Below are 72,089 nucleotides of genomic sequence, written 5' to 3'. Positions count from 1 at the left end.
AAATCTTAAAAAAAAAAAAAAGAAGTGAGATCTTCATTTTCACACAAATTTGCAGTTTGGTAGCTTTTACCTGTGAAGCTCTCTGGTCCTGGACTTTTCTTTGTTGGGAGTTTTTTAACTACTAACTCAGTTTCATTGCTAGTAATTTTTCTGTTCAAGTTTTCTGTTTCTTCCAGATTCAGTTTTGGGAGGTTATATATTTCTAGATATTTATTCATTTCTCCTAGGTTGTCCATTTTTTTGGCATATAATTTTGCATAACTTAATGACTTAATCCTTTGTATTTCTTTGTGCTGTTATTTCTCCTCCTCCATTTCTGATTTTATTTGGTAAATTCTACCAAACATTTAAATAAGTTAAAGCCTATTCTTCTCAAACTATTCCAAAAAATAAAAGAGGAAGGAAAGCTTCCAAATTCATTCTATGAGGCCAGCATTACCCTGATACCAGAACCAGATAATGACACTACAAGAAAAGAAAACTACAAGCCAATATCTCTGAGAAACATAGATGTAAATATCCTCAACAAAATATTAGCAAACTGTTTTCACCAATACTTTCAAAAAATCATTCACCACAATCAAGTAGGATTTATTCAAGGAATACAAGTATGGTTGAATATTTGCAAATCAACCAACATGACATATCACATTAATAAGAGAAAGGATAAAAACCATATGATTATTTTAACAGATGCAGAAAAAGCATTTGACAAAGTACAACAACCATACATGATAAAAACCCTCAACAAATAAATCTAGAGGGAACATACCTCAACATAATAAAGTCTATATATGAAAAACCAACAGCAAATATCATACTCAATGGCCAAAAAATGAGACCTTTTCCTGTAAGATCAGTAGCAACGTAAGGATGTCCACTCTCACTATTTTCATTCAATATAGTGCTGAAAGTCCTAGCCACCACAACCAGACAAGAGAAAGAAAAGCCTTCCACATTGATAAGGAAGAAGTAAAAATTTCACTATTTGCAGATGATATGATATTATATATAGAAAACCCCAAAGACTCCACCAAAAAACTACTAGAATAAATAAATGAATTCAGCAAAGTCACAGGATACAAAGTCAATATACAGAAATCTGTGCATTTCTATATACTAATAATGAAGGAGCAGAAAAAGAAATTAAGAAAACAATCCCATTTACAATTGCACCAAAAGGAATAAAATACCTAGAAATAAACTTAACAAAGGAAGTAAAAGACCCGTAGAACTAAAACTATAAAACACTGATGAAAGAAACGGAAGATGATCAAACAAGTGGAAGATATTTCATGCTCATGGGTTGGAAGAATTCATATTTAAATGTCCATAGTACTCAAAGCAATCATACAGATTCAATGCAATCTCTATCAAAATATGAATAGCATTTTTCAAGAACTAGAATAATCCTAAAATTTGTATGAAGCCACAAAGAATTCATATAGCCAAAGCAGTCTTGAAAAAGAAGAACAAAACTGGAGGTATCATAATTCCAGATTTCAAGATATACTACAAAGCTATAGTAAGCAAAACAGTATGGTCCTGGCACAAAAACAGACACATAGATTAATAGAACAGAATAAACCCATGCTTATTGGGTAAATTAGACTATGACAAAGGAGACGAGAATATACAATGGAAAAAAGCAGTCCCTTCAACAAATGGTGCTGGGAAAACTGGACAGCTACATGCAAAAGAATGAAACTAACCAGACCACATTCTTACACCACGCACAAAAATAAACTGAAAATAGGTTAAAGACCTAAATGTGAGACCTGAAACCATAAAAATCCTAGGGAAAAAAAAAAAAAACATAGGCAGTAATCTCTCAGACATCAGCCACAGAAACAGTTTTCTAGATATATCTCTTTTGGCAAGGGAAACAAAAGTAAAATGAAACTGCTGGGACAACACCAAAATAAAAAGCTTTTGCACAGAGAAGGAAACCATTAGCAAAATTAAAAGACAACCTACTGAATGGGAGATATTTGTAAATGGTTAACATCCAAAATACATAAAGAATTTACATAACTCAACACCAAAAAACCAAATAATCCAAATTAAAAATGGGGAGAGAATCTCAAAAGACATTTTTCCAAAGAAAACCTACAGAGGGCCAAAAGACACATGAAAAGATGCTCAACATCACTCATCATCAGGGAAATACAAATTAAAACCACAATAAGATACCACCTTACACCTGTCAGAATGGCCAAAATAAAAAACAAAAGAAGTAACAAGTATTAGAGAGGATATGGAGAAAAAGGACCCTGTGTGCACTGTTGGGGAAATGCAAGATGGCGCAGCCAGTGTGGAAAACAATATGAAGGTTCTTCAAAAAATTAAGAATGGAGGACACATGTCGTGATGAGCACTGGGTGTTATACACAACTAATGAATTGTTGAACACTACATCAAAAACTTACGATGTACTATACGCTGGCTAACTAAACATAATAAAAAAAATAAAGAGACATGAGAAATAAGGCATAATAAAATTATCATACAATTCAATAATTCCATTATTGGTTATTTACCCAAAGAAAACAAAAATACTAATTTGAAAAGATAAATGCACCCCTGTGTTCATTTCAGCATTATTTACAATAGCCAAGATATGGAAGCACCCCAAGTGTCCATCAACAGATGAATAAAGATGTGATATATATGTATGCAATGGAATACTGCCCAGCCATAAAAAAGAATGAAATCTTGCCTCTATAACAACAGGAATGGATCTAGAGGGTATAATGCTAAGTGAAATAAGTCAGTCAGAGAAAGACAATACCACATGATTTAAGAAACAAAAGAAAGAGAAAAAGAGACAAAAGATAAAACCCCAGACTCTTAAAACAGAGAATAAACTGGTAGTTGCAGGTATGGGTGATATTGGTGAAGGGGATTAAGAGTACACTTATCATGATGTCTGCTCAATAATGTATAGAATTGTTGAATCACTGTATTGTACACCTGAAACTAATCTAACACTGTATGTTAATTATACTTGAATTAAAAAATAAATTAATTTTTAATACATTGCAATCATATCAAATATCTTTTCTGACTGCAACTAGATATGAAAACAGAAGTCAATTCCAAGAAAAAAAATTTAGAAAAAACAAATACATGGAATCTAAACAACATGCTCCTAAATAACCAGTCAACAAAGAAATCAAAGAGGAAATAAAAAATACATAAAAATAAAAAATAAATAAAAATATTTTTATAAATAAAAAATAAATAGGGGCGCCTGGGTGGCACAGCGGTTAAGCGTCTGCCTTCGGCTCAGGGCGTGATCCCAGCGTTATGGGATCGAGCCCCACATCAGGCTCCTCTACTATGAGCCTGCTTCTTCCTCTCCCACTCCCCCTGCTTGTGTTCCCTCTCTCGCTGGCTATCTCTATCTCTGTCAAATAAATAAATAAAATCTTTAAAAAAAAAAAAAATAAATAAATAAATAAATAAATAAGCTAACCTTATAACTAAAAGAAGTAGAAGAACAAATGAAGCCCAAAGTTAGTAAGAGAAAGGAAATTATAAAGATGAAAGCACAAATAAATTTAAAAAGATTTAAAAAATAAAAAATAAATTAAGATCTGGTTCTTTGAAAAGACAAAATTGATAAGACTAGTCATGAAAAAAAGAGAGAGGACTCAAATAAATAGAACAGAAAGAGTAGTTACAAGCAACACCACAACAATACAGAAGATTTTAAGAGACTACTACAAAAAATTATATAGCAACGAACTGGACAACCTAGAAAAAAATGACAAATTCCTAAAACATAAACCTTTCCAAGACTGAATCAAGAAGAAATGAAAAATCCGAACAGACTAATTACTCTAGTAGTGAAATTGAATCAATAATCAAAAACTTCAAAAAAAACGCCTAAGACCAGACAAGTTCACAGGTGAATTCTACTAACATTTAAAGAAAAGTTAATACCTATCCTCCTCAAACTATTCCGAAAAACTGAAGAGGAAAATTACCCTGATACCAGAACCAGACAAAGACGCTACAAAAAAAAGAAAATTACTATTCAATATCCCTCATGAACACAGATGCAAAAATCTTCAAGAAAATATTAGCAAACTGAATTCAATAATACATTAAAAGGATCATTCACCATGAAAAGTGGGATTTATTCCAGATATGCAAGAATGGTTTAATAACCACAAATCAATCATCATGCTAAAACACATTAACAAAATGAAGGATAAAAATCATACAACCATCTCAATAGATGCAGAAGAGCATTAGACAGAATTCAACATGCATTCATGATAAAAACTCTCAACAAAGTGGGTATAGAGGAAACATACCTCAACATAATAAAGACTATATATGACAAAACCACAGCTACATCATACTTAATGGTAAAGAGTTGAAAGCTCTTCCTCTAAGGTCAAGACAAAGATGTCCACTCTTGCCACTTATACTGTAAGTCCTGAACACAATAATCAGACAAGAAAACAAAAGAAAATGCATCCAAATCGGTTAAGAAGTAAAACTGCATTATTTGCAGATGACATAAAACTATAGAAAGAAAACCTTGAAGACTTCACCAAAAAACTATAAGAACAAATAATAAACTCAGTAAATCTGCAGGAAACAAAACTAATATACAGAAATATGTTCTGTCTCTCTACACTAATAATGAACTAGCAGAAAGAGAAATTAAGAAAGCAATCCCATTTACAATTATACCAAAAAAAAAAAAATACCTAAGAATAAATTTAATCATGGACATAAAAGACCTGTACTCTTAAGACTAGAAGACACTGATAAAAGAAATTGAAGATAACACAAATAAATGGAAAGATATTCCAGACTCATGGACTGGAAAAATGTATATTGTTATTTTAATAAATAACTCCTAGTACTCAAAGCAATCTACAGATTCAGTGCAATCCCTATCAAAATACCAACAGCATTTTTCACAGAATGAGAACAAATTATCCTAAAATTTGTATGGAACCATGAAAGACCCCAAATAGCCAAAGCAATCTTGAGAAAGAAGAATAAAGCTGGAGGTATCATACTCCCAGATTTCAAACTATTCTACTATTCTATAGTAGTCAAAATGGAATGGTACTACCACAAAAATAGGTATACAGAACAATATGTAACACCCAGATAAACCCACACTTCTATGGCCAATTAATCTATGACAAAGGAGGCAAGAATATACAATGGGGAGGGGCGCCTGGGTGGCTCAGTCATTAGGCGCCTGCCTTCGGCTCAGGGCGTGATCCCGGCGTTGTGGGATTGAGCCCCACATCAGGCTCCTCCACTATGAGCCTGCTTCTTCCTCTCCCACTCCCCCTGCTTGTGTTCCCTCTCCCACTGGCTGTCTCTATCTCTGTCAAATAAATAAATAAAATCTTTAAAAAATTAAAAAAAGAATATACAATGGGAAAAGACAGTTTCTTTAATAAACGCTGCTGGGAAAAGTTGAGATATGCAAAAGAATGAAACTGGATCACTTTCTTACACCATACAAAAATGAACTCAAAATGGATTATAAACCTAAATGTAAGACCTGAAACCATAAAACTCCTAAAAGAAACATAGGCAGTAGACTCTTGGAGATCAGTCTTGGCAATATTTTTTTAAATTTGTCTCCTCAGGCAAGAACAACAAAAGCAAAAACAAACAATTTGGACTACAACAAACTAAAAGGCTTTTGCAAAGAGAAGGAAACCATTAACAAAATGAAAAGGCAACCTACTGAATGAGAGGACAAATTTGCAAATAATGTATCCAATGAGGGGTTAATATACAAACTATACAATGAACTTACACAATTTAACAGCAGAAACAAACAAACCAATCTGATTAAAAAATGGGCAGAGTATCCAAATGCACACTTTTCCAAAGAAGATATACAGATGGGCAATAGACACATGAAAAGATGCTTAAAATCACTAACCTTCAGGGAAACAGAAATCAAAACCATAATGAAAATATCACTGCTACTGGTGGGAGAGTCTGCATTGTGTGAATGGAGGTTTCAGTTCTTGGATTCCCCATAAAAGATTTATGTGAGGATCCATGCTCAAAAAAAGCCAGCCAGAGGAAGTTAGCAAGCACAAAGCAGTTTACTAAGGACACTACTCTCAAGGAGGGAGAATGGACAGGCCCAGAGATGGCAACTGCACTGGGGTAGGGCTGTTTTTTCTTTTAATGTTTGCACAGGTTATGGGTCATGGCCATCTTCCCCCACAGGGTGGGTGGAAGGGTTGAAATATAAATATATTATAATGAAGCTATAGGTTACCCTGGGGCAGAGACTGAAGAGGAAAGCTCATGTTCTGTACCTGTGGCTCTTGGTCTGTCAGCCCTGGGGTGTTGGAAGCCCTAAGGCCAGGATGTTAAAAGCCACAAAATCAGAGTGTTGTGGCCTCAGCCTTCTAATGTGTCACCTATTTATCACTGCCTTTGCCTCCAGCTGAAGTCTAACTAACTGCCTACTATACGATCACCTCACAGAAGTTAGAATGGCTAGTATCAAAAGAAACAACAAGTTGGTGTGCATGTGGAGAAAAGGGAACCCTCATGCACTGTTGGTGGAAATGTAAATTGGTATAGCCACTTTGGAAGTTTGTACCTGTTAATCCCATTCACCTATTTTGCTCACAGGTGGGAGGCCACATTTACCCCCACCCCTTTGGCAATCACCAGTTTGTACTCTGTATTAAAGAGTGGAAATGATATACATCGCTTCTAGTTCTGTTCTCCAAAATAAAATCTCCCACAGCATGATCTGCTTTCTTTCTCCCATCTGCTAGTTGGTTCCTTATAGCCAGCACGACTTGGAAGCTCATATATTATAGACGCCAGAGCCTCCATCTGCCTGGGCCTAAAGGATGTATGAAGTAGAGGCCCCAATTCCACCACCAGACAGAAAAACCCGGACTGGGATTTTATTTATTAAACCAAAAACCATCAGAGTATGTTTAATTTATTGCATCAATTTGCCTTATGTAAGTTCAACCACAGAATCATCTACATAAAACAATCCCAAAATTTTTTTAATTTAAATCATGTCACTATCTACAGGATATGAGTCAGTACTCAAATTATAGCTTCAATATATTTTTTCTAATTTTGATATATAAATTATGCTACCTCTGAATATATTTTATACAAATTTTCTATGACCTTAACTAGAATATCTAACTAGAAAATTTAATTCTTTTACTTATCAAGGTGGGAATTACTTTATAGATGAAAAGACTGAGGCTCAGGGTGGTCAATTAATTTCTCTTAAGTCAGTGAGCCGAACTTTTTTTTTTTTTTAAGATTTTATTTATTTATTTGAGAGAGAGAGAGAGAGTGAGCACAAGAGCGGGGTGGGGGGCAGAGAGAGAAGCAGCCTCCCCGCTGAGCAGGGACCCTGATGTGGGACTCGATCCCAAGACTACAAGATCATGACCTTAGCCAAAGTCAGACACTTAACTGACTAAGCCACCCAGCGCCCACTGAGCCAGAACTTAACCTAAGTATATCTGGCTCTAAGTATGTCTTTCCACACTACCATTCTAACTGATGTCTACTTACTCCCATGACAGTTCCCAACACAGTTGGGATGAAGTGCTCAGAGCTGATTTGACAGCACTGCACTATGGAGCTCTTGGTGTGTTTTACTGTTTTAGACCCTATTAATTATAGACCTATTAATACATTGCATTGGCCCTTGTCCATCTCTTGTATACTCTGATTCTACTCAAGATAGCCACTTACTTAAGTATTAATGCTCTAACTTCATTACAACTTAAATTTAAAATTAAACATGTCATATGCCCATTCAAAGTGGAGTACACCAGAGTCCAGAGTCTCTCATGGTTTGTCTCCCTCTCTGATTTCTTCCCATTCAGCTTTCCCTCCCTTCACCTATGGTCCTCTGTGCTATTCCTCAAAAACTAATGATGTACTATATGTTGGCCAAAAGAACATAATAAAAAAAAATGAAATAAGAGGAGTAACCAATGTCACTATAGCTTTTTTCAGGACAGAAAAAAATTGGAAATAAACCAAATGTCCATCAACAGCGGTATGAAAAAACAAACTGTGGTATATTTATATAATAGACTACAACTCATCAATAAAAACAGTGAACTGCTGATACATGCATCAAAATTGATGGGTATAAAAAGCATTATGCTCAGCAAAAGAAGTCAGATACAAAAGGAGATTTACTATATAATTCCATCTCTATAAAGTTCAACAGAAGGCAAAACTAATCTATGGGATGAAAATCAGAGGAGTGGAAGAAAAGACACTTCAAAGTAATACAGAATAGAGCGTTAGCCAGAAAATGTAACTCACTGTTCTGCCTTGATCAAAGAACACTATCAACTCATCAACTCATTCTGCTCCAGGAAACAGTTTCTCTCACTTTTCTCAGATGTGTTATTAAAAACGATATTGCTGTGAAATCCTAGATATACAATTTACAACAATTTCAATTTCCTTCATTATTCTGTTGAGTGATTAATAGTCTTAAGAGTTAGTAGTTCACTATTTTATCAAGTTGGGGTTGATTCCTTCACCATCTGAGTGGCTCAGTAGGAAGAAGATGGTCTTTACATCATGATCAAAGGCATTTATTAAAACATACCATTTGTGACATGGTCTCTATAAAGAATAGAGTTATTGACATATAGAGATTTCTTCAGGAGTGTTTAAAATGTCTTTTACATTTACTGTAAAGTAAATGACAAATTAGCCATATAAAACTGAATCTAGTTATAAATTAAATAGTTACATTAAAGTTAAGTAAAAGGGTACAGAGAATAATGAAGAGGCAGTAAAGGAATATTATTACTATGCAAAAATGTGTTTTAGAAAATTATAATCTTCAATTCTTCATATTTCAGTATAAATGTCTAGATTGTGTTAACCAAAGTCTAACTTGAAATACAAATTTTACTTTAGAAAACAAATGAGGCAAAAAAAATTTCTCCCACTAGTATCATATAAGAACTTTGTTAAGCTCTGAATTTTCTGTACCTTTCTTATGATTAGGCACAGTAAGATGTTTAGTTTCTCCAGTAGATCCATCTTTTAAACTGTCATCATCTTTGTTTCTACCCTCCACTCCCACCCTTGCTACCCCAGCTATTACTGGTATTATGCTTGTAACATCCCCACGGGGCCCCTGTACTGGACAGTCATCCTTTTGCAATCCAGTGCCTCATTTGACACACTCCAATGCCTTCTTTACAGTCTTTTATATTTGATTGTTCCAAAATAATCTGCTCTTAAGTGAAGTTCCCCTCTAGTACTAAATAAAATCTACTACCAATTGTTTTAAGTTTTTATTTAAATTCCGTTAACATATACTGTAATATGAGTTTCAGGTGTACAATTTAGTGATTCAGTACTTCCATGTAACACCTGGTACTCATCACAACAAGTGCCCTCCTTAATCTCCATCACCTATTTAACCCATCCCCCACCAACCTCCCCTCTGGTAACCATCAGTTTGTTCTCTATAGTTAAGAGTCTGTTTCTTGGTTTTCCTCTTTTTCCCCCTATGTTCATTTGTTTTGTTTCTTAAATTCCACATATGAATGAAATCATATGGCATTTGTCTTTCTCTGACCTGTTTCACTTAACATAATACTCTCTAGCTTCATCCATTTTGTAATTATGTTTTCCTGTAATAGTTCAAAAGCTCCTGCTCCACATTCAAGTTCATACTTAATTAAGGTAAACGGGCAGAGTCTCTGCCTCTTGGTGCTACTGTGTCAAACAGTGAAAAGCCACCACCCGTGGAGACCAGACATGGTCTTTGTGGTGGAAGGAGTGTTGGCCACCGTGAGAGACAGAAGTTCCTAAAACATCCCGATCCATAGGGAACTTCTGTCTCTCACGGTGGCCAACACTCCTTCCACCACAAAGACCATGTCTGGTCTCCACGGGTGGTGGCTTTTCACTGTTTGACACAGTAGCACCCAACAGAGGCAGAGACTCTGCCCGTTTACCTTAATTAAGTATGAACTTGAATGTGGAGCAGGAGCTTTTGAACTATTACAGGAAAACATAATTACAAGGAGGACTTGGCTCTGGTTTGAAACAGCCTGAAATTGTAGGCAAATCCTTTGACCCCCACCCTAGATGTAAAGCCACACCACCACGGGAAGACATCGTCTCCTGATGCCAACTCATCAGATTTAAAGAAAAATAAGGAATTCCATGTGTTTTAACAGATTTTTCTAACACTGTAGAATTAGATTACAAAACCTGACTTTTAATGGGCTCTCCAGTCCACCATCCCATAATTATATTTACTATTTTTCTTTTTCAATGGAAATACTGAATCTGGCCTATTTGGGCTGTTCCTTAATTTTATATTTCTATCAAGGAATGACTATTTCTAGGTTTTTAGATATTTCTATCTAAAAATGAAAAAGAATCTCAGACCTTTTTTACATATAGAGGTTGTTCTTCCAAGAGGAAGACAGGTGAAAATAGGCATTTCAACATTTTTGATAGTGATAATGATGATAGTAAAAAGATCACGTTTTCCAGAGTTGTTACAGTTCTTGCTTAATCTGATTTATTTTATTTCTGAATTGGTCTATCATTTAACTCACCATCACTTTATTCCATCTAATTTTATTATAAGTTGTTTTTTTTTAAAAAGATTTAATTTATTTATTTGACAGAGATAGAGACAGCCAGCAAGAGAGGGAACACAAGCAGGGTGAGTGGGAGAGGAAGAAGCAGGCTCATAGTGGAGGAGCCTGATGTGGGGCTCGATCCCATAACTCCGGGATCATCCCTGAGCCGAAGGCAGACGCTTAACCGCTGTGCCACCCAGGCGCCCCTATTATAAGTTGTTTTAAATTTTTTTAGATTTTAAAAATTGAGGAGACATGGCTCTGCAGGGAGAATATAAAAACATATGCATAACCATCTTGAGTTTAAAAATCCCTCTAAGATCGGTAGGAGAAGAAAGGGATAAAGAAAGGCGGTAATCAGAAGGGGGAATGAAGCATGAGAGACTATGGACTATGAGAAACAAACTGAGGACTTCAGAGGGTAGGGGAGTGGGGGAATGGGATAGACTGGTGATGGGTGGTAAGGAGGGCACGTATTGCATGGTACACTGGGTGTTATACGCAACTAATGGAGCATCGAACTTTACATCAAAAACCAGGGATGTACTGTATGGTGACTAACACAATATAATAAAAAAAATATTATTATAAAAAAAAATCCCTCTAAGATGGGTGCCTGGGTGGCTCAGTTGGTTAAGTGTCTGACTCTTGATTTTGGCTCAGGTCACAATCACAGGGTTGTGAGATCAAGCTATGCCTAGAGCTCTGCTCTGGGCGTGGAGCCTGCTTAAGATTCTCTCTCTCCCTCTCCCCCGCCTTCTCTCTCTCTCTCTCTCAAAAAAAAAAATCCCTCTAAGAGATGCATTTCTTAGGCATTTACAATTTTGAATCTAAATAACTGACATTTTATTCTTTAGGGTAAAAGTAGGTAGGAGTAGGAGGAGGAAGGAACTCAAATCTGCAGCTCAAATTCTGGAATAGTAGGAAGACTTCATCCTCAGTAATAAGGTTTGTATACAAGAAAATCAGTTATTCATTCAGTCACCCAACATTTAATAAGTTCTTTCTATATGTACAGTACCATGACAACAATATAGGAATTTATTTGGGGATACAGAAAAATCAATGAATTAACTAGAAAATCTCAAAAGAAAAAGAAAAAAACCCTAAAATCAGAAATTTTTAGGACAGAAAATCTAGATGTAAACCCTGGTAGGAGAGATAAATTAGCTTCAAGAAAATGAGAGATACATAAATTATTCTTCCAAAAAGGGAGACATTTGCTTGGAATGTGCTAGGCCAGAGGTATCTCTAAGAATCCACACTGGACACATTCAAGCAAAAAATATCAAAGTAAATCCCAATAAAAGTCCACCAAATGGCCAGCTGGCCTCAGATTTCCAAGGAGTTTTGTAACCTTTACAGTTGATGCAATGCACTGAGCCATATCATACAAAATTACAGCAAGACCACAACTAAAGACTGGCAGTGATTTTTTTTCTGTGGAATCACAAACTGTTATTATTGCAGAGCATTGCAGAAGGCCCGAGGCAATGAAAAACCTAAGAAATACCAAAAATATAACCCCAGCTAGTAACTAAAAGACTATGTTTTTCAATTGTGAAATCTCTGAAATGATTTCTGAGAAAACATTTTTCAGTTTTTCACTAAAACAACGTGCTGATTTGATAAAATACACACACACACACATATATAATATTCATATTAGGCATTTTAACACCATGAAGTGAACATTCAGGAAACAATCAGGTTATTTACAAAGTAACTGAATAATTAGGTAATAGCATGAAACCGAAAGTTCTGTTACTGTACTCTGGTAAGTAGAAATTAGCTTCTAGCTAAAAAAAACAAAGAAGGGTAAGGAAAATTATTAAATAAAGAGCAATATCAAAAGTACCCCTCAATCTGTCTGTATGTAGGAAAGAGTTTTTGATTGTTTCTTCTTTCCTTAACTGTGGCTGGTATATAGACATGACTGCCTTCTAGAAATCATTATAGATTCCCTTCCCCATTCTTAGATATTACAAGGTATGTGACCTTTCAAAGCCCAACTCTTTCCAACAAAATCTTATTCCTTAGTATGCAATTCTTCTCCTTCGGGAGACATTAATTTAAATTAAATTTTTCTCCTTAGTGGACAATAATGAAAAAAAAAAAACATGAAATACTGTGTTAGTCTTTCAGGCACTCATTCTTAGTCAATCAGCCATGATTTCAAGAACATTTATTGAATAAATGCCCTACACCAGGCACTGTGATGAGTGGTTGAAGATACACTGGCAAATACTCCCTGTCCTCAACAACTCCTAATCTATCCAAACAGCAAGAGAGATAAGCAACCAGCCACAATAGAGAAGAAGTACTTGGAAACACAGAAGAGGTATCCAACTCAGTCAAGGCAGGGATAGGAATCACGACAGAATTCCCAAACGATGTGACTTCAGAACTGTATTCTGAATAACAAGTCAAAGTTAGACAGACAAAGATAGCAATGTATAAAGGCTCCCAGAAAAAGACAAAGGGCACAGGGAAGGAAATGCCATACTTAAGTATGACTTAAGCTTAGTGTGAGGCAAGAAAGTGTAAGGCGTAGGGCTGAAGTCTTATGTAAAAGCAAGAAACTAAAGGGCTTTCTATATAACATTGAGAGTTTGAATTTTATACTGAAGGTATTAGAGCCATAGAAGATTTTAAGCAGAGATTGAAAATACATTATTGGTGTTTTAGAAAATTTATTTCAGCCATGGTATGGAAAATGTAAAAAGAAAGTAAAGTAAAGATGTTCTTACATTAACCCAGATGAGACAATACTGGCCTCAAATAAGGTAACAGTGGTGGTGGGGGGGTGTGGATGAAAGTAAGATTTGAGGCCTGTGGAACTGACAGGAATTGACAAGACTACAGTGAGGTGGGAGAGGTAAAGGACAGAAAGGTGATAAGAATGACATCCAGACTTCTAGCTTGAGCAACTGGAACAGAAACAGAAGGAAGAGCAGTTGGGAATTTGAGGTAATTCTGGAACTTCCAGGTAGAGATTTCCATTATAAGTAAGATATTTACCCTGAAGCGCAGGAGGAAAATCCATATTAAAAACCAAATGAGTAAATGAAGCCATGGGAATGAAAGAGTTCAAGAGAGGCACTGGAGAATAAGAAAAAGGAGATGGACAAGGACAAAACCTTGAAAACAAAAACACCTAAAATATGTTAGAGAAAGAGTACCACATAAGAGCAATTGAGGAGAAAACCAGACAATACAGTACCACGCATGTGGCAGGTAGGTAGAGCTTTTGAAAAAGGAGAAAACAGTCAGTGGCATCAACTGCTATCAATGCTAGCAGAGAAAGTGACTGACAGTGTTCATTCCAGTTAACAAGCAAGCACTCACTGATTAACCAGAATGAAGTCATTGGTAACCTTTATGAGATAAGTTTCCACAAAGTTGAAGGAGCAAAAAGTCATACTATGGCAGGTTGAGAAATGAACAGAAGGTAAAGAAATTGGTCATTAAAAGTTGACAACTCTCAAGAAACTTAGTTGTGAAGAGGAAAAGAGAAGTATATGAGTAGCTGGAAGGGAATGTGTATGGACAAAGCAGGATTTTTGTTTCTCTGTTTTTTGAAAGAGATCTGAAAGGTAAGTACCAATGAAAAAGAGCCAGCGGAGAAAGAGAGTAGATGATAAAGTAAAGAGAGAAAGACACCTCGGAAAGCTATAGAAAGAGCCAACAAGACTTAACTGTTATTCATTCCTCCCAAATCTTGAACAGAGAAGATCTGGAGAGAGAGAAACAAATTCAGGAGCTTTCCCTTGGAGACAGGAACCACATTAAGAGAACAGTGTATTACTAATCTGTCCTTAGATCTACCATCTGCTCACAGCATTGTGTGTTAACCTTTGCCGTGTCTTTTAGAAAGGGCAAGGAATCAACTGATGGACCTCACTAATGTTCACCTGATGTCAGTTTCTATGAGAATGTCCCGTCTTATGTAAATAACCATAGATGTGGTTTCCCTGATTCCATATACAGTAATTTAAACAGATACAGTCCTTGCCCTCAAGAAGCTCACAATAAAAAACAGATGACAGGGACACACGTCTACCACCACCACCACCACATGAGGTCACAATATTACAGTAAAAGAACATGACACTTCTTAAACAGGAATTTATATTAGGTATGAGTTTGGTATTTGTTATTTCTGGCTATGAATTACATGAAAGTTTTATTAGAATATTGGGTGGGGTTAGGAAAAGTATTATTGGACTTCCGCAAAAACAGAGGCGGCCTGGGAAATAAGTGGGGTGGGAGAACTTGACTGGATTATAAATCCTGAGGAAAAAAAACCTGTTGTATCCCCTACCACCGGGCTTCCAAGGGCTCAGTAAATGACAACAACTGACTGATTATATAAAGTCCTAGATCCAGAGACTCATTAATGGAAAAACTAGGTTTTTCAACTAGATTCGACTAAGGTTGAACAGGTAAGCTTGGATAGAAGACAGAATGCATTCTGGAAATTAAAGGACTAAAGGGGTATGAAACCTTAGACTGGGAGAAAAGATTTCCAGGGATGGAATATCAAAGAGCAATCAGGCTGATGGTGAGACAGTTCAGGAGAACACTGTAGAGATGACTGCTGGTACCCAAACTAGATACTACTACCTTTTGGTTTCAGAGAGAAAGCGTGGATGTGGAAGAAATAATAAAAGTATTCACTAATAAACAGAATATTGGCCTAGCCAAGATTTTAGTGTTTTTCTGACAGAGGGGAAGAAATTTTATCATTCATTCTAGAAAATTCTGGGTTATTAAGATTTCAATTAAGAGCTAGCAGAGACCTCACATGAAAGTATGTTTTAAAAGTATTTATCTACTTTTTGGCTTGGCTATTCATAAGTCTTATATAGAACATCTTGCAATGTATTCTAGCAAGCAAGAAGTATAAATGATATTGGAAAAGAAATCTGGGGTCAGACTTTTTATGTTGAGAGAATTGTATCCAAGTCAAAAGCTAGCAAGAGACAGCATCAGGACTCCACTTCAATCTTTGATTCTAAATCTTGTGGTCACAGACTATTTTGGAAGGGGGAAATAAGCAACATGCCCACAATTAGAATATTACTACTATAACCTGGCAAGAAGTAATGAGGATTTGAACAAACAGGGACAAGAAAGGAGAGAGAAGTCTGGATCCAAAGAACTGTGGAGGTGGTGTTAACAGGATTTGACAACTGACTACATGGGGTAGGTAAGAAAGAGGGATACATCATAATGAGTATGGGGTTTCCCCAGAAATGACTCACCACACAGTGCAACTTGTGGCATGCCAATGAGATGAATGCATGTCCATATGTCATCTAAGAGTATCAATTCATAACTACCTGCTTAAATAGAGATCATGACAATGAGACTGCAACAAAAAGTATTGTTCAGACATCCCTGATTATAGAAAAAGCAGAATTAATAAGGATCTGTGATTTTTTTCTCCAATACCACTCCTTAGAAAAAATGCTCCAGTGAGCATGTATGAATGTATCTAGTCAATTGAAGGTAGAGTTTGACTGGACTAGAGGGTTGTTGGAAAGGATATATCAGGCTTAAATAACTTATTGAAACTAAGAGATTACAGAATATTAGAAATGGAAAAGTGTTAGAGATCACTTAGTTCAATTATTTCCATTAAAAAAAAACTGTTTATAGACCATTGCAAACATACATATAGTGAAAAGAACAGTGTAATGAATCCCTAGGGTAACATATCACCAATTTAATAATTACCAATTTATAGAAACTCTTGTTTCAGCTTTATCCACACCCCCAGATAACTGTAAAATTATATAAATATTTTATTATGAAATCTCTAAAATATAAGATTTTTTAACACATAATAATGTCAGAAGATATTAGCAAATGCTATATCCAATAAAGTGTTAATCACTAAAATATATAAAGAACTTCTACAACTCAACACCCAAAAAACCAAATAATCCAATTAAAAATGGGGAGAGGAACTGAACATTTTCCTAAAGACATATAAATAGTCAACAGACACATAAGAAGATCTCAATATCACTAATTATCAGGGAAATACAAATCAAAACCACAATGAGATCTCACTCTACACCTGTCAGAATGGCTAGTATCAGAAAGACAAGAAATAGTAAGTGTTGGCAAGGATGTGGATAAAATGGAACCCTACTGCACTGTTGGTAGGAATGTAATGGTACAGCCACTATAGAAAAGAGTACAGACATTCCTAAAAATATTAAAAACAGAAACGCCATTTAATCCAATAATTCCACTACTAGCTCTTTACCCACAGAAAACAAAAACACTAATCCGAAAAGACATATGCACACTTACGTTCATTGCAGCATTATTTACAAAAGCCAGGATATAGGAACAACTTGTGTCCATTGATAAATGAATGGATAAAGAAGATGTGATATATACACACAATGGAATATTATTCAGCCATAAGACAGAATGAGATCCTGCCATTTGTGACAACATGAATGGACCTAGAGGACACTACACTAAGTGAAATACGTCCAACAGAGAAAGACATATGTCATATGATCTTATGTATATGTAAAAACTAAATTACAAAACAACTAACAAACAACACAAAAAGCAGAAACAGACCCATAAATAGAACTAACTGATGGTTGTCAGAGGGGAGAAGAGTAGAAGGATTAATAAAAGGGTGAAGGGCAATGGGAGATACAGGCTTCCAGTTATGGAATGATCAAGTCACAGGGATGAAAAGTACAGCATAGAAAATAGTCAATGGTTCTATAATAGAATTGTACGCTGACAGGTGGTAGCTACACTTGTGGGGAGCATAGCATAAGGTAGACTTGTTGAATCACTACGCTGTACACCTGAAACTAACGTAACCCTGTGTGTCAACTATACTTCAATTAAAAAAGAATATGAATTCAATAGAAATGAACAGATTTTTTTCTAAAAAAATACCATCATACCCCCCAAAATTAACAATAATTTCTTAATACCATAAAATATTTGGTCAGCATTCAACATTTCTCCAATTGTTTCATAATTTCTCTATATATGTCTCTGAAGTCTTTTTCATCTATAGTTTCCCCTTCCTTCTTTTTAAATTTTTCTTGCTAAGAAAACAGAAGCCAGGTAATACGTCCTATAAAGTTTCCCACATTCTAGATTTTGCTAAATGCATCCCAATGGTGTCATTTTACGTATTCTTCTGTACCTTGTATTTTCTCTAACCTGGTATATATAGGCTTCATCAGATTCAAGTCCAATTATCTGGCAAGAATGCTTCACAGGCAATAGAGGCACACGATGGCTGGTCCAAAACCCCCCTTATTTTTATTTTTATTTTCAAGATTTTATTTATTTGAGAGAGAGAGAAACAGAGAGCGCACACAAGTGAGTATGAGCAGGGGGAGGAGCAGAGGGAGAAGCAGACTCCTTGCTGAGCAGGGAGCCTGACCCAGGACTTGAACCCAGGACCTGAGCTGAACACAGACACTTAACCGACTAAGCCACCAAGGTACCCCAAAACCTTTTTTTTAAAATACAGATTAAAGTGAAGCCTCAGCATTGTCAAGTAGTTCACATAGTGATAAAATCAAGAACAAAACCCCAGCCTTTTCATTCTCTGTTTTCTTCTCCTTTCATTGTATTATATATTGTTAACATCTTGCTGAGTGATTATAATACACCAATTACTCTGCTATGCATTATATGAGATATGGTCCCACCACGCACCACTTATTACCCATGCCATAAATCCAGAAGACATTCTAGGTTTCTTCACTTCTCTTACTTTCACCAAGTCCATTAATTTTATCTGTTTAACATCTCTCTCATTTGTTCCATCCTTTCCACCCCCACAGCTACTCCTTCAGTTCAGACCTTTCTCATTGCTTTCCTGAATCACTAAAATAGCTTCCTGGAGCCCCCCTCCTCCATAACTATCTTGCCTTTTTCAACAAAAGATTTTTCTAAGTTACAAGTCTAAAATATATGATTTTTCTGCTTTAACCCTTCGATATTCTCTCATTTCCATGGTGGAGTCCATATTCGTTAATGCAACCTATAGTCCCCTCCATCATCTGGCCTTTGTCTATCCAACCACCCTCATCTTCATTACTTCCACTCACTATATTCCAGTTTATTGACTCTTTGAGGCTTTCTCAATGTGCCAGCAAGGATATACAGTGATTAAAAGTAGACTCTAGAATTAGACTTGACTTTGATACGTATATTCCCCCATTTACCATCCATGCAACCCAGAACATACTTACCATCTCTGTGAACCACTTACCTCACCTATAGAATGGGAAAATCTCACTGAATTATTTTCTGTGTGTGTGAAGGATGACTGAAATAGCACAAGTAAAAAACTAGCATGAGAGCACTCAGCAAATATTGGATAGTATCGGTGTCATTATGTTGTTCATTCATTTCTGTATCCTTTAAATCTATTCCCAAGAACGTTGTCCTCTTCTTTCTTGATAACCTCTCCCTTATTAATAACCTAGAAAATTCTGATTTGATCTCTAAACCTTACAGATATTTGCATTGCTGTGCCCTATGGCTGTAAGTCTGTCTCTCTACACAACTGTGAAAATTTTAGACAGGGACCAGATCTTTCTTACATTTTGCTCTTCATGTCCTGGAACACAGGCAATTCACTGTCCTGTTTCAGTGGAAAGCTCAATAATTCAAGTTTGGTAAATAACAAAATTGATGGTGTTGACTTTAATTATATCAATTTTAATTTATGAGTCACTGAACCATATTTTAGGAAAAATATAAAATAGTTGATATTGAAATATTAACTGTTCATCAGCTCCTTTCATTATTTCTTTTTTTTTACTAAATTAATAATGTAGGATTGTATCTGAAGACAATAAGTTTCCTTTCCTTTCAACAGTGACAACTGTATAATTATAAAATTTTTAAATGGTTAAATCTTTTGCTACTTATTTTAATTCAAATCCAGTATATTATTATATATATTCAGAACTCAAACTATTCATCTTCATCTAAACCTTCAATTAAATTCCACAATGCAAACCTCTTGGCACTAGAACTACATTTCATGTTTATTCAACTGAGACTGTGTCTTGAAAAAGTGTTGAAGTTTGGGGGTTTTCTGGTGAGAATCCACGTTCTGACATCACCTTGCCCATGACAGCGATTGGCTGTTGGAAGGCAAAGAAGAGTTTATAGCCAGTCACAGCAAGCAAATGAGTGAGTGAGAGAGCAGAGGAAATATTCAATCTGTGTCGCTCACTCCTGTGAGACTGTCTCCTCACTCCAGAACTGCAAAAGGGTAAGATTTACTATGATGACTTCATTTTCTTAAAATTGAACACTCCACATTTTACATCTCCGGACCTGGCTTTGAATTTTTTATTTTAATGTTGATGTTATTGAATTGTATGAATGGCTATGTAATTTAACACTTGTTTATCATTAAACTAGTACTTCAGAGTTTAGATTCTTTCCAAAAGGTTAAGCTTATTAACCTACACACGTAAGTAAGTTCTTAATATTGTGCACATAAACTAGAAAATTTTGTGTCCTACTTTCTGTCTCTCCACCTCACAAATAATTATTTGTTTCCTCATTCTGATGTATTCAAGATAACCTGACTGAAAACTATTTTTCACTTGTAAATCTGCCTCAATGAATGCAGATTTCACCATATATTATGCCTAATCTATACTTCAATTATATACAATGTCTTTTCAATATGTTCGGTTTCAAAGTGTTCATATCCTGTATCTCTAAAATCAGTATGGAAAAATATATAGTACTAAAGAAATAAATAATGTCGGTAGTTTATCATACTTTTCCCGATGAAAACTTGTAATTAGATTTTCAAAACTATCTTTAAGAATGTTTGAATTGTTGTCTGGGTTAGTAGTAGTCAATATAGACGTCTGTTTTTTATGAATCACAAAGTAAATAAAATGAGATTTATGTAGGCAGCCAATTGCTGCCTACATGAATCACTTGGTTCTTTTTATATTATTCCTGGTATGTTTTCATCTAGTTGTTTTTAGGGTTTGCTATGAGAAATTTATGTAATCAAAACCCTTTCTACAGTTCCATGTATTTAAGTTTTTAGCTCTTTAAGACATTATAAATATTCCTTAAGAAATTATAAATATTCCAACTCTTTTCATAAAGCTGCAGAGCAATAATCTTCCTGTTTACTGGCAAGCTTGACCATGGGTAACAAAGTTTAAAGTATTACTTTAAGCACCCCAATAGCAATAAAAACTTCTTAGAGAGATGGGCCCCCTTTAGTGGCAAAGCCTCTTTATCGTCGTGCGGTCATTAAGAACTTTTACTGAAGTAGACAGAACTGTTAGCAAGTATGTAGGCATCAAAATCAAAAGACCCAGTCTGCCACAAACAGAGTGTGACTTAGGACCCAAGACACCTTCTCCAAGCCTTAAATTTTACTCTGTGTAGTGTTTCAGTGTTAGATACTCAATAAGGATGCAATAAATTATGGTTAATGACAAAATGCAAAATCAAACTTCAGAATATAGTATGTGACATGGGTTTCATACATACATTTTAAATACTACTTTTCCAAGTGTGTTTACGGGGAAATTGCCATCATCATTACATATTGCTTCTAAAATGTTGCCAAAGCTGTCACTCTCAGTTAAACACTTTCAGTTAAACATATATGTCAGTGCAAATGAGTGGGTGTTAGTAGGCTTGTAGCTAAGTTTATTCAACTTTTATTAAAACAGGATTTTATCAAATAGAATGAAATTAAAGCAGGATAGGATTTTACTATCTCTCTCTTTATATTTATGAGGAATCTTTGTGGAAGTGAGATCTTTGCATGGCCACAAACCCCAGGACTGTTTGGGAACTACTCCCATTCTGAGAGCTGCATCTTCAATTCTTCCATAGAATTGAAGTCTCCATGATGATTATTGACCTGACCCTGAAAAGCCCTTGATCCGTCCTATGACAGTCTCCCCACTAGTGATGGAAAGCTAAAATGGAGCTGGAGAATAACCTAATTTGAGGAAATCTTCCCCTGATATCCCAAGGTGAAACTCTGATGAACTCTTCTTATAGAGTTATCCTTAAACATGGCTATTTGGTGCTATATGCTATGAAAATAGTATTTCACATATTATGGATCATTTCATATACAGAAAAAAAATACAAAGTATTCTAAGGTATTCATAGGAAAAATGGCTCCCATTTCCCATCTTACAAATAAACTTTCAGTTCGAAACCCATACAGAACCAATATATAGAATAAATATCTATAAAATCACTGGTATAAAAGCAATCATTTAAATGTATTCAATTTTTGCTTAGTTTTTAATTATAACAAAAACAGGCCACATAACTACACTAACAATTCAATTTTCTTAGTTGATATTCCCATGTCAATGATATTAGGAAGCCTGCTTGCCCCAGTGTGAAGTACACTAAGCATTCAAGCCCCTTACAGTAATGAAATGGTCTGCCACTGACAAATCGCAGCAGATAGGGTAAAACCAAATATGGAACTCAAAATTACTTAAACAGACAGGTAAAGTTAGTTTTCTACCACTTAAAAAAAAAGGAACAATTTTAAAATAAAAGCCAGAAAATCGGTCTTAATTAGTCAAAACTATAACTGGACAGAAACAAAAACAAATACTTCATTTTCTAGTATGAGTAAAAAAGTTACACTCCTAGTTTTAATATTTATTAACTTTACCACTTCATTAATTCCAGAAGCAATCACCAAAATGAAGACTGCTTTAATTTTGCTCAGCATTTTGGGAATGGCCTGTGCTTTCTCAGTAAGTTCTATATTAAAAACCTATAGTTATTTCCTTTTTTGGTCTTTTTATGTAAAAGAGAGAGTATGTAATAATTAAATGTTCTTTTAAACAGATGAAAAACTTGCATCGAAGAGCCAAATTAGAGGATTCTGAAGAAAATGGGGTAATTATGTTTAGAATACATTCTTGTCCTGACTATACTTCTAGATTTATTACGCATTAAACATGAATATATCATTTATTTTGCTTATGCAGGTCTTTAAGTACCGGCCACGATATTCTCTTTACAAGCATGCCTACTTTTATCCTCCTCTAAAACGATTTCCAGTTCAGGTAAGTATAAAAATTAATTTTCTTTCCCACCCATTATAATTTAAAGGGAATCAAATTTAACTACAAAACACCGAAATTCAATTCTCACTGAAAGTCAGCCAGAAAGACTTACTTACTCCAAAGTTTTGCTTTTAATACAATACAATAAAATTTACTCCTAAGTTCTCTTTTAAAGCAGAGATATCTACATCATTTGGGCCCAGCCTAGAATGATATAATAAAAGCAAACACCTTGGCACAGAGTTCAGGTATTTTGGCTAACGCATTGACAAAATGGACCACTTTATCTGTTGTTGACAGTTAAGTCAGTGATAAGGCCACTGTCGTGTTATAGTTGAGTCACTACTGTCATACAGCTGTTAACATCCAATCATTTAGAGTCCTGTAATTGGTAAGGGGAAAGCTGACTTCATAAGCAGCAGAGACCTTTTTTTTTTATAGATTTTATTTATTTATTCAACAGAGATAGAGACAGCCAGTGAGAGAGGGAACACAAGCAGGGGGAGTGGGAGAGGAAGAAGCAGGCTCACAGCAGAGGAGCCTGATGCGGGGCTTGATCCCATAACGCCGGGATCACACCCTGAGCCCAAGGCAGACGCTTAACCGCTGTGCCACCCAGGAGCCCCAGCAGAGACCATTTTAAAAAACACTCCTGATAATCAATGGTGACTGCTGATGATTTTCTGAACCTCTGACCTGTGTGAAGTGTGGCTCAAGAATGGTAGAGGAACAAGAGAAATTCATGAAGTGAACTAAAAGCTTGTGAGAAAAACAAAACATCCTTAAAATTTGTAAACAAAAAGGAAAATAACAAACACTAAAAATAAGAATTTCTATTTTTACTGGGTTACCAGTGAAGAAAGCCTTTGAAAACCTGAGGGTGTGGTGTTGATTTAAAATATTCAACGAACCAGAATTGTGCTATTTTTATTACTATACAGTTTGGGTTCAAGGCACCAATTATGCACCACTTGACCCAGGACTCCTGAGACACTAAAAGCAGTCAAGATGCTGAAAACGATGCCTCAGCACAGTGGCTTGGCAGAGCATCCTACCATGTGTTGAGCCAACCCATTTCTAACTCATACAATGATAGGAAATGATCATCTTAAAGTATTTATAGCACCATAATAATTATGAGGAATGTGTGTGGCCACAGAAATATGAGCACAGATAATACAAGAGTTGTGGGTTTTCAGAATTGTCTTCCATTCTTTGGTACACCTCAGACCCACGAATAAACAGTGCTCATTTGAATGTTTGCTTCATTCTCTTTCTTAAACTAAATGGAAATGATAATAAATTTAAATTTCTGACTAGCTCCTCAATTTTTCTAAAATATCACATAGAGATATTCCCATCTATAAATTTTTACAGACATATAAATGTGATCCAATTAAAATATCCATAGTGAAAAGATACTAGGAGAGGTTATATTTTTTCATTACTGATAAATTCAAAGTTCAAAAATCTTCAAGTAGATTTTTAATATACAAAATTTAGAGAAATTATATGCAGACAAATTCATTTCAACTAATATAGAATTTGTTAGTAAGACAGTTGTATTTAAAAAAATATCCAATGAAATGTATGCCCCAATCCAACCATCTGATCTAGTACTGATGATCTATTCTTCTACTTTAAAAATTTTCATTTCTCGAATTTTTTCCATTACATGTCTACTTGTATATTTTCCATAGTTCTGTATTATTCTCTTAAGTCTACCAAGTATTTGGTGCCCAGATTGTCAACCCAAAATGCATTAAGCTGTATTGGCTTTGAAATTTATGTTTTATTCAAACAAATCTGTGTTTACATATAGTCATTTCTTTTTTTTAAGATTATCTATTTATTTTAGAGAGAGTGTGCACAAGTGAGGGGGGGTAGAGGGAGAGGGAGAAAGAATCCTCAAGCAGATTCCCACTGAACAATGAGCCTGATGTGGGGCTTGATTCCCTGACCCTGAGATCATGATCCAAGGAGAAATCAAGAGTCGGCCACCTAACCAACAGAGCCACCCAGGCACCCCTACATATAATCATTTCTAAAATACCAACTTCCATGAAATAGGTCATATTAATTATAAAGCTATCAACAGTCTACCTATAGCTTATCTATCTGCTTGGCTATAGAAATGTAAGCATAGATAAGCTTAACAACCTAAGCATTTTTAATTGAGGAAATTGTTTCTATTAGGAATCATGTTATTTGAATTATATGTGAAGTCTTTGAGGGCAGAAACTTTATATTTCTTTTATTGGACTGATCTCAGCTATCACAGTGCTTGACACAGAGAAACTGTCCATGTTTCCAACTTCATCTCTTGCTACCACCTTCATTCTAACAAAGCCTAAAACATATATTTTGGGATTGAAAAAATGGGAATGATAGAAGTTGAAAGGAGTAATGGTAAAATATATATACATACATATATGTGTGTGTATATGGGTGTATTTGACTTCCAGAAGAACAATATATCTTAGCTACAAGTTGGTATAAATGAAAGAAAGGAAGAAAGAAAATATCAAGGCTTCAGGGTATTTCATGAAGTTTAAAATTGTTCTCACCGTAGATACTAATTGAAGAGTGAAGTGGTTGGGACAGCAAGAAGGCTACGGGTGAGGAAGCTTGTAAAAAGATTCAAACAGGCCCACTGAGACAAAATATGTTGCATAAATATGCGGTCCCCTATTAACTAACAGATAGAAATAGTTTACATGTAATACTATGCTTTATCCACCCTCTGGGCTAGGGAAAGCACAACCATTAAGGTCATGGCCGTGGAAGAACAGGTCTAATTATTCTGTTTTCCACCCAAGGTTATTCTTGGCTCAAAGGGACAAGCGTTCCCTTTTCTTGGGTGGATGGCATGGCCACTGAAGAATGAGCTCTACAGGGACAGCCCTGAGCAGGACTGGAACATGAGTATTTCCTCATATCTGATCTCTAACCCTGAGGTTCTTCTGCAGCTATATTTTCTAAGACCCACAGTACTTAACTAGGTCATCAGAATCAAAGCTAAGATTTGTAGGGCAGAAAATAACAGTATCTTGAGTTGGGTATCCATTTATCCATCTGGTGCCATTAGGGGTGGTTGCAGAAGAGAAGGAAAATTCAATTTATCACTGGGAGAAAGATGAAAAACATCTCCTCTACTGTCTTAAAGTCTCTGATAACAAGTGTTTAGAATATTTCCTTTTAAAAAGTAGCAAAGCTTGTTAACTTATAATTATATTTTTATATACAGACTCCTTGATTTAAAATATTCTCATTCAATATTGAGCTCTTTAGAGGGATGGTACTCTATAACTCTCCTAAATGAGTAAGTGAATTAATTTTGCTCTTAATTTTTATCTCATATGTATAAAATTTCATTTATATACACAGAAAGGCTTATTTTATGAAGTAGCTTTAATTAGACTGAAAGATAGCAAAACTTATATGTATATCTAATTTCAAGTCAAATTCTAATTTAAATTCACCAGGGGCTCATTATTTAAAAGAATCATTCCCCAGTAACAACTTTTATTTTACAATAAGCCGAATCATCATTTCATTTATATTTTATGATGAAAATAAAATAACATGATGCATGTGTTAGTTCATTTGCCTTCAACTGGCTGGAGAAGGCACAACTGCTCTGGGCTTGATTCTTTCTCTGTAAAATAGATTTTTTTGTGTGTTTTTTTAATTTTATATTTGTCATGTTTTTTTTAAAAAAATTTTTTATTATATTATGTTAGTCACCATACAGTACATCCCTGGTTTTTGATGTAAAGTTCGATGATTCATTAGTTGCATGTAACACCCTGCACCGTGTAATACGTGCCCTCCTTACTACCCATCACCAGCCTATCCCATTCCCCCACCCCCCTCCCCTCCTGAAGCCCTCAGTTTGTTTCTCAGAGTCCATAGTCTCTCATGCTTCATTCCCCCTTCTGATTACCCCCCTTTCTTATCATAAAACGGGCAGAAGATATGAACAGACACTTTTCCAATGATGACATACAAATGGCTAACAGACACATGAAAAAAGGTTCAAAATCCTTAGCCATCAGGGAAATTCAAATCAAAACCGCATTAAGATACCACCTTACGCCAGTTAGAATGGCAAAAACTGACAAGGCAAGAAACAACAATTGTTAGAGAGGATGTGGAGAAAGGGGATCCCTCCTACATTGTTGGTGGGAATGCAAGTTGGTACAGCCACTCTGGAAAACAGTGTGGAGGTCCCTTAAAAAGTTAAAAATTGAGCTACCCTATGATCCAGCCATTGCACTACTGGGTTTTTAGCCCAAAGATACAGACGTAGTGAAGAGAAGGGCCATATGCACCCCAATGTTCATAGCAGCTCTGTCCACAATAGCTAAATCGTGGAAGGAGCCGAGATGCCCTTCAACAGATGACTGGATTAAGAAGTTGTGGTCCATATATACAATGGAATATTATTCAGCTGTAAAATAGATTTAACTAGATAATCCTCTTGTTCTTGCAGAGTTAGGCAATTCTGTGATTCATTGCTCTAGTTTTTACATACAAAATGTTTCAACATATTTCTAATTCTTCTGGTGTTGAAAATGGAGTCTCTCATTTCATATCTTGATCACTACAAAATGCCTTTCTCTCTCTAACCTCATTTTATATATTCCCAATCTCCTTATATCTTTTTCTCAGATTCATATGAGAACTGTTCTAAGAAAATAAATCAATCAAGATGGTAATACTAATTAGAGTAATTATTTGTACATATTTTATCTTAATTTAATCAGCAGGAAATTTCCTTTGGTGTTGAAAGTATGTATACATATACATGTACACAGATATTCATATATGTATGAATTCACATATATATACTTTTTTTTAGAGCAGTAGTGACTCATCTGAAGAAGATGGAAATGGTGACAGCTCAGAAGAGGAGGAAGAAGAAGAGGTAAGGTATTTCTGCAGGACTTTTCATAACAAACCAGGCAGCATAAAAACAAATAGGAAACTATTCTACTGTAGCCTGGACTTCGCAAACAGCCGTTGCCAGTTTACCAACTACCCACAGTCTTCTATTTTGGACAAGGAGAATGTTATTGAAATTAGAATCAACTAAGATGACCTGTTTAAAATACTACTGCAGTTTGACGTTAAAGTAACCCGTAAGTGGTACACAAAAACCAAAACTGGCTCCAGTATAAGTGGAAGAAGTGTAAATTCTGATAAAAAGAAAAGAAAGCATTATGTGTACTTAGGTGGACAGAACAAGATGGTAAAATACAAGTACCTAAACTCAGTGCAATACTTGTCTTAAGGACTGAATTTAAACTCAATTTACTAAGTGGGTAGTATATGAAAAGCTAATCTTATATCCTCTACAATGTGATTGTGACCCATTGGTCTTTCTTGACCCGCAAAGTAGGGTTGTTCTTCTAAATGGGAATTTCATGTGTCTTTTTGTCTAATAATAAAATTTATGTTCTTACAGAAATGCAAATACTCAAGATGTATAAATATGTATGTAGCACTATACAGCAGTACAGATTCTACACACAGTACTACAGTCTTCTACAGTACTACAAATTAGCGTAGTTCATGGCTAAAATTCATCTGTATATCTTGGAAACTGTGCTAACACGTTTATAACTGACACTCTTGCTCAATATACTAATTACATACATTTTCCTGGATAGTCAATTATAGCTATCCACTGCTTTGGGGACCTTCTAAATTCAGGTATTCCTAAGTGCTATTTATGAATGGGCAGTAAGAGTAAAAAATGGATCATGTATGAACATCTGCTATCTTGCCAATAAAATGGTATGGGAACTTTAAAAGTGACAAATAATTAGTTTAATTTTTTTTCAACCATAAAAGTATCATTTCCAGTACTATAATTTACCCTAATAGCTTAAGGAAGACCTTACAAGAATATCAAGCCAGTACCAGGAAAAACGCCACCTACTAAATCTCACAGAATTTTGCCCGGAGTTCCACTTAGTAATCTTACACAACAACTAAGCTGAGGTAATCCATTTAGCTACAACTGTTTGCTGTACAGTGATCGAAAAATTGCGTTGCGATTGGGATTTCCCAATTAGACTGCATACCCTTTGGCAATGGTTCTTCATTTGTTATGATGGTGGTTGGGAATGGAGGAAGATTAGGACTCCCTTAAAACTGTGATGAAATCATACACACTCAAAATGTTGCCAACAATCTCTGAACATTTATCATTGTCCCAAAACTTATCTGTAAACTTCTCATGACCCAGAGGACTACAGACCATAGGTTTCATCTCTGGTTTGGGGAGAAACAGTGCTGTATCCTCCTTATAAGTCCTCGCATTGCCTAGCACGTTTCTTATACAATATATGGTACCCAACAAATATCTGGTGGCTTGGTTTTGAAAACTTCCAAGAATAAATACTCCAAACAACACTCATTAAAAGTGATCATAGCAAAGTGGATAAATAAACCTGGAGGCTTCTATCCTGAAGAGATACTAGAACTTCCTTTTTCCCCATTTCTTCCCTAAAATTTCATTGGCAATTCAGATTAAATATACGGAGTCCCCAAGAATTGATCAAACATTTTTTTCCACTCCTAAACTATTCAGCCTCACTATACATTATCATATGTATAGAGGTCATTGAAATTTCAGAAACTGAACTCATAAGTGTAACCAGCACCAATATCAAAAAACAGCACACACATTGTGCTCCATTTCATTCATTAACCAAAGCCACCAAGAGCAACTGCTATTTTAAGTCCTAACAGATATTGGTTTTGCCTATTTTTGTGTGTTATATAAATGAAATCACACATCATATATTCTTTTGTGTGTGGCCTCCTCCACTCTCAACTTCAAAGGTTGATCTGTACCATTCTACAATTGTATATCATTCATTCTCATTGTCAGTATCTCATGATGTGAATGTACCACAATGTATTACTCTTCTGTAGATGGCCATTTGGGTAGTTTCCAAGTTTGGGCTATAATGAAGAGTGCTATTGCGAATATTTTAGTATACCTTCCGGTGAACATATGCATTTATTTCTGAAGGACATTTTACTCAGAAATAAAACTTCTAAGTCAAAAGGTATGCATATGTTCAATCTGAGCAGATACAACCAAAGCAGATAAACTGTGGTCTCCTTCTATCAGTGTTATCAGTTGCTCCACATTCTCACCAATATTTGTTTCTTTCGTCATTTTAGCCATTCTAATGGGTTAATAATACTTTTTTAAAAATTATTGCTAATTTTTCTATTCAAAAAGATATTTGAAGCTTAATACCCATCAACAGACTGACCTGTTTTCCTTTTTTAATTCACTGAAATAGGCTAGCCTTAAATCAAGTATCTAATAAATAAAGGGCTTTGTAGGAGAAAATATAGAAGTTCATAGTTGAGAATTTGGATCTTTAATTATGACCTTGCCACTAATGAACTACCATCTATTTGACCTCATGAAAGTTGTTTATCTTATTGGACCTCAGGTTTGTCATGTGTAATATGACAGTACAGAACCTAAATTGTATGTTCTATTCTAAGAATCTTTCCTCCTTCTCCCCTGAAAGGTTTAGCCTGTTGGAATAAAGCATAAATGAGAAAAAAATAAACAGCATGGTGTTTGTGGGTTATTTGACACAATTAGCTTAGGGACTGTTTTGGGGTGGATTCTAGTAGTCCCAAGAGTTTATTGAAACAGTGGAATTTACAAATTTGATGAAATAAACACATTCTTCTTTAGTCACTTTGTTTTAGTAATAAGGCAGGCTAAATCCGAGTTGTGTCTGTTTTATTTTTTTATTTTTATTCTTTATATAAACTTGTTTTTTTCTTCAATATTTCATTTTGGAATCTGTGGATTATCTTAAGTTTTTATTTAAATTCCAGTTAGTTAATATACAACGTAATACTAGTTTCAAGTGTAAAATATAGGGATTCAACATTCCCATACAACACCCAGTGCTCATCACAGTTGCCCTCCTTAATCCTCATCACCTATATAACCCATCTTCCCACTCACCTCCCCTCTGGTAACCATCAGTTTGTTCTCTATAGGTAAGAGTTTGTTTCTTGGTTTGCCTCTCTTTTTTTCCCTTTGCTCGTCTGTTTTATTTCTTAAATTCCACATATGAGTGAAATCGTATGGTATTCGTCTTTCTCTGACTTATTTCACTTAGCATAATACTCTCTAGCTTTATCCACATCATTGAAAATGGCAAGATTTCATTCTTTTTCACGGCTGAATAATATTCTGTTATATATGTGTGTGTGTGTGTATATATATATATATATATATATATATATATCACATCTTCTTTATCCATGCATGTTGTAAAGTCTTGACTTTTAATATTAGCTATGAATTATAACAGACTAACTCCACTAACAAACAACTGCCTAACAGCATAGAGTAAAGGCCAAGAATAAAATGTTAAATAAATTATAGTAATATTAACAAGTTTATAATAAGCATTCATTTGAGGAGTGTTAATTTTTTTAAAATACCTTCACGCAATAACATTATAACCACTAAAAATTTCTTGGAGTGTTTAGTTTCTTTATTGCATGGTAAAATTGTGTCAAATATCTGAAGTTATCTGAATACTGCATCTTATACAGAACTGGCTTATATTCTGGCAGGTGATTTTTAAATTAAATACATTTTTTGTCTAAATATACTTGAAAGCATATGAAAAATAGTCACTTCTTTTTGCCAGTAAATAAGACATTCAATCAATTTGTTTGAAGACAGGCATTTCTATAAAAATTCCTTTCGGAAAAAAAATATCCTAGGCATAGTGGGAACATTCATATAAATCCTCCTCCTCATCAAAAACATCACACTACATTACAAAGGGCTCAGCTTTTTAAATTAGACAGATGACAGCTACATCACATCTAAGACCTTAAGCAAGTTATTTACCTTTTCCGAGCTCACCTTCCCTTTCTAAAGAGAATAATAATGTTACCTTACAAGACTATTATAAGAAATTTAAAAAAAAAGTATATGTTCTCAGCTGATTTTTCAGCAAATGTAAGAATCCATTTACTACCATGTTGTAATAGTATTGGTAAGACTAAGAGCCTAAGGCATCTAGAATAGAATATCACATAGTTAGATATGCTGAAATTATTACAAAAGCGTGTTTTATTGATTAAATACAATATGGAAATGTCTAAAACTGACTTTGGTGAGATAAATAGAATGAGATAACTTTGAGTTGAATTCTAAGAAGTGAGAAGTGCAAATGGAAGCATGTTAGAGGAAGCAAAACTGTTAGCATTTGGTGATGAGCTGGCTGAGGAATACAACGTTTTTCTCAATAGTGGCTCATGACTCCAACAAATTTTGAGTTCTCTTCCAGCTAAAATAACTTTTCTTGCTCTGGATATTTTCACCAGGAGACTTCAAATGAAGAAGAAAACAATGAAGAGAATGCAAATTCTGATGAAAATGAAGATGAAGAGTCTGAGGCTGAGAACACCACCCTTACTGCCACACCTGGCTATGGAGAGGAGACCACACCTGGAACAGGTTATATAGGTCTAGCTGCAATCCAACTTCCCAAGAAGGTAATAATTCCTCAAAAATGTTAAATCTGATTTCATTTCTTTACTGAAATGTAAGGTTATCTTGACACCAAACACACAGTGTTTTATATTACTTTACCTTCATTAACTCATTGAAAAAGCAAGAGCAGGTTCAATTTCCCTGTTTACATATAAGGAAAGATCTTTTCCCAGGCAAGTTCTCTTCCCATGTTATTACACTGACTTCCTACATTATAGCAGAAGACTAAGGACAAGCATCTTAGCAATGGATAAAAGGTCCTGAAAGACGCCACTGTATTTCAGGGAAGAGGACTCTAAGATAGACAAAGAGAACAGCAAAGCTGTAGGAAGCATCTCCCACAGAGAAGGCTTATTTATCAAGTACTTTTTCTCCATCAAAACCCAATGACAAAGGTATGAATCTTGAATTCTTAAAGCACCCACCAAAGGTACTAATTCTGATTTTTAAAACACCCACCAATTCTGTTGTAAGTTAACCTGGCTTCAGTTCAAAAATACATCTAGAACAAGGCCTTAGGTACAGCTGTGTTGAATGAAGGAATGGTCTTGAGTTTTTACATTTTCACACCTAAATCTGGATTCTTTCAAACTTTTCCTTACAGTCTGGGGATATAGGACACAAGGCTACAAAAGAGGAGGAAAGTGACGAAGAAGAAGAGGAAGATGAAGAAAATGAAGAAAATGAAGCAGAAGTGGATGAAAATGGGCAAGGCATAAACGGCACCAGCAGCAACAGCACAGAGGCAGAAAATGGCAATGGCAGCAGTGACGGAGACAATGGAGAAGAAGGTGAAGAAGAAAGTGTCACTGAAGCCCACACAGAAGGAACCACAGTGGTTGGAAAGCAGGACAACGGTGGATCTAAGACAACAGTCTCTCCGGATGGTGGGTTTGAACGTACGACTCCACCACCAGAGCTCTATGGGACTACCACCCGGCCATCTGGGGAAGCCACCCCCACCGGATATGAGGGAGAGTATGAACAAACAGGCACTAATGAATACGACAATGGATATGAAGTCTATGAAAATGAGAATGGGGAACCTCGTGGGGATAATTACCGAGCCTATGAGGATGAGTACAGCTACTATAAAGGGCGCAGCTACGATGGCTATGATGGTCAAGATTACTACTATCGCCATCAGTGAAGACGCAGCCTGGGATGAATTCCTCCATTCTGGCATTTCATGTGGCTACCATTTTCAAAGTTCAACTCAGGAAGGTGCAATATAACAAATGTGCATATTATAATGGGGAATGGTGCTACTGTTCCAAAGTAATTTTCTGTAATTGCTTCTGAAAGTAATGTGCTTCTTGTTGCTTTTCCCTGGTATATTATTGAAAAGCTACTGCAAATCAGGGCATTTAAGCCAATCCATGAGATTGAGTTCAATTAAATGTTTTGAGGTTGTAGTTCTATAAATAGTATTTTTAACATGTTTGTACTACTATTAACTGCTAAAACTACTCTTCATGCAAGACGTGCTTCTAAGAATTAACATTAATGATACTATATACAAAATATGTGTTCTTTAATCACACTACCTATCCAACACTGTATATTATGTTTAATTATCATCTTCATGTATTTTTATGTGACCTTTATGTATATTCTATCTATGGGTTTTATCACAAATAAAAATGCAATCTTTCAAATATGTTATAATTTAAAAAAGAGAGAGAGAGATGCAGAATTGAAAAAGATGAATCCAGGGGGACAAATGAACTAAAGGATAAAACCTTATTTCCATATGGTTTAAAACTATGGTTTAAAACTCAGAAGAACTGTAAGTATTTTGTCATGGATAAATCAACATAACTGAGATTTTGACATGCTTGTGGGCACAGTCAACCATATACATCAGGAGAATAAATGGCTTTAATTATAGTTGCCAGATTTAACAAAAATATAGGATGCCTAGTTAAATTTAAATTTCAGATAAACAATGAAAAACTTCTTAGTATAAGTATGCTTCATGAACTATTTGTCCTCTGTGAATTATCTGAGACATACTTACACTAAATAAATCATTCATTACTTATCTAAAATTCAAATCTAATGGAATATCCTATTTTGTATCTGGCAACCCTACTCCTGTTTGATTTGGTTTTAGGTGGGGTAGGGAGTAAGATGGAGTAGAAAATTCTTACATAATCACACACATGCACACCATTAAAGAGTGGTTGCAGACATCATGACATCATGATGCTTCACTCCTAAATATTTCAGTATTTAGTATAAAAACAAGAAATTCTGGGGCACCTGGGTGGCACAGCGGTTAAGCGTCTGCCTTCGGCTCAGGGCGTGATCCCGGAGTTGTGGGATCGAGCCCCACATCAGGCTCCTCCGCTGTGAGCCTGCTTCTTCCTCTCCCACTCCCCCTGCTTGTGTTCCCTCTCTCACTGACTATCTCTAACTCTGTTGAATAAATAAATAAAATCTTAAAAAAAAAAAAAAAAAAGAAATTCTCCTACATAGCCACAATACAATTCTCATTCTCATTATAAAGAAATTAAACACAGCTATGATAGTATTTTGTAATTTACAGATCATATTCACATTTTCCCAATTATTCTAATAATATCATTGATTACTAACTCATTTAATCCTCACAAAACTCTATCAGGTAGGTATTTTTGTCATCCCCCATTTTATTGATGAAGGAACTGAGTCAGGCACAAAAAGATATACAGCTTGCACAAGGTCACAATTGACAAAGCTGAGGGTATACAAAGGCAGGCTGGTTTTAGAACCTGTGCTCTTTACCATTTATGTTATATTCATTAGTGTATATTTATCAGTAATAGACGTTGAGCCATAACTGAGCAGGAAATCTCTAATGATGAGAACACTGCTGAAAAATAAGCTTTGTCCTATATTACAATTTTCTTAGAACCAGCCAGGTTTTATGACTTGAGCCCTAAAGAATATTTTCAAAGCAAGGGTCTTCTCATATTTTGGCATATGTTTTTACATATTGTGCAAAGTGCAGGAACTCTGGAGTCAGATGGGTCTGAATAACGGTATTATTGAGAGTGAATTAATATCCTTCTCTAGTTCTCATCACGTCATTTCCTACACGTGGAGTGTACTCAGTAGTTGCAGTTCAGAGCCCAACATGTTAACGAGGTGATCAGGATCATCTCTCTCCTCTCCTCTCCCCTTCCTTTCTCCGTCTTAACACTTGGGTACAACCGACTGTTAAATAATTACCTGGTCCTTTGGGAACTCATGGAACATTGTTTTCTTGCCCTAATGCATCTTTGTAAACAAAAGCTTTTGATGAGATTGAGGCCTTGGGAACAGTGTAATCAATACTCTTTATTAGACAATATAGGTAATCTTTACTATTTATTTGTGACTTATTGTCACAAACTATCTCAGTATATCATAGAATCCTCAAATCTTAGATTTGGAAAGGATCTTTAAAATCTGTGAAGTTCACTTATTAATATTCCAAAGTTATTCATTTTTAATAGCAAAATTGGTTCATCTTTTCCTCTATGGTTTCTTCCTTTGTTTTCTTTATTATAATAATTTTTTTTATTATATTATGTTAGTCACCATACAGTACATCCCTGGTTTTTGATGTAAAGTTTGATGATTCATTAGTTGCGTATAACACCCAGCGCACCATGCAATAGGTGCCCTCCTTACCACCCATCACCAGCCTATCCCTTTGCTTTTGACTTATGGAATGAGGGTATCTGCTCTGTACTTTTTCATCTCAGGGTTTTGAGCTAGCTCACTTTAATTCCACCATTGCCCCAAGCATCCAGGAGTTTCCTTTAGACTAGTGGGGGACTTTTCAGAGAACTATGGCAAGACATTCACTCAGAGAAGGCCATGGCTGCGGAGGAAAGATTCACAGCCTAGCCAAGATACCAAATGAGTGGACAGTCATATGGTGAGGCCTATAGACAATCAACTACCCAGGGTCTAGATCAAAGCAATATGATGTTCTTGAATGCAGACTTGGGAGTGGACTGGTAAAGTCTATGATTTAACACAGCTCCTGGACATCCCAACAATGACCCTTATAGTAATTCTCTCAGTCATATCATACAAAATCTTCTTCATGGAAGACCCCTCCTCAAATAATGTTTCCTACTTAGGATCACATTAAGAGTTCCAGCCTCCTTCTGCCACCCTAGCTAGCTAGACTCCCTGGTCTCTTGCTTCAAGTTCTTTTCACCTTTCCACCAAAAGCTCTGTTTTCTATATTCCTTGCGTACCTACTGATGGTCCATCTGGCAGATGATGAGAATCCAAATTATTAGAAAAAATAATTTTTATTCCTCCCACGGAAAGATACTTTCTCCTGAGAACCAATCAAATGACTCCTCCAAATAGAGAAGAAATAAAAAGTTAAATAAGTTATGTTCATATTTGGGGGGAAAATCAAGTTGTATCTTTATATTCTTCTATCCACAGAAAATACTTTAGCTATTGTTAACATGCAGAAACCAGTCTGTAGCTGTGGCAGAGCTCAAAGATGCCCATAATATCTATTCTTCTTTCTCTTTTTGAGTAACAGAATCTTGGTTTTTAAGCTGGGCCTGTGCCTACAGAGTAAATTCTAATTTCTTTCACTTTCATTGGAACTAGATGTGGTCATTCAATTTAAGTTCTGCCATGTGTACCCTGGATGTGTACCATTTCTTGGTTGTCTCCCTAAAGAGAAGTATTATCTTCTTCCCCTTTCTCCAATTTCTCTCTCCTACTGGCTGGAATTCAACAATGATGGTGACCCATCTATGACACTGTGCATGAAGCAATAATCTATGGATGGCAAGGTGACAAGACAGAAAAAGTCTGCACCACACCCGCCTTGGACACCTACCTCTACAAATAGACTTCTGTTTTCTTTTAGCCACTGTGATTGTGGATCTCTGTTATTTACATGCAAATTATATCCTAACTCAGTAGTTCTCAAAGTGTAGCCATCAGATCAGCAGCAACATCAGTGCCAGTTCTGTTCTAAGCATTTTACATATATTATCTCATTCTCAACAATTACTAAAGTCTACTACGTTTTATAAGTAAGGAAACTGAGTTACAGAGACATTTAGTAACTTGCCTGAGATGATGCAGCTGCTAAGCGGAGGAAAGAAATCTGCTCCAAAGTCCACGCCCCATTTATCTCTCACAGCTTCTTTCTTTATAGAGAAGTCACCCTGTTAAGATAAGTGAGTTTAACTGGGAATCAGAAGAGGAAATTTTGGATAAGAGCACATATAGCAAGCCTAACTACGTTTTTACTTCTTTGCCCTTTGGTATTAATAAGAAGATATAATTTTACAGGTTTCATGTCACAAACAGGTGATCAAAGAAGAATCTCTTTGAGAACAGAGACTGTTAGTAAACAAGTAAAATATCCTTTCGTGCTGTTGTCAAAATAGAACTTGTCAAGCATTCTCCAAAAGGCAGTGTGATTTGTAACAGGGCCATGACGATCTCAACTGCAACTGCTAGGTCTGCATACAACTCCACTGATTCAGCTAGTAGGGAGACAACGAGCTCAAATGGAGTCAAACAGTTTATTACTTTCACAGAGAGCAAAAGCAGGATCAGCATGGTGTCAGCTCTCTGTATTCCTTGTACCACAGGATGACACTGAGCCGAAGGGGCCAGATGACAAACAGCATAGGTAAGTAGGTCATTCTGCTGTTGAGGAGTCAGCTCTCACCTATGGCTAAGTAGAGAGACTTACAAAGAAATCTGTAGTTAAGCCCTAAAGGGGGAGAGGATGAAAGTCCTGTGCTCAACTGAAACCAGGGAGATGGATGAGAAATAGCCTCGTGACCAACTCCCAGAAGATGAAGAAGTGGGAGAGGTGCTGCCTCTGGAATTTCTGCACCAGGCTGCGTATCACTCCTTGCTCCAGGGTACTTGGCCAAGCCTCAGGTCAGACTGCTGTCAACCTTTGCCCATGTGGTCCATACGGAGACATGCCAGGTTGTCAGGAAGTGGTGGCAGAGTTCTTCCCCTACACACCTCTTTCCAGAGCCCAAAGTTTGGGAGGCTGATGAGTTTCTTGGATCATTTAAAGAAGGCTGGCCACACAGGGGAGTTTGGATAAACTAAGAAAGGTCTTAGGGCAAGAGGAGGATCAGTTCCACAAGATGATCCCCAGCGGACACACGGGCCCTCACCAGGCGATGGTACACTAAAGTCTTTCCAGCCCAGGCCATACTGTGGGGGTGGATGGTCTGTGGTTATTACTATTGTGGCCACAAGGCAGCTGCTTCTTAGAGATGAACCTGTCCCTCTCCCTATGGTCACTCTAGGTCCTATCTCCTCATTTCAAGCCCTTCTTACCTCCTTCAACATGATGCCTCAATCAATAACCCCAGCTGACAGGCAGGTAACCCATATTTAATCAGTGGGGAACACTATCACCCTGCTCCCCTTTTCAATTTACTATTGTTGACATATTCTTCACCTTGCTTCTTTCATGGCTAACCCTGTTGATTTTCTACTACCCTTCTTCTCTTAGCAAAATTTTCACCTTACAAAACTAAGGCTCTGCTTTCAACATGACTGTTTCTAGGACCTTCAAGAGCCTATTTCTGAATTGAAAAGCCAAACTTTAACTTTCTTTCCATTTGGATTCCTTTCATTAAAAAAACAAACCCAGTCTCTCTCTAGGCAAAGTGAATCCCTCTGAATGACCAAGAGAAGAAATAAAGAAAGTGGAGGAAAAGCAGAAAAATGTTAAAAAACACTTTTTTGAAAAGGATAATCTAATGTCAGGAAATATGAGTCTCCCTTTAAAAAAAAGTATCAGGGGCACCTGGGTGGCTCAGTCGGTTAAGCTGTTGCCTTCGGCTTGGGCCATGATCCCAGGGTCCTGGGATTGAGCCCCATGTCGGGCTCCCTGCTCAGCGGAGAGCCTGCTTCTCCCTCTCCCTCTGTCTGCTGCTCTGCCTACTTGTTCTCTCTCTCTATCAAATAAATAAATAAAATCTTTAAAAAAAATTTTTTTAAATAAAAAATATTTTAAAAAGAATCAATACTAGTTAAAGGGAAACCATGAAGCAATCATTCAGACTTTTGTTTATCCAAGTGCAAATATTTGTAAATATTTTCTGCCCTTGTATCTTTAAACTATTCAGTGGGTTAGGAACTCATTAATTGGATTTGTTGGTTTAAGAATAAAAGTTCCCATGCAAATTACTCTGCTCTTTATCAGATATCCCCCCTTGAATTTTATGACTCTTAGTGTCCCAAAAAGATAAGACCTGCATCAGTGTGTATAGAACTGTCTTATCTCCTTTTAAAATATAAATTCAACCTTCACTATTTTAGTCAGGGGTCACCAAACTTTTCCATAAAGCGTAAGTCAGTAAACTTTTTCTTTAGAGGACCAGTTAGTAAGTATTTTTGGCTTTGCAGCCCATCTGGTTTCTGTCAAACTACTCAAATCTGTCATTGCAGCAATAACAGCCATAGATGTATGTGAACAAACAGACATGGCTGTGTTCCAATAAAACTTTATTTATGGTGATGAAACAGATTTGGTCCACAGCGCATAGATTGCTGACTCCTATTTTAGATGATTATATAAAGTCATAACCATGAAGAACTATTTAATTTTAAATTTTAGCTACTGTTAATCACTTAGGATATAAACAATTAGTGAATTCATGATCTTTTTTGTTTTTAACTTGAAGTTTGGCCCTTTATTTCAAACTCTACTTTAAAAATTCAGTAAAATTAATGGTGTTTGATACAGCAATCTGTGAGTTGTCTCCTTTGTGCAGCTACTTAATAAAATGCTTCTGACATGTCCTGGATCTAAAGACATCAAGAAGTATTAGCTTTGATAAATAATATTTAAAGATGATTTTTTCCACTATTTTCACATGATCTTTTGAAATTTTGTGACAGAGATTATCAGCTATGTCTGACCGCTTAGGCAGCGAGGAAAAGCTGGATCTTGATTCTAGTTGTAGGATAGTATGGTAATGTAAAATCAACAGCACAACATAAACCATTACTTATGCTGTATAGAATGGGTTATCATCAAATCCAGTACAGTGATGGTTAATTGAGTCAGCAGAGGTGTCCTAATGAAACTTTATTTCTAGGTAATACTCGAGATTAGCACTTGAATATGTGGACTCAGTAGACTGTCCTCCTGAATGGGTAAGCATCATCCAACCCATTAAGGGCCAGAATAGGACAAAAGGCAGAAGAAGGAATTTGCATCTTTTGCTTCCTACCTGGATGCTTGAACGAGGACATCTGTCTTCTCCTGTTCTTAGAATGGATTTTATTCCATCTGTTCCCCCAGTTTTCAGGCCTTCTGACTCGGCCCGGATTTACATCACTGGCTTTCCTAGGTCTTCAGGTTGCAGAAGGCAAACTATGGGACTTCTCAGCCTCCATAATCATGTAAGCCTATGATATATATATATATAGATATAGATATAGATATATATCTATATCTATATATATATATATATATGGTCCTGTTTCTCTGGAGAACCCTCACTAATACAGATATATCAAACATTTTGAATTGAAGGCATTTTGAATGCTCAATACCTGCACTGTTATCAAAGATTAACTCAGGCACATTGTATTCTCCAAAAATGATTCCAATGCTATACCCCCTCCCACAAGTTCTTCCGCAATGTGACATTGTCACTTTTCTACATCAAGGCCTGGAAACTACTTCTGCACTCCTTTGGATCTGATGGCTTTGACCAATATAATGACAATGACTCCATAACAATTCCAGGCTTAGCTCACAAAACTGGCCTAACAACTTTCGCTGTTTGCTAAAGACCCTGGAACTCATGAAATATAAGACGGAGGAGACCTCCTGAGAAAGAACAGAATATAACAGCATGTAATTTGCATGGGAATTTTTATTCTTAAGCCAACAAATCCAGTTAATGAGCTTTTAGCCCAACAAGTATTTTAAAGTACTGAGCCACCATGTAAGAAGTCTAGACTATTCTACCAGAGAGAGAGGTCATATGGAGAAGCACCAAGGCACCATCTTGGATGGACAGCTCAGTCAAGTCTTTGGATAACTTTGGATAAGACTTTGCACTTTCACCTCTCTGAATGTTCCAAATGAGAGATCCCAAGCGAGGACCTCATAGCTAAGCCAAATCATGCTACAGAACCTTGAGAGAAAATAATATATTGGTGTTTTAAACCATTAAATTTTGAGATGGTTTGCTATGAACAGGAGCTGACAGACTTAGAGAAAATCTGGGCTCATGAGAATTAAGAAAATCATGAGAGAAGAGCTAAAATAAAATACTAACACAATGCAGATAAACACAAAGTTAAAAACTAAAAACTGAGAAGACTACATATGCTCTAATTTGGTAAGAAAATATTAGTATGTGCCCAATGCAATGAATAACTAGCTGGTAAATGTGGTCATATACCGTTTCCTAAGGAGAAGATTCTTAGTCCTGAAAAACTAAACGGCAACCTCTGAAAAACACTATTTTGAGAATGAGAGATATTTCCCCCTTGAGGTAACACAACAAAGTTTTACAGCCACTTCCAGCGATGTCACCATGTCCTTAAGGAAAGGGCTGGTATCATTATAATTATATTTTAAATACATCCTTTGCGTTACATTTTAAGGTGTAATAGGACATCTTTCTAATATAAAAATAAAAGTAAATTATATTGACATGTCTTCTCTTTGCTAGTAATAGCTGAATGAGTACACAAAAAGCCTAGAGAAATGAACACAGCTAGCTTCATGCTGTTCTGTGACCTTCCATGGTTCCACATCTGGCTGAAATTTTTATGTACTTCTGTTGAAATTCTCAAATACTGAGAGAAAAAAAATAAAAAATAAAAATAAAAATAATTCTAGGGTAGATGAGAAAGTTGGTTGCAAGTGATGTTTTAGAAAAAGTGACCTTTTTTTAAAATTTAGGATGAATATTGATATACACATGAATGAACATATTTAAAACAGAAACATTTTCTTCTGCTAAACACAGGGTAAAACTCCCAGCACACCCATTCTGGACTCCATTCTGAAGATCAAGGGGGAATAAATACTTCTATGAAAAGCCTAAAGCCTTGACAAATCTTTAAGGGTCTATCTATATGGTAAAAAGGAAATTACTCAACAAGGGCCCCTCTTTTCTAATCACAACACTGTAATGACTCCCCACTGATTCTGGAGGGGAAATGTACATGTGCTATGTACATACATTAGGAAAAAAAAAGAATTACTGTATATATTATATACTATAAATATTTCTCTCTCTCCCCATATAATATGTTTACCTCTAACTGCCTAAGATGATACAGAGAAATGTGTTGCAGAATAGTGTCAAAAATAAGTTGGGGACCAAGATCCCAGAAGATAAAATCATTTCCTATAATACTTGTTTAAAAATACCTAGCAAAGCGATTGGGCCTGGAGCACAAGTACAGGGAAGATGGGTGTAACATTCCAGAAATAGATGAGAACACAAAACAAAACAACTAAAACCTTACTCCTGGATGCCGGTCCAATCGCTGGAACGGATAGGGTAGGTTCCTAATTAACTACCATTTCATATGATTGCTCTCACTCAAGTGAAGGGTAAGAAATGAAAAAGCCTCCACAAAATGCAACATGTTCCATGGACTACTTTCATCTTAAAATCTCTTTGAGGGGCAACTCTGGGTCGGTTTGACCCAGGAAAGCCAGGCTAGGTACATAACCTGTGGAGGTATCCATTCTTAAACTGTCAGCCAAAAACCCGAAGAAAGTTCAAGTGTCCATTTCTTGGCTACTCTATTGCTTCCTAGTTTTGTTTTGTTTTCCAGTTAAATAGGGATGGTGTGAGGAATATATATATATATACACGTATATATATATATATTTTTTTTTTTTTACAGAACACTGTTCATCTTCGATTGTTCATTCCTAACAAATGTATGGCAAAACTGTTTATGACACAAAAACATTTAGAAAATTTATATTGAGTTTTTATAGTTCAAGTTTAACCCGGGGGCCAAGTCAAGAGGGTAGAAGTAACACCTCTAACTCAGAGAACTTTAGCAAATTATCGCTGGGTCGTCCCCACCCTCCCCACCCCCGCCGCAGTTTCTTCTCTGCAACCTTAAAACCAGAACAGGCTTTTTTTTCTTTCTTTTGTCAATTGTAGGTTCTAAATTTAAGGCCCAAGCTGATTTTTTTTTTTTTTTGAAGCTCTGAATTCATTTTAACTTCGGGAGCATATATATTTAGCTACTGCCAGTTTACTCCTTGCTAGGGCTAGTAGCTAAGCAAATTTTTTCTCTTGAAATTCAATGAATTTTCTTTTATTAAACACAGATACATCTAGATAGAAGTCAACATTTTCCCGTCAGTGACATAAAGGAGAAATACCTTACAGGTTCTAGGCAGTTTCACCCGGAACATCTCCGCGGGAAGCATATCCACCGAAAGCATTTCCCTCGCATAACTAACTGACCATAAAGCAACTTTGCCGTAAAAGATACGATCACGAAAAATAAAAGGGGCATTCATTAGAGGGGGCATAATGAAACATGAAAAATGAATAACAAAATTAAAAACACTGTTGCGAAATACAAAATATTGAGTACATTCAAAATGTATAGTGCAGATTCGGGGTAATACTGCACAAATAACTGATTTTATTTTGTAGATTATATCTAAACCCTTGTCTTCAAAGTCTTTCATTCATGGTATTCTACTTTTTTTTTTCCTTGATGATTCATCTCCTCATTGGCATTACACTTTTTCTTTTTACACTGAAATTTCTTATTAAGAGAAGTATAAGGGGGATCTGGGTGGCTCAATCAGTTAAGCGTTCCAGTGTTTTGTTTGTTTTTTGAGTTTGAGTTTGAGTTTGGAGTGGTTTATTATGAAGCACTGCTCTAACAAAACCGATAGATACATGTTTGTAATACTAAACATAGAACACTCAACAAGCGCACCCAGTCAATTGTAAAAAAATTTGATTTAAGTAAATCATAAGTGTAATCTCTACTGATAATTGTGTTCCCTTAAAGATTTTATTTAACTTTTTATTTTTCTAAATGAGAAAATGGTATTCACAAAAAAAATTTTTTTCATAAGATACTCAGATTTCTTTTCACCTCAGAAACTAGTGATTTGAAAACCGGCACTTCAATGCAGCTGTTCCATATCATATGAAGCACCCAAGTCTTGGTTTTGGCTCAGGTCAGGATCTCAGGGTGTGAGATGGAGCACCCCCACCCCCACCACCAGCTCCATGGTCAGGAGGGAGTCTGGCTGATATTCTCTCTCCCTCCACCCCCTCCCCCTGTGCTTGCCTATGTGCATGCACTCCCACTCTCTCTCTTTTTCAAATAAATAAATTAATTAAAAAAAAAAAAACCAAAACCACAGAGGGGTATCAGTTTCCAAATACTAGGATGCATATTTGTAACTGAGCTTTTTGTCTCCTTGTGAAAGCCTTCTACACTGTTGTTTGTTCTTGGCATATTGTCACACCTCCACTGGTAGATGTCCCTAAGTTCTATGGGAAATGTAGGTTCAAAACTCTGCATCATTGTATAGACCATTATGAGGTTAAGGTTTATATAATATAAAAATGGGAGTACTGTGTCAGTGGAGAAATCAAACCAAACTGTTAAGCCAAACTGTCAACCAGTTATTTTTTTTTATCTTTTATTACAAAAATTGCCTAACAGCCAATTCTTTATGTGGTAAAAATGTTTTTGAGGAAAATGTTTACAGCAAAGTAATCATTCAATGAAAATTTAGCTTATTACTATGCTCATTTTCCAGATGAAGAAATGGAGGCTCAAAGAGATGCCATTTAGTTGGTTAGGCAACTGACCACAGCAAACAAGTGATAGAGTCAGTATTTGAACTCAGGTCTGTTTGACCCCAAAGCTACTAGATTTAAATGTCTCCATCGTCAATGACAACACTCAAATATTTTAAAATCCAGGGTTGAATGGTGAATCAACAGTAGTTCCAGCCCAACAGCTCAAACTCTAGTCCTGGCACCTGTTTTAAAAACCAGCTCCAGAGACTCAAAAAGGATCTGCAGAATTTGGACAAAGCAAAAATAGCGATTCGACCTAAACTAGAAAAGACACCATTTTCTCAGCTAAAGCTGTCCAAGGGCTGTTCTGTTTGTTTTATTTTGGTTTTTGTCTGTTTGAGAAGTTAGGAGAAATTGGGAGTTTACATTTAAATATCATTATATATCATTTACAGTTTGTTAAAATTGTGTTTAACCAATTCTTATCATTTGGTATCGGTTAAATAATTCTTATATTATTGTACATTGGTGCTTCACATATAGTTCTAATATAAATTATCCCTCCAGGCATTGTAATATTTTTAACCTGAACTATTGCAGTCATTATTTTGGCAGACAGACTGGGCACAAGAGGAGAGAGCAGGCAATTGCCCCAGAAAGTCTTATTCTAATATGGGTGTACAACTTATTTCACTGTGAAAGTCAATGTCCTAAATTGACCATTCTGCAACATTCATATCCAAACCCAAACTCTCAGTGCTCCTCCCAAAACCACTTCTTCTGCAGTTTCCCCCATATCAGTAAAAGGCAACTTCATTATTCTGGTTGCTCAGAGCAAAACACTTTGGAGTCACCCTTGATTCTTGATTTTCTCTCACATTCCACATCTGCTGTGTCAGCGAATGCTCTTGGCATTACTTTTAAAACACATCTGAACTTGAGCAGTTCTAATACCTTCTGGCATCACTCTGATTCCTAATCACCATGCCTCGATTACCTTGAGAGCTTCCTAGGCCATCTCTGCCTTCTCTTACCTCAGTTACTCTGCAGTTACTGTTCTGCCCAAAACCCCCAAGGGTTCCTTCTCACTCGGGGTAAAGTCAAGAACCTTGCAGTGATCTATAGGCCCTGTGTCATCTGCCATCTACTACATTTTTGTCCTCATTTTCTGCTAGTCACTTCATTCCTTTTTTCCAGCCAAAATGCCTTCTTTGTTTCTGAAACAAGTCAGCAGGCCCTTCTTGTCTCTGGGGCTCTCCTCTGCCTCTTCCTTCTACCTTGAATGCTCTTCCTCTAGATGCCACATGTTTACAGGGCTCAAAAGTCACCTTCTCGGTGAGGCCGTCCCAGGATTCCCTATCTAGTATTTCAACTCAGTGTCCCCGTGTCCCCACCCGCAGTGCTTGTCATCCCCTCTCCTTGCAATACCTTTTCTTCTTAGACTTAGTCTGTGTCACTATCTACACAATATATTTTACTTATTTATTTTGTTTATTGTCAGTCTCCCCACCAGATTATAAACCCCATGAATACAGGGATTTTTTTTTTCTGCCTGCTTTGCTTACTGCTATTTCCCCAGTGTCTGTCACATAATAGGTACCCAATACATTTTTGTTAAATGTTGCTGAATTTAATACAGACAAAATTGAAATTAGAAACTTTTTACACAAAAAGATAGCTGAAATGTTTTCCACTTACAAACTTGTTAGTTATTCAGAGAGTCCTAATTAATAGTTCTGAAATCAATTTTAATTATCTGACAACATTATCCGCCAAACTGAGGTATTTATATATTCTGTTTATCCCACTTTCTGGAACATTTGATAGCAGCTTTTCACCACAAAAACATTTTTAGATTAAAATTACTTTGCCCCCTATGGTTATCTGTGGGCACTGGTAACAAATTGTTTGCTAGTGCTAAGTGAGTCTATGCTGATTGGTCATTGGGAACTCTAACAAACTTTAAATTTCAGCAAAATTGGCCCAGAGACTGCTAATCCTGTGGAAGAAGCCAGGTATTCTGAAGGTAAAAGATATCAGGTAATTTGGCTCTCTTGATATTCTTGATAGCAAACAGCTTTATAATGTAGTTTATATCTTCAAGTTATATGCCATCCAGGTAGGGAGATTGCTTTTGAAAATAAATGTATATTGAAAGTATTCTCTACTCAGCACAACTGTGTAATATTTAGTGCTTTGTTTTATAAAATATAAAATGTGTTACCAAGTTCTGGAAATTATCAACTAAAATTGATAGCTTGGTAACAACTTCCTCTTTGATTTAATTGTTAGCATTATCAAGATCCACCATAATTCAAAGACTCTAATTTTACTCTGTACCTTCACTTACAAACCAGAATAAGGATAATGTGATCATATTCATAGTTTCAAAACTCATCTATGCAGATATTTCTACTGATCAGTATTAAGTCATTTGATAAATGATTCGTATTGTCTTATTCTCTAAAACACTTGGATGGCTAAATTATAGTTAGAATTAAGATCCTTGTATTGTTTAGAAGAGAATAGCCTAGAGTTTCAGAATATATTTAATAGTTACATCATTTCTTCAAATAAAAATTTTTACCTTGAACTGTTTAAAGATTGCAATAGTATTTAGCGTTTTCCCCAAATAATCTCAAAGACTAGTATAAATTTTTTTATTCTCATATTGGTTGTTCAATGTCTGTGTGGTAAATACTTAATATTCATCAAAACCAACAGATTAGTAATTCACAGTTATATTGACCTTTTTTTCCAACAATGGCTACTTGACTTAAATGAGCTCACTAATGAATATGCTCTTCGTATATTCACCAAAATATAAACATGTGCCTTTAACCATAGCTAAATGTTAATGTGTAAACATAATTTTCTTGAGCTCAATATAAAATATTATTTGCCTTTAAATCAACTACATGTAGATTTTCCTGTAATAAGATGAAAGAATAAAAACTTATTCAAGGTGGCATAGGGTCTTCATTTAAGACTACTGGCTCTGTGGTTACATTGCTTGGATACGAATCCCAGTTCTTCCTCTCAATACCTGGGAATTCTAGGGCAAGCTATTTGACTTTCTGTCTATTTCCTATTCTAAAACAGGAATAGTGATACCATCTAACTCACAGTGTTGTTGTGAGGCTCAATAATTGAATATATGTAAAATTTTTAGAACAGTGGTGTTTTAATATTTTAGTATTCAATAAATTTTAGTTATTAATATAAGGATTACATAAATTGTTTCACTCTCCAGCCCATGGGTGGCTATTAGCTCAGATAAATTGCTAATGAATATAAGTACATATATTGGGGGACTATCCTTGTAGCAGACAAGATTTTATTCCTCACGGTGAAGCCTGCTTTGCTGGCAACCATGTAAAGAGTCTGTTATGAGTTGTTACACCAACTTAATATTATTATGAGCTATACAAATAAACAAATTAAATGATCTCTAAAAACAAAAAGGAGAAGTTTGGGCTGACAATAGAGCAAGTAAATATATCTATAAAATTCATTTCTATCAACTGACTTCATTGTTTTAATAATATTGGACACTTTTCACTTTCACATTAGAATAATTAGACATATGAAGGCTCTTAGGTTAAAGTATCTACACTTGGATATAAATTATACATGATTTTTTTTTTAACAAGGAAATGGACTATTGGGAGAAGGATGTTTGTATATACTTTTGTGTTTTATTTATCCTTAGGACTAAAGCTCATAATTGGCAATGCTTTAGGGTAAAATATTATTATCTTTTTGCAGAGAGTCTCAAAGATGCAAATTGTCTGTTTGGGACTGCTTCTTTTCAGCATGACCTGGGCAGCACCAGTAAGCATTTACAAATTCAGTTATGTATTATATTATCTTCTGATCTCTTTATTTTTCTAAGCAATGTTGTTGTTTTTTTTAATTAGTAACCCTTACCTAGTTCAGTTGCAATGAAGTACCAAACAAACACAAAGCATCCAAAACTTGACACAAACGTCTATCATAAGGAGGGCCTCAATAAACAGGTACTGAATTATAAGATGTCAACGTGTGGCCTTTTAAGAAATGCAAAAAGAGTATCTTTGAGAAAACTAATAGCCAGCCACAGTGTTTCAAATCAGCTAATGTTAGTGAGTAAATGCTCAGAGACCCAAATAATAACACGTCTTCTCAATATTTTACTAAAAACTGAAAAAAAATTTACTTGACTGTTTTAAGGCTGACCACCTAGATTTTGTACATATATTGACAATGGAAAGAAAGCAGACCTTTTCTGTAATTCTTGTAACCCCCCAACACTGAAATCCTGCTAATGATTTTCTCCTCATTGGCAAGGCTAAAGATGGGAAGAAGGACCCCTAAGCTTAACATAAATTGAGCTGCAATTTCTTTTTGTGTCTTTTCTTCGCTCTGATTCATCCAGATGAGTACTCAGGATGTGACTAAATTATCTTGTGAAAATGCTGAGTGGTACTGATATTTTCTGCACTGCCGACACAGTGCTAATTAGATAATGTCTGAAAAGCATCCTAGCTTTTCAGAGCAACCATTTCAGTTGGAGAGCATGGAAACAAGTAGTCATTCTGTTGCCAGAAGTACTTAAATATAGGTCCTGAGCCAGCAAGTGACCAGTGATGAGCATGAACTGTGCCATTCAGTGAGGACAGCAGAAGTTGAGGAAAGCATGGCCCCTCTTAGCATGTATCCTTCGACAGTCCTGTGGTGGGCCATACTGCTTAAAATAGACATCTCCCAGGTCCAATTCACGCAACTCAGCTCAATCATGACCACAGAGGCATGTGCTTAGGCATGACAAGGGCTGAGTGGGTCTTGCTGACCTAGCTCAATCCCACCAGCTGAGGACGAATCTATTTTGAGCAACACATTCCAAGGAATAGCTCGAGTGGCACCTTCTGACCATTTTCCAGTAAATGCTATGTCAATATCAATCCAGTGACCACTGGTCAAGAGAAGGTGCCACCATTCTTCCCCAGAGGGAGACAATGCCTTCTCCATTACAGGGCCACACTCAAGCATGGGAGAATTGCAAAGCGGGTGTCGGGGGAGAAGAGAAGGATGCATATTTCAGATGAAAAAGGCTCAGCAAAGACATAGAGACAAAATTTGGAATTATGAATGGCTAAATGTGATGTTTTCTCCCAGATAGATTCCATTTGAGCAATTACCTAAATTATTTATTAATAGATTGTGGTATCAGAAATTAGAATATATTGAGTCACTTTTATCTGTTTTGGAATTAAAATCCAAATTCAAACAGTAGGAGAAAAAGTTTTCCTCAACACTCGTTGGGTTCATGGCTCTGTCAGAAAATTAAACTGACAAGACAGATTAACAGGAGAAAAGCATACAAATGGTATTAAATTTCTAAATGCTCATGGGAGCTGTCACAAGAGAATGAAGACCCAAAATGGTGACCAAAGCAGGAAGCTTTTATACCTTTTAGACAAAGCAACAATAAATCTGTGAAAAATTGATAAGACAAAGGGATTTGGGCTGAGGGTAATCCAACTAGGTCTAGGTAGTCCTTAAATTCCTTAATGAGGAAGATTAAGATTAGTTCAATAAAATTTGTGGATTCCTCCGGTGTCATCTCTGAACTGATGAGAGCTGGTCCCCAGTAACTGTAGACTTTGTGTCCCGCCTTTAGGCAGAAAAGGGGGAACTTTTTCTGCATTTACGACTTAATTGCCTTCAGTTCAAAATAATTTTTATGTCAAAGAAGCGTATTTGGGGGGTGACATTCTGGTTTCCTTCAAAAACAAAATTTGAAAGTGGAAGAAAATGAAAGATGGATATTGGGTCATACAGAATTCAATTAATATTCACCAACATGCAGTTACACTACAAACACTTTGTTAGAAGTTACTTTAAGTTCATGACTTATTGCAAACTTTATTAAGGTGCTCTATATGACCAAGTATGTTTTTAATTCGTGTGTGTGTGTGTTCTATTCGAAGATGCTGAATACCCCAAACCATCATTTTTTTCTCTTAGTATCTACCCATCTCAATTTTATGTTTTCTCTCCCTATAGCCCCATATTCAGAATTATTTTCACTGTTTTGGTATTTTTGAGAATTGATGCAGTGATCTAAATTTATATGAGCAAGAGAATTAAAAAACCAGCAAAAGAAAAAAGTCAATAATGGATGGAATTGTAAAATATGCCTTGAAGGTACTTAATGTAAACTTCAGAAACATTTCCTCTTACTATTAAATATGTTTTTTTGGCAGATAGCAGGCCATTTAGAAATTAATTTTAACCCCGGGACTTTGAGACAAAAGGTTTGTTAAAAAAAATCTCCTTTACTTCTGCAACTAATACCATGTGTTTAAGTGTAGGTAATTGTGTTTCTTCTACTATCTCTCTCATAGGGGTTATTATGGGAATCAGATGAGATTAGGTATACAAATGCAGTTTACAAACTGTAAAGTGCTATGGAAATATAAGGTGTTATTAACAAACTATTTTTGTTCCTAGGATGTAATGGACTGTTAGGCAGGTCTGCCTTGGAGCCAAGCCAATAAGGCATTTTTACTAAAGTTCTGAGTTTATTTCTAAGATAATTTAATTGGCCAGGGTCCAGTCAGGAAAAATAAAATAAAAAGAAAAGAAAACTCCCATGACAGGGAGTTCAGGAGAGGGATTTTATTTGGAGAATACTTACAAAGTATAGGACAAACAGAAAGAGCGAATCATGGATGGTGAGGCAACCCAAAGATTAAAGCTACTACCATACTTGGGCTGAAGAAAAAAGGAAGGAGATGGTATTCTCAGTGCCCTGAGAGGGGAGAGGGGCCCCAGCAGAGGCAGGACCACAAGAGAGATGTGTCCAATCCCAGAGATGCAGCCCCAAACAGAGGGAGCAGGAAAAGACATACTTTGGCCGCTCTCTCCTTCTATGCTCCAATCTCTGGGTAGGCCTCCCGTCAACCAAACTCAGACTGAAGCCAGATGGCAAAGTTGTTCGGGAAATGTTTGTAGAGGTCATTCCTGAGAGAGCAGAAGTACAATATCTGAAAGCATAATTGCCTATATCTTATTGCAGAAAAATATAGAATGTTAAGGTTTATTCAGGAAGAATACTCTTTAGGCTGATAAGACCTTTTTATTTCATCTTTCCCTTGAGGGGTTCTCTACAACTGATACCATGATGCCCGGTTCCACTTTAGCACATGCATTTAAACACACACCGGTCCCACCCACTGGTTCCTTTTCCCAAATCTGAGATAACCTAGGAGTTTCAAAAATCAATAAGAAAATTAAAATACTGGGAATAAAAGAATTGTAACGTCTGTTTGTCTACAGCAAGCTTGCTTCAAAATTCTCAGGTCCTCTTCTGCATGCTCTCCTGTGACACCTAAATTTTAGCCCAAAAGCCTGGAACATGCTGCCTGGATCTATTACTTCCTAGTTTCTGGCCTTTCTCCACCTCAATAGCTTCCTCTCACCCCAGGTACTCTTAAGATCTTTGGACAAGTCTATGTCAGATCACGAGAAAGTATGTGTCCCGATCCATAGGCCACTCCATTTTCCTTTCCCTGACAGAAATCTCTGCTCAGGTGACCGGCAACAATGAAATCCCATCCCTGGAAGTGGTTCCTACCCCTTATGTACAGGGCTGTGGTTTTATGTTTGCTGGACCGCCGGCAGCGTCAGCTCCTTGCTCGTATATTATGCAATCCATGCACATGTATAATCCACATCAGTGGACTCTGATTTTGGTTCACTGATACTAAACAACTCCCAGTGTGCCGGTGAAAACTTATTTTTCAGTTGATATCGGCAACATTCAAGCTTCCACATTTGGAGTCGCACCCCTCCCCAACTTGGCAATTCGCCTGTGCCTGAGTATGGTTCTAATGGAGATGGCATTGTCTCCCTCTGGTGGACGAATGCTGGCACCCTCTTTTGTAAGACAAACAAATAGTAATGTATCCATCTTCTTTGGATGGGATGATTTTCCACATTGAATAATACAACCCAGTAAGAGAAAAACAAACGAGACATTTATTATTGGCAGAAATGGATGAAAGAATGAATGTTTGGTGAAGTTTTGTTTCTTGTTTCCTTCCAGACATTTCAGCCACAGACTGAGAAAACTAAGGAAAACTGTGTGGAAGAACAGAGGGTAAACAGAATTATTCTTCTCAAATAAATCTATTTCAACTCTGTAAAGAAAAGAAAAACTCAGGAGAGGAAATTTTTAATTGTCAAAATAGTCCTGTGCACTTAGAATGGAAATGCAAAATTACACAACATAATTTTGGCACTTACTTCAGACAATGTTTGATAGAAAAGAGAAATGTTCTGAATGGGGATTTGTTCCTCTTCGCTGTGATTTCTTTCTTCAGAGGGAGAAGTGAGTAAAAATCCTGGTGTATTATTAACAAACTATTTTCCCACACATGAACATGAGAACAAAACAACAAATGAGGGAGGAGACAAAGGGAGAGGAGTTAACAAATCTTAATGTGGAATTCTGTTTCCAGGGAGTTAGTTTTCCATATGCATGCAGAAAGTTAACCAAGTATCCTCAGCTTTTCATGTCACCAAATTGCAGCCTACCATGGTTTCTCCTGGCAGTCTCAGAAAATTCTGTTTTAGAACCTAACAATCTTCTGTTCTTTATCTCAGCTGAAAATTACAAAGGCAAAAACTGCAAACGTTAGAGTCTGAATGTTCATGCTGTGAGTCTTTCCAGTTTGACAAATACTGTAGACCTGCATTTCTCCTAATCCTTACGGCTCCTCCCACCTGAAAATATTTCCACATGCTCCATTTCCATTGAAATTTGGTAATAAAATTAATTACACCCTGGGAGAGAAAACAGATTTACAGACATGTAGAAAAGAAAGGGACAAGGTTTATCTTTGGGAGCTGGCTGACAGGCGCTCTCCTGGGGTTATAAGAAGCACTACTATTTGTCAGAGGCAGAATTTGACTTCACTTAAGGTAAAGACTATATCGTACAATCAAAAAGACAGCCAGACAACGTAATAAGATATAAACACATCTTAATACAATGTTATGTTTTTGTAGATAACGTACAAAGGCCACCATGAGAAACATGGGTATTATATTTTTAAGTATGTTTACACATCATCTGGGAGGAAAAATCAAACTGACTTAAAGGTAAGCTGAATCTCTGGGTGAAGATCCTTATTATGAGCCAAACTCTGGACTAACCGTAGGGGAAACTGTAGAGGAGACAACTTTACTTTTGATTACTCTGGATTTCTGTCTGTGGTGGGTACCTTTGTCCTTTTCCCATATTCCCTGGCTCCTTAAACATCTCTGCTATAGAACTCTGACATGGATGGGCCACCCCACAGCCTGGCCCAAATCCTGCCCCATGTCAGGACCTGTCCTACCAGGTACACTGGTAGACCCCTGATGCCTATGCCTTCTTCTTATTGCTTCTGAGTAATGTTTGATCTTTTATAAGGATGGTTTCTGAACGTATTCTATCATATGTTCTAATGGTAAGGATTAGAAGGCTAATAGGCAAAATCATTTTAGCCTAAAGAGTGACATGTTTCAGTGTCCCTTAAATTCATTCCCCTGCTGACTCCATCTTGGTCAGAATGCCTGGAAGAGAAAGAATAAAGGCCTTGTCCCTGGAATAGGACAATAATTCTTTTCATTCAGCCCCTTTTTGCAGATTCATGGGCCAAAGAGCTGGAAACAGCTTAAAATGCCATCAGCAAAAGGACTATTTACTTTTTCCAAATCTGGCTTCATTTCCCATGAAAGTGGTAGCTTCTCTTCAGAATGTTATTTTGTTCTGCTCATTATTCTTTAAATGGCATCTCTAAGACTAACCGCCTGTTAAGCTAATTTGTCACTTCGAGTAAGTTAAAACGTATTTGTTGTAATAAATATATGTTGAGCTTTTCGTATTGTGCAAGATACTATGTGAGATAAAATAATTGAGAAAATTCTTTCTCTCCAGGAACTTAGAGTTAGAAAAAGAAAAAAAAAAATTCACTTATAAAAGTCATTATAAAACTCAAGACAGAATGTGCAAAGTGCCGTGGGAGTAGTACCCAAAAAATATGATGTTAGGGGTTTAGAGTAGAAAAAGATTAGTTCCCAGTCTGGTGTTTACGGAAAGCTACATAATGGAAATAATTGAGCTGGGCCTTGGAGGATGAGTATGGTTTGAGCAAACAAGTGGATGAGAGAACTTTGAGCAAACAAGTGGATGAGAGAACTTTGAGCAAACAAGTGGATGAGAGAGGCCCTTCTCCACAAAAAGAATAATATGAACTAGGGCACGGAGATAGAAAGGCAGAGCACGGGAAGTCAGACCCGCCAACTGATACAAGGACCACCATGCAGGCAGCGATGCAACCAGAAATCATTTAAAATAACAAATACAAAAATGACTGCCCATCACATTCCACAGTTTAAAAGTTGTTTCATGTTTTCATCTATAAAAGAACTCTATTCAGTCTTTAATGAAATGCATGCAATTCATTAGTATACACGCTACTGTTTTTAAAGCAGTCGAAGCACAAGAAAGAAAACAAAATTTCCCACTGCAGAATAGGGAGAGAAACAAAATTAAAAAGGATTATCACAATTTACTGATTTGCTAACGTATCTGTTTAACTCAAAAGGCTATGTTCACAATGAGCAAATGAATTTGATATCAAAGGAAAATATAAATGTTCATGTAAAACTTTCCAAGACTCAATGACTTAAAATAAATCAAATGTTTAAAATACTTTTTATTCAGAAATAATTCACTGTAAAGTTTGTTTCTGTTATATATTTTCCCCCACAGAAAAATCTTACCTATTTTCAGAATATTCCTGCCGATATAAAAGATCAAGGAATATCATAACTCCCACAAATAAATAATTTCAAATTATATCTTAAAGACTCTACAAGTTCTAACTTTTGCATGCTGTATATTAGTCAGTTTTCTAAGAGTAGAAGGCATTTTCATAAGCTATTTTTAACCTTGAGATGCAAGTATGAGCTGATTCAACAATTTCCCCACTGCTTCCAACAGTAAGATACATGTATCAAAGAAAGCAGTCCTCCAAGGAAAATGTTATTCTTATTTGCAGACAAAAGAAAGAGAGAAAAGGGAAGTCCAAGCAAAATACATTTTGGGTAGCACAGTCTTAGGGGCCACAAGCTCACAGAATCTTCCTGGAGGGTGACATTCAGGTAGTACATGGATAGAAGGGTCCAGAATTAGTCCATCTCCATCTGCCACCACAACAGTTAGAGAGGGACAGAGCCTGGGGAAATAGCTGTGCATCCAATAATCAAATGACTATCACTCCTACACTCACAATAGGTAGGAAGGCAAAGAACCATTTGATAAAGGGCTATATATGGTTCTGTATGAAATGATAGTTACCATCATCTATATACAATTCGTCTTACACATGGACATTGTTCTAGACACTTTACACATATTACAACATTTAATAAAACCATTTAATTCTCCCAATAATCCTGAAATGTAGCTATCATTTTTATTTTACGATTAAGAACACTGAACCTCAGAGAAGTACAATAAGGTTTCTAAGATCACACAGCTCATAAACAGCAGAGTTGGGCAACTGACTTTAATACCCGTGCTCTTTCCGTGGTACACTTACTTTCAATGAGCACTTGGCTGAGGGATCAAGAAAGACCATCTGGCACCTCCTGCCTGCTGTTCCGCTCAATGTGATTCTCCACTATTCTGGCTTCCCTGAATGTGGGCTTTCCATCTCCTTTACCTTCCCGACACATTTGCCCTGTGAGTGCAGGCTTCCAGCTGACTACACTTTTTTCCCTGCATCTGGGAACTCTCATGTATTTGCACATATTTAATTAATACATCCAAGAAAATGTCCACATGCTCAATAGGAGCCAACAGACTGAAGTGGTAGTCCAAAAAGACAGGACAAAATTAAGCCGTATTAGTAAAAACAGGACTGTGGCCAGGGCAAGGAAGCTACTAGATGCTGTGTGTTCAGGGCTGCCAAGGCCACAACAGAGTCTGGGCCTAAAGGAGATCCGTAGTCAGATGACAGACCCAAACACAGTGACCTAATAAAAAAGAACTGCAAGTGTCAACTTGGAGAAAAGAAAGCATCCAGGGAGTTTAGAGGAAATCTTAACTTTTCCAGTTATTAGAAAGGCTACAAACGAAAGAGGAAATAACCTTAATAATTGTTGCATTAGTTACTAGGTACAGGTTAAAAAAAAAACTTGAAAAAATAGAACATAATGAAAATTAGAATATAAATGAAAAGATCTCACATAAAACGTAACAAGCAATTCGCCCAGAAAGTGTTCAAGAAGGGAACAGCTGACCATAGGTCATGACTGGGAAGGACTTGTCCTTGGTGACCGCATGAGGCTGTGATACCTGACCCTGTTTCTAACTGGGTATTGCTTTTCGAGCTCAGGGGCTAAATCCTCACAGCATCAGTATGTCCAATATTAAAGTCATTCTCTATTTCTCTTGTCTTCATTTTTGTAGATCAATATTCCAGTCCATTTTAGTTATTAACTCATCTTCTATTTGGGCACCAATAGAAGGGCTTTTTCTTTGTAATGTTTTTCTATGGCATAATCCAAATCCAAGTGGTTACATCTCAGTCTTGAACACTGCAACAGCCTCCTGTTTTGTCTTATTGCTGTTCCTCCTAAACTGTTGATTTTTATTTTTGTTAATCCCTTGCTCATAAACCTTCACTAGCTCTTCATTCATTGCAAAATAAAACCAAATTCTTTACCCTCGAGTCTCAGGCTCTCCAGCTCTCCAGCACTCTGTGTGTCTGTGAGAACCCAAATGGATATGAGGTCCCTGCCCCACCGCTCCACACCCTCTTCTTTGCCCCTGCAGGACTACTGTCTCTGCCATCCCGTGGGTCATCAGGTATTGCTTAGTACATGTGGCACCCAGCCCAATTTCCTACATGTCCCCGCCCCTCATTTAATACCTCTTATTTTTATTTCATATTACTCACTAGTTCAAAGGCCGATGTCATGGTGTTGTCAATTTTATCTCACCCTACAATGTGGCGGTGGAGAGCAAATATGTTATTTATTCTGTTTGTAATTGTTCTGTTGCTCAAGAGCTCCTACCACGGGTTAAATGGGAGGGAGGAGGGAGTGTACAGAAATTAATTTAAATTCAGCCTGTTTAAACTTAAGGTTATCAAATCATTGTAATAGTTCTTTAAGTAAGTCCTTTAGTCTCTTTTGGGTAAAAGCACTCAGGTCCTCTCTCTCCTCTCTCTCTAAGATGGCATATAGGCATATGAGGCAATAGGGTACGTCTTATACCATCCACTACATACAATATACCGTACGTACAAACATGGCTTCCACCACAGTGAAGGGGAAGATGTGGAGTCCTCAGACATGCATGGGCAATGTTGCTTGACCACTCGGGTGCTAGCCACCCTGCTTGTATCCTAAGATGAAGTCTCTGGCTACCATAGCTTAGGATCAGCACAGCACAGTCTTGGCTGGGGCCCAGTGGTGCTTCAGTCTCTCTTGGCTCTCATAGACAATTTAGATGCCTCTGTGTTTGAGTATGAATCACATTTGTCCATGGTGTATATGTTCCATCTCTGTGGCTCCTTTTAGAGCCACCTCACACCCTCCACAGTGATACCCTCTGGAAAGTTCCTGACCAGACTCTCAGACACTTTCATATCTAGCCTACGCCACAGAAATACTGGGAGTGGCATGGGCAAAGTTGCTGTCAGCCCCTTTTTCTTTTTGACTACATTGTTCTGCCAAGCTTATTGAAGCTTGGCTGCACCTCAAGTTGGTAAAGTACAGCCTATGAAGCACCATCTTTACAGACTCCCCCCAAAAAGGACAAATTGAGACACATGTATAAACACTTTACTTTCCTTATTCACTCTCTTTTTCATGTCATTATCACTCAGGGATTTTCCTTGTCTAGATCTCCATTACTTAAACTTTATGATCTAGAACTGTAGTTCTCAAATATAGTCTACAGACCAGCAGCTATCAACATCAGCTGGGCAATGTTATTCAATGCAAATGCTAGAGCCCCACCCCAGATCTGCTGGATCAGAAACTCGGACCATTGGTTCCAACAATTTTTGCTTTATCAGGCCTTCCACAGGGTTCTGATAAATGCTAAATTTGAGAACTATTGATCTAAACTATCAAATTTGGTTTATTACGTGACAAACAGGGGAGAAAAGAAAATAAGTGGATCTTTTTTTGACAATAGCTGGGTTTGCAACACTTGCTGCAAATCTTTTGTTTGACTGTCAGAAGCTGAGTATTACCTAGATTCATCTATTTGTCTATTTTCTGAAAACAGGGAGAAAAAAGAAGAAATGAAAAGAAAGAGAAAATTTTCCTCTAGGCAGATGAATACCTCTGAAGACAGGGCAAGAACACACACACACACACACACACACACACACACACACAGAAAGGGAGAGAGAAAGAGAATAATTATTTTTTTTAAATATGAACTGCATTTCACTTGTAATGACTTACTAGTCACAAGATGAGGACAGTATTTTTTTTTTGCTAAAAATATTACTATTATCAATTTGCATTTAAACATCTTATTATTTGGCGCAATACTCACAAAAATTTTAATAGTGAACTTTCCACTTTTAGTCCAAATATTTGTCTTTGTCTCAAGAACAAATAATATTGTCATTGAGATTTTAACCATGATTTTTTATTTTAGCAATTATGGCTCTATGTTTAGGGAGGACCATTCTTGAATCACATGCTCCTTAAAATCAGATCCTCCTTCAAAATCAGGCTAATCTACATTTCCAAATTTATTTCTTATTCACTTCTTTAGGATTTCTCTATTCAAACCACAGAGTTTTATTCATATTATCTTTCAAATGTTTCCTGTTTCCAGACATTTGAGTATGATACTTATTCTTAAAATATTCGCACTACATTCCCATCACATATCTGGATCCTACCCATCCTTTAAACCTTGCTCATTCTTTATCCATGAAACTTGCTTTGACCATTCCAAAATTATCTCTATCAACAAACCTCTATTGAGTTAATAGTCTTTCTCTTAAGTGTCTGGTGGGTAATTCTTTTTAAATTGCTTAGGAATTATTAATTTTTTAAAAATTTAACACAAAATAATACTTTACGTTGAAAATTACACTTTAGCAGGAAGAAAAAAACAACGACAATATTGCTCTTCAAAATTCTGGTAAGAGAAGAAATCAAGAGCCAGCACCTAAAGAAAACATTGCCCAGGAAAGAGAGAAAAACTTGTCCATTCCTGGAGCCAATGAAAACAAGCAAAGTAGCAAAACCCAAACTCTTTTTGAAAACAGACAGACAACAAATGAGGCTGATAGTATTAATAACAAAGGAAATGCCCACAGTGACCTAAAGATGTCCATTTATCCTGAATCCACTGGGAATAACGGGGCTGAGGATGGAGACAATGCTATCAACAAACTACGTGACCAAGAAGAACATGGTACAGCTCTCATCAGAAATAATATGCAATACATAATGGAGCCAAGGACTGTGACTGAACTCTTGGCAGAAGAAAACAAAGGGAACAAACCCAGGAATGTTCTAAGCAAAATTCCAGCAAGTGTGAACTATGTTAAAGTCCCCTCAAAAGATAAGAAGAATTATCAAAGAGATCCCCAAGCCCAGAATATTCCAGTTAAAAGCAAAAGCACCTACCATACCCAACATAGCATTGGCTATCCAAAACAGCTCCCAAAAGTCAAAAAAATCCCCAGTGATTTTGAAGGCAGTGGTTACCCAGATCTTCCAGAAAGGGGCGACAATGATATCTCTCCTTTCAGTGGAGATGGTCAACCTTTTAAGGACATTTCTGGTAAAGGAGAACCTATTGGTCCTGACCTAAAAGGTGCAGATATTCAAACAGAGTTTTCTGGCCCAAGTGAAGCTGATACTATCAGTCCTGATGCAAGAGGACCAGGTTATAATGAGATCCCAGAAAGAGAAGAAGGTGGCAGAAGTACCACTCGAACGAGGGATGAAACAAGAAAAGAGGCAAGCAGTGCTGATGTAAGTCTAGTGGAGGGCACCAACGATATCATAGGTAGCACCAACTTTAAGGAACTCCCTGGAAAAGAAGGAAACAGAGTAGATACCAACAGCCAAAATGCTCACCAAGGGAAAGTAGAGTTTCATTACCCTCATCCACCCTCAAAAGAGAAAAAGAAAGAAGGCAGTAGTGATGTCGCTGAAAGTATTAATTATAATGAAATTCCAAAAAATGGCAAAGGTAGTAGCAGAAAAGATATGGAGCATTCGAATAGGAATCAAGTAATCTCATCAGAAAAACAGAGATTTCCTAGTAAGGGCAAAAGTCGGGGCCAGCTCGCTCCTTCTTATGATCTTGATAATGAAATTAAAAATGAAATAGGTTCCCATAATGGCCTCAATAATGAGGAGACTATAATAACACAGAGCAGAAAGAATCATTATGTACCCCACAGACAAAATTCGACATGGAATAAGGGTGTGCCACAAAGGAAAGGCTCCTGGGGTTACAGAAAACCCCATTCCAGGAGAAGGTTTAGCCCCCCTAGAAAGCATGACAGTAGTGAATCATCTGACAGTGGCAGTTCCAGTGAGAGTGATGGTGACTAGCCCACTAGAAATTCCCAGCAGGATAAAAGTTCAAATATCTAGTTATCTGTAACCTGACAGTAAAAGAGAGTCACCTGAGAGCAGACCAGATGAGAAAGGGCAGAGCAGAGAATTGAGCAAGCCAAGACACCTGGCCTCCTGGGGAGTTTTGCTGCCATTGTAGTGGTCACGTATGAGGTTCTATTCAAAGGTATGGGTGTATGTGGAGAATTCGATTTTTTTGAGTAATTTTTTTCAAAAAGAAAAATTTATTAAGGATATGTGGAATAGGTAATGTTTGAATAGATGTCATTTAAAACTAGTTTGTAAATGTCACAAAAGCCTTCCTTTGTTGTTTGCTTTATAGATATGAAAAAGCAGCAATATCTCTCATATGATCATCTGTAATTAAATAATCTATTAGAAAGTCTGTTGTCCGTGGTGCTTTATTTCAGGGACAATAAGATTAGTTGTGTTTCTGGCAAAGGCAGTGTTATGAAGTTGATCTGTTGAATAAAGCTTAACTGCATTCCCTCATCCCGCTGTGCCTAAACCGGCATTTCCTTCTTCTTCTGACCTCCCTGTGCTCTAATGGAGATATCCTGCTTCCTAGCTTTCTACACAACTTTCCTGTGTTGCACATTTATAACTTCTTATAAGGCAAGCTTCATTTCCTGAAACAAATTTCCATGTTATCTTTTTTTTCCAGACAAAGAAGGGAATGGGGTGAATAGGGAAGAATGGAATGGGAGGAACAGGGATAATTTGAGAAGGAGAAGCACAAGTGCAAAGACAAGACCAAAACTTACTTTGGCAGACAGTATTCGTTGGCTAATTCCAAATCACTTCCAGTTTATTTCTTTTCCCCAATCTTTCATATAGATGTTTTTCCAGCTAATGGCCTTATGACACTCTTCTGGAAATTAGACCCAAGCTGCCTGGCAAGGGAGGGGAGTGAAATTCTGGAAGGCTTTTGCTCTTCCTGATAAGAAAAGCTTTTACAGCAAGTGTCATGCTTCCTCCTTTCTTACCCTCCTTTCTTCTTTGCTTAACATTAACATGATGCTTGGGGGTGCAGCAGCCATTTTGTGACCATGAAGAAAAGGTGTGAGATAACGGAAAATATACATATTGGTCTCTGCCCCTAGTTCCTGGCATAGAACTCTGAAAACCCTTAGAATTTCCTAAGTGATAAGAGCACTAGGATCATCTTTTGTCCTAAAGTTTGATCTTTGACCCTGGTTCCTGACGCAGAGCTCCTAAATCCCTTGGAATTTCCTGGGTCTTTTGTTCTAATGAGGTGACTCTTGGTGGGCTCCTAATCTGGGGGCTGGTCAGAGGCCAGATTAAAAGCTCGAAATTTTTAGTCCTATCCCACCATTCTCCAGAGAGGAAGGAGGGGCTGGAAGTGGAGTTAATAGTTATGCATATGTGAGGAAGCCTCCACAAACACCTCAAAAGTATGGTGTTCAGAGAGCTCTCAGGTTGGCAAACACGTGGAGGTGACAGAGATGTGCTACCTGGAGAGGGCAAGGAAGCTCTGCACCTCTTCCCACACACCTTACCCTTCACATCTCGTCCATCCGGATGTTCATCAGTATCCTTTATCATATCCTTTTACAATAAGCTGGCAAACAGGAAGTAAACTGTTTTCTTGAATGCTGTGAGCTGCTCTAGCAAATTAACTGAACCTAACGAGGGATGTGTGGGAAACTCTGATTTCCAGCCAATAGGTCAGAATCATAGGTGACAACCTGGACATACAGTTGGCATCTGAATTGGGGCGGAGGACAGTCTTATGGGACTGAGGCCTTAACCTGTGGGATCTGATGCTATCTCTGGGTAGACAGTGTCAAAATTGAGATAAATTGTAGGTCACACAGCTGGTGTCACAAAAGTGCTTAGTGTGAGGGGAAAACCCACATATCTTGTGTCAGAGGTATTGTGAGTGTGGTAGAAGTGTGACAGTAAAAGAGACACACAGGAGAAATGTAGGTTTTCTAACACAAAAAGACAAAATAATCACAGAGGGCACCACTAAACCAGCTCCATCAACCCCCTGCCCCCAGAATGCTTGTTCTGTGAATAAAATAATTCTCGATGTGTTAAGCAACTGTTTTTTTTTTATCGCTGAATTGAACTACTAATTCAATTACTAATTCAATACCTATTTCTTACATTCTTCTAAATGAGAAGGGTCAAGAGAAGAAGAAAGAGGTAGAAGGTAGAGAAAAGTGCCTATCCTTCTCTTGTCTCTCCAGGATATAAGTTTCCAAACAGCAGAAATCATGACTGGTACATTCAGGACAGCACCTAGACTATTGAGTTGAATAATCTATACAACACAAATGAAAAGCATTGTCAATACAACATCATGGGGCCTTCAGAAAATCTAAACTGGACATTAGGTTGACGGAATGTACTGTTTTTGCTAAATGAAAGTTGCAATATAAGCTATGGAAAAAAATCATATTCTCCACACACCCAAATAATAACAGCTAACATGTGCCATGCTCTGTTACCACCTTTAATCTGCACACTGTCCAATTACATGATTATCATTTCTATCCCCATTTTACAGCTGAGGAAACTGGGCCACAGAACTGTTAGTAAGTGTCCCAACCAGTAAGCTAGGATTTGATCCAGGCAGCCAGGCTCTTTGCTTTACAGCACTCACTGTACTGCCATACATCACATAGAGAGAAGTATATAATACAGAATAGGCATGACAGATACGGATGGATGTATATATAAACACATATACATGGGGAGTGTGTGTGTATATATCCATATACACACATACGCGGCTACACACACACACACACACACACACACACACACACACGACAAGAAAGGGAGAAACTGAAAGTAGAACCTGAAAACAAGGAATATCTTCTTTCCCTCATTTATTTTCCATTTTCTAGGTGTAACAGTAATAAATGTCAATGAAAAGAGTTAAGATATCACCTAATAAATTAGTCACCATCAGAATTCCAGAATAAACTTTTTCTAGTACTTTGCTTTTTTAAAGATAAAAGACAATTTTGGTGCATACCTACACACACACTCACACACACAGCTTGAGGCAATTAATGAAATGAAGAAAACTGTATCAGAATTTAAATTGCAGAAAAATGAGTTGAAATCCACCCGCTATTTATATCCCAGATTATATCAGACTTTTACATGTAAATGGTCTGATCACATGAAAAACACTTGGCGTTGTAAAGAAAAAAAATAAACTGACAGAGAAAACAAATGTTTTCTTTTGGTAATCGCAGGCAGGAGCTTCCAAAGGTCATCAGTCTTAGTCTGCTATCCAGTGGAGAAATTGTACATTTCAATTCTCTGGCTAGATTTTCTTTTCTCTCACCAAGTTTGAGTATTCATGCACATTCATTTAAAACACTGACAATGTTCAGATTTTCATCCATTTAAGGGAAACTGGAATGTTTCAACATCTTCGAGGCCTTGCCAAGGGATCTAGCCATAGAGGGCTGAGTCCAAAACTGCAGGACCAGAGATCCGGAAGCAAAACCTGCAGTCAGGCCGTGGGTCTGTGCTGTGTCCAAACACAGATTTCAGCCACCAAGTTGCACTGCTTCACTTTTTTTTTTTTTTTTTAAACAAACATAGATTTCCAAAACAGGGCAGAAAATTTCAGCTTCTCAAAGCTTCCTTTTATGCAAAGAATGAAATGGGCCTATTCTGCCACCTTGTGCCCAAAAAGAAAAAATCACTTCAGGCTCAGACATTTATTTCAACGCTGGCTACGCCCTCCAACCTCACCCTGCTAGATTTCTTATAAATATCTACCTTGATTTTGCAGCTAGAGTTCATCTGTTCTTAGCAATCTAGCTAGTCAGGACGATATATCTGATTCTGTCTGACATAACATTCAGCTCTGTTGTAAAATGTTTACTGAATGACTACATTTTACAAAATTTCATGGGGATCAAAAGGAGAGAAGAGATGCTCCTGGCCCTTATCGAGACTATAATTTAGTCAAGGAGAAAGGCGTACAAAAGATACAAGGCAGAATTAACAGCAAGTATAAGGCCCTGAGGCAATATCCTACCTGGTGTACTAAGGAAAGCAAACACAGTTTGAGTGGATATGCAAATGGGCAGTGGTAGGAGAGCAAGCCAAAGCAATGGGAGCATAAGAGACAGAGCCTTGTAGACTAAGGAATGAGAGAGAAATCTAGTTAGAGATTGTGGACAAAAAGTGGATGGCCAGACTTATCTTAAAAGATAAGTCTACTGGCTACTGTGGTGGACAACAGAATGTAGTCTGGTAAAGACAGAAGCAGGGTAAAGTCTGAAGGCTGTTCTAATAATCTAGATGAGAGAGGTGGGGTGAAGTGGTCAGATTCTGTGTATGTGATGAAGCAGACACAACTAACTGATGACTGGATATGAGGTTTTAAAAGAAAGAAAAAGGGCACAAGCAACTTTAAATTTTTGGACTGAGAAACTGGAAAATGCAAAATGCCATTCCCAAATACTCAACACCAATTTCTGATTTTCAAATTATTAGTCAACAAAGAATACCAGGGAGTGGTACACTCCTAAGTATGATAAAGAATGTGTATTTTAAAAACAAATTATTTTATGAATAACAGTGAAATACCAGTGGCATTCAGATTTAATTTTAAAAACAAAAAAAATTATAAGGGAGAAAAATTCAGAAAACACTAAATATCTTTCATAAGTAAATTAAACAAATTGTGGTAGAGTTATATAATGAAAAATTTTAACGGTTTAAAATATTTAATACTGTGGTAAAAGCACACATTAAGTTAACAGAACAAGATACCAAACAGAATATAAAGTCTGATATCAGTTTTTCTTAAAATGTGTATAAATGTATGCCTGCAAAAAGGACTGGAGGGAATGTGTTGACGCAGCCATGATTTTTCCTTTACATTTTTCTATATTCTTTGTAAGCTTATGTGTTAAATTTTTTTTTAGTGATTTTATTTATTTATTTGAGAGCGAGAGAGAGAGTGTGCATGTGCCTGTGCAAGCAGGGAGAGGGGCAGAGGGAGAGGGAGAGAATCTCAAGCAGACTCCATGCCGAGTGCAGAGCCAGACGCAGGGCTTGGTCCCTTGACCCCGAGAGCATGACCTGAGCTGAAATCAAGAGTCAGACACTTAACCAACTGAGCCATCCAGGTGCCCCAAATTTTTATTTTATGATTAGAAAAACTATAAACATTATTTTGACAAAGAAACACATGCAAACTGATTTAAGGCTTACTCTCACATGCTTTTAGTGATAGTTGAACAAGCACAAGTAAACTGAAATGATAAAATCTCATCTACTCAAAACTACATCATCCCTGTACGACCATAACTTGGAGAGTCAAAGTAAAGACTCATTTCCATATAGAGAGGCTGGGGGAGGCCTGAGGTGGGCTTTCACACCCAGATTTCTCTATCTTCAATGATTCCTCAATCTCCCACCTAAAATATGTTTGCCCAATTAAAGGGCCTTCCCTAGAAGGGGCTCATTCCTTTCAACAATCTGGGTCTCTGTGAAGAGAGAACACCAACACTAAACAGGTCATGAAAGCCAACTCTGTAGGAGAACACTACAGACTCATAGATTATTGCTTATAAATTCTGCTAACTGAAAATTCTATTAACAGGGGATAGTCTCCTAGAACCCAAACTTTTGGGAAACATAAGGTGGCAAACATCTCAGATCAGCCCATTGTGACCTTTTGCTCCTTTTGCACTTTTAACTTTTGCTTCTTTGGTTCCTTCTTTGTTTCCTTATTGCACTTTCTGTTCTCTTTTACAGAGACATAAGTTGTAGTCATTTCCTGTTAGCATGACTGATTTGTACGTGACCTGATGGCTTGCCATAGCTCTAAAGCCACCAGATTACTTTCCACATGGTGGTGAATGAGGAAAGCCACGCCTACACACTGGGAACAAGTTCTGAAGAGTGTCTTGTAAGTTGACTTTAAATCATATTTTCATGGGCCTGCTATCTCTTCAGTATAGACTCAAAGCATTCCCACAATGCCAGATTAATACAAGGAAGATCTGGACTGGCCACAAACCTAGAGGAGACCTAGAAAGCTGGTTTGAGGGTCACTGGGAAGAGGCCCATGCTGGTGATTTCAAACTTTCGTTGTATTAGAATCACTTGAGGAATACGTTAAAAATGCAAATCCTTAGGTTCTGTCCATGGCCTTATATCACAAATATTAGTGTATCTACTCACTAATGCAGTGTTTCTAAGATTGACTCCAGACCATTGACTAAGAATCACCTCTCTGCTAAAAATACAGCTGCTTTTCTCACATAATCCATCTCAGGTATCAGCATATATAGAACTACCTCATTCTTTTTAAATGGTCATTTCAATGCTTGTATTCACTGTCATTTTTTTAGCCAAACCCTATTGATGAACATGTTCGTAGTTTTTAGTCAATCACTATTAAAACCAGTGTTACTGTAAACATCTTTGACTGAATCTTTGGGTATAGCCGGAGGATAAATTCTAGCAGTGCTAAGCCTATTTTAGTATCAGAGATACCAATATGCAACACCAAGTTGTATACGCCTAAAACCCAGTTTTTAGAGCAAGTAGGTAAATACTACACTTTACATAAATTTGCCTCTGTAACACTTCGTCCCATACACAATATGCTCCCAGAGCAGTCAATTCCAAACACTGATGGTAGACTAGGTCCAGAGTGATCATCTGAAGATCTTTAAAATAAAGCAGAACCTCTGGAGAGCCACCTCCAAAGATTCTGATTCCAGTCTCTGGTGGGTGTCAGGAGTCCATAGTTGAGGAAAACTTCTAGGCGATACTAATGTACAGCCGGGTTTGAGAACCAAGAACCTCTAGTGTTGAAAACCACGAAACAGTCACTAGATGGCAACCTCGCTCGCTCACTTTTTTTTTTTTTGAAATGTACTGAGGCGAAACTAAGCAGAACACTTGAGAGAGTCTTTTTTCTTCTTATTCATGTTTAAATATGCAGACATCTCCCTATAGGAAGTTATTTTTAAAAATATACGAGCAGGTGCCTCTCTTTTATAAGGCTCATGTCCCATTACTTTTGAATTCCATAATCAAACACAAGGCCTCTTTTGTTTGAATAATAATCCCGCTGGAAATTTTTAATCCAGCTTTCATTTGCACACGTCTCTCCTATAAAACCTTGAATTTCCGGCTTCCTAAGATAATAGCTGGAGTTTATCTAAATGAAAAATATCTCTTTTCTTTCTTACTAATGTCTGGATCTCATTAAAGACAAAGACCAGCTGTGCTCTGTTTTGTGAGGTTAAAGCCCTTGATTAACATTTTGCCATTCTCTTCCTAACTCAGCCTATAAAGGTGCATAGATTTTTGGAAGGAATGACCTCACAGGTCATCTAGTCCAGTGCTCACCTAAAGCAGGATCACTTTCTTTTATCCCTGATAACTGGTCATTTTGCCATTGCTTAAATACTTACAGTAACAGGGAACTCACTACCTTGCACTTCTGGTTCTAGGCAGAATGATTTATTCTTTTTCCACATGGCAACTTTCATGGGCTCTACCCTTTTTCCTCATCAAATTAAACACTTTTCAAAGACCTTTCATGTGACCCATCACCATGCTTGTCACCTCCAATTAGTTGGGCACAATGCCCACATGTCATCCACACATCTTAGCATACAATGTGACAATTACCTCCCTTATTCTGGCCATTCCCTCCTGTTAATATAGATTCTGTAGCATCTACAAGATGCTATGCCAGTGCTTGGTCCAAAATGCAAGCTGAATTAATACCGGTTTTCTTCGTTTCTTTAATTTCTAATCGCAGAAGCACTACCCTCCTTCCCTTTGTTGTTTGCTTGTTGCTTGCTCCATAAGAACCAATACTAGACCAGCACTGCTCTTTATACTATATTATATAATTTAAATTCTTAATCAAAATGCATAGTTCAATATTTATGATATTGTTTTCTCAAGGTTTTTTGAAACTTGGTTTTATGATCCCTATATAATAACTATGGCTGCCAGCTTCTTTGAAATGCAAATGTCAAGGATCAAGAATTTCCCATCCCCTTCAAAGGTCCTTCTAGCTGGACTAAGAATCATACTGGCAGCAGAAAGTCAAATTTAAATTCGTATGTATGGGGAATCCACACAGACATGGAAATTCCAAAGACAGTCAGGTAACATAAAGTATGGGGTAGGGATCTGGGACTTCAAAGGGAAGGAATGCAATTCGCAGGAAGATGAAAAAGAGTAAATGTTTGGTAAACAAATATTTGCTAGGCCACTAAGAAACAATGGGACGTAGAGGACTTTGATCAAACAGGTGTCTGCCATGCCTAGTTCATAACATGATGTAGTCATCTATTGTGATAGAAACTGAAGAAAGAAATAAAACTTTTTTGTTCATAGATGCTATGATCATCTACACAGAAACCCAAAAGAATCAAAACAAAAACAAACTGCTGAAACTAATAAGCAATGATAGCAAGGTTGGAGGACACAAGTTAGTATACAAGAAATCAACTGCTTTCTTACATAGTAACAATGAACAAATGGAATTTGAAATTAAAAGTCCTAATACCATTTACATTAGTACCCCCCCAAATTAAATACTTAGGTATAAACCTAACAAAATATGGACAGTTCTATATGAGGAAAACTACAAAACTCTGATGAACAAAATCAAAGAATAACTAAATAAATGGAGAAATATTCCATGCTCATAAATAGGAAGACTTAATCTTGTCAAGATGTCAGTTCTTCACAACTTGATCTACAGAGTCAATGCAATATCAATCAAAATACCAGTCAGCTCTTTTACGGGTATCAAAAAACCGATCCTAAAATTTATATGGGGAGGCAAAAGACCCAGAAAATCAAACACAATATTGAGGGAGAAGAACAAAGTGGAGGACTGACACCACCTGACTTCAAAATTTACTGTAAAGCTACAGTAATCAAGACAGTGAGGTATGGCAAAAAATAAAAAATAAGAAAACAGGTCAGTGGAACAGAATAGAGAGCCCAGAAATAGACCCACATAAACATAGTCAAGTGAGCTTTGAAAAGGAATAAAGACAATACACTGGAGCAAAGATAGTCTCCTCAACAAATGAGGCTGGAAAACCTGGATACCCATATAAAAAAAATTGAATCTAGACACAGAGTTTACACCCTTTGACAAAAATTAACTCAAAATAAATCAGAGACCTACATGTAAAATGCAAAACTATAAAACTCCTAGAAGATAACACAAGAGAAAACCCAGATGACCTTGGGTAGGATCACTACTTTTTAGATACAACAGCAAAAGCATGATACATGAAAGAAATAATTGATAGTCTGGACTTCATTAAAATTAAAAACTTGTCTCTACAAAAGCTGTCAAGAGAATTAAAAGACAAAACACAGACTGGGAAAAAAGTTTACAAAAAGACACATCTAATAAAGGACTGTTATCCAAAATAAATATGGAACTCTTAAAATTCAACATAAAAGAACAAATGACATAATTAAAAAATGGATCAAAGATCTTAATAGATACTTCACCAAGGAAGATATACAAGTGACAAACAAGCATATGAAAAGACGTTCCACACTATATGGCATCAAGAAATGCAAATTAAAACAATGAGATACCACTATGCATTTATTAGAATGGCCAAAATTTGGGTTATACGCAACTAATGAAGCATCGAACTTTGCATCGGAATCCAGGGATGTACTGTATGGTGACTAACATAATATAATAATAAAATAAAAAAAATAAAAATAAGAATAAAATAAATTTAAAAAAAAGAATGGCCAAAATTTGGAACACTAATAATACCAAATGCTGGCCAGGATTCGGAGCAAGAGGAACTCTCATATATTGCTGATAGAAATGCAAAATGGTACAGCCACTTTGAAGGATAGTTAGGCAGTATCTTACAAAACTAAATATACTCATTATATTAACCAGCAATCACTTTCCTTGCTGTTTGCCCAAAGTAGTTGAAGACACATCCACACAAAAACCAGCACAGGGATGTTAATAGCAGCTTTACTCATAACTGCCAAAACTCGGAAGCAACCAAAATGTCCTTCAGTAGAAGAATGAATAAATAAATAAATGGTGTTACATTCAGACAATGGAATATTATTTATCACTAAAAAGAAATGAGCAATCAAGCCATGAAAAGATATGTAGGAAGCTTAAGTTCATATTACTAAGTGAAAGAAGCCAATCTGAAAAGGTTACCCAACTGTATGATCCCAGTTGCATGACATTCTAGAAAAGGCAAAACTATGGAAACAATAAAAAGATCGGGGGGAGGGGGGAGATATGTAGAACAGATAGGATTTTTAGGGCAGTGAAAATACTCTGTATGATGTT

General features: G+C 36.6%; 2 protein-coding genes across 3 annotated transcripts; both read left to right on the top strand.

Moving 5' to 3' along the window:
* The first annotated feature begins 19,897 nt into the window (after positions 1-19,897).
* Positions 19,898-33,658, top strand: IBSP (integrin binding sialoprotein). The gene is made up of 7 exons (XM_002913583.2): positions 19,898-19,926; positions 22,359-22,426; positions 22,521-22,571; positions 22,664-22,741; positions 27,606-27,671; positions 32,141-32,311; positions 32,914-33,658. Exons 2-7 carry the CDS (start codon positions 22,373-22,375, stop codon positions 33,457-33,459), a joined length of 966 nt encoding a protein of 321 aa, XP_002913629.1. The 5' UTR covers positions 19,898-19,926; positions 22,359-22,372; the 3' UTR covers positions 33,460-33,658.
* A 15,198-nt stretch (positions 33,659-48,856) lies between these two features.
* MEPE (matrix extracellular phosphoglycoprotein) lies at positions 48,857-61,723 on the top strand. Of its 2 annotated transcripts, XM_011232252.1 has the most exons (4): positions 48,857-48,910; positions 53,169-53,222; positions 54,134-54,226; positions 60,251-61,723. In XM_011232252.1, the coding sequence occupies exons 1-4, from the start codon at positions 48,857-48,859 to the stop codon at positions 61,721-61,723; spliced, it is 1,674 nt and encodes a 557-aa protein (XP_011230554.1). The 2 variants fall into 2 exon arrangements, with proteins under 2 accessions (XP_011230554.1, XP_019661953.1); XM_019806394.1 differs by lacking the exons at positions 48,857-48,910; positions 54,134-54,226 and having other exon boundaries at positions 53,154-53,222.
* Positions 61,724-72,089: the final 10,366 nt, after the last annotated feature.

Source organism: Ailuropoda melanoleuca, chromosome 11, assembly GCF_002007445.2.
Source record: "Ailuropoda melanoleuca isolate Jingjing chromosome 11, ASM200744v2, whole genome shotgun sequence".
NCBI classification, from domain to species: domain Eukaryota; kingdom Metazoa; phylum Chordata; class Mammalia; order Carnivora; family Ursidae; genus Ailuropoda; species Ailuropoda melanoleuca.
This window is presented reverse-complemented; position numbering and strand designations above follow the sequence as displayed.

What these genes read in the sequence shown, in the direction of transcription:
- IBSP (XM_002913583.2), top strand. Translation starts at nt 22,373, where the DNA reads ATGAAGACTGCTTTAATTTTGCTCAGCATTTTGGGAATGGCCTGTGCT. An exon ending in GAATGGCCTGTGCTTTCTCA is followed by an intron (nt 22,427 to 22,520) that starts GTAAGTTCTATA and finishes TCTTTTAAACAG; the next exon opens with ATGAAAAACTTGCATCGAAG. An exon ending in CAATCCAACTTCCCAAGAAG is followed by an intron (nt 32,312 to 32,913) that starts GTAATAATTCCT and finishes TTTTCCTTACAG; the next exon opens with TCTGGGGATATAGGACACAA.
- MEPE (XM_011232252.1), top strand. Translation starts at nt 48,857, where the DNA reads ATGCAAATTGTCTGTTTGGGACTGCTTCTTTTCAGCATGACCTGGGCA. An exon ending in GCATGACCTGGGCAGCACCA is followed by an intron (nt 48,911 to 53,168) that starts GTAAGCATTTAC and finishes GTTTCCTTCCAG; the next exon opens with ACATTTCAGCCACAGACTGA. An exon ending in ACTGTGTGGAAGAACAGAGG is followed by an intron (nt 53,223 to 54,133) that starts GTAAACAGAATT and finishes ATGTTTTTGTAG; the next exon opens with ATAACGTACAAAGGCCACCA.